Source organism: Gekko japonicus, unplaced genomic scaffold, assembly GCF_001447785.1.
Source record: "Gekko japonicus isolate JY-2015 unplaced genomic scaffold, Gekko_japonicus_V1.1 scaffold827, whole genome shotgun sequence".
Taxonomy (NCBI): Eukaryota; Metazoa; Chordata; class Lepidosauria; order Squamata; family Gekkonidae; genus Gekko; species Gekko japonicus.
Window position 1 is genome coordinate 75,521 of NW_015174867.1, and position 72,089 is coordinate 147,609.

General features: G+C 40.3%; 1 protein-coding gene across 1 annotated transcript; it reads right to left on the reverse strand.

Annotated features, from left to right (window-relative positions):
* Window positions 1-18,712: 18,712 nt before the first annotated feature.
* RAPGEF2 (Rap guanine nucleotide exchange factor 2) lies at window positions 18,713-53,919 on the reverse strand. The gene is made up of 6 exons (XM_015424764.1): window positions 53,868-53,919; window positions 48,401-48,457; window positions 41,577-41,660; window positions 24,758-24,833; window positions 21,885-22,052; window positions 18,713-18,776 (listed from the first exon to the last, which is right to left on the reverse strand). The coding sequence occupies exons 1-6, from the start codon at window positions 53,903-53,905 to the stop codon at window positions 18,750-18,752; spliced, it is 450 nt and encodes a 149-aa protein (XP_015280250.1). The 5' UTR covers window positions 53,906-53,919; the 3' UTR covers window positions 18,713-18,749.
* Window positions 53,920-72,089: the final 18,170 nt, after the last annotated feature.

A 72,089-nucleotide genomic window follows, 5' to 3' on the forward strand; every position in this document is an offset into this window, starting at 1 on the left:
CTTTATTATGGAACTTGGTGGCAAAGACATTATACACTCTATAGCCTTCCAGGCTAGGGGTGGTTGGGGCCTGGGCCCAGGTCTCCTGAAGCAATATAATCTCAGAGTGGCCCAGAATAGTTTTCTTTCAAGTATTGGGTACAGTTGAAATTGTTGGGCAAAACCAAGGCACTTATAACTTTTAAATTCCATAAATATGTTAAATATTATAATTTTATGAGTAACATTCATTTAGTTTTGATAGTACAGTAAGTACTACATCTATCTTATTTTTCCTAGAATTTCCATTCTCCCCCCCCCCCCTGAAAAAACTGACGGACACCCCAGCTTCTAATTTTTGGGGAAATGTACATCTGCAGCGCTTGATGGAAAATTCTTCCTGGACAAAGAGCAGCATAGAACCAGGTAGCTGCTCCTCATGCAATGAATCACGTAACTGCAGTCCCATAAATCTCTGTCACCAACATGTCACCAACATCTCAGGATTAATGGTCCAAATGCAGACCAGGAAAAAAATCTAATCAGATTAACAGGGCACTACATCCTCGTATCAATACCATGGCAGAGATTCCAAACCAAGCCCACGAGTAGGGTTGCCAGCTCTGGAATGGGAAATACCTGGAGATTTGGGGGATGGAGCCTGGGAAGGATGGGATTTGGGGAGGGACATCAGCAGGTCTAATGCCACAAAGTCCACCAAAGCAGCCCTTTTCTCCAGGGGAACTTGATTGTCTGGAAATAACTAAAACAGTGGGAGATCTCCAGGTACCAAGTAGCCACAAGTCTCCTCTCATTGGCATGCCTAGGCTGAAAAGGCAAGAAGAAATGATTGAGCAAGAAATGACTGCATCCAGACGCCCCTGAAGTAGCGGAGTGAGTACTTTTGTAGTAACTTTCCACAATGCTTGTGAATTAATCAAGCATTTCCCAGGCGGGAGATGGGACAGTAAATGGCAGCAGATTCAATATTAAAGTTAGATTGTTTAAATCTGACAAACAAAAGTGAATTTAAACACTTCATGTCTTTTGCTCTGAATGGTGGCATTGGTAGCTATTAAAATCACATGGTCTCATTTTAGTGAACTGAATAATGTCTCGTAATTCACAGCAAGAGTAAAATGTAAAACACAGACAGGTAGTCACAAAGACATGCTTTTATTATGTAACCTTTATGCACCTATTGCTTGAGAACATTTCGAGTTCCTACTGTAACTTAAAATATAACATTTGCAAATGTCAAATGTCGTCAGTGTGTACGGTGTTTGTTTTTTTAGTAACATCTGTGAGCTTCATCATAATTAAATTACATCATCTCAATACAGCAGCTCCAGCAATTCTATCATGATATATCCTGCTTGGTTAAACCATTTTACTAACATTACTGAGTACGTGTTTGTTCTGCTGCAGAGCTCATGAAGTCTTATGACTTAGAAGCATCAAGGGAATCTTGAACAATGTTCAGGACTTTTACTTTCGTGGAACATTCCACAGCTCCCTAAATATCGTTAACAAAAAGACATAATGCATAAAATATTCTCTTTACAATTCCTTTTTACAACCATACTCTCTACATCTAATGGAATCTTCCATTTCCTGGAGATGCTTAACACATTTCCTGGAGATGTTTAACACATTTCCTACAATACTTGGTAACACTCACAACAGTAAACTATTAGGAATGGACACAATCCAGCTCGTGAAATAAAGTTCATAAAAAATTTTGGCCAGTTTGTGCTTTACAAAGTCAAGTTTGTGACAGGTCAACCAGTACAAACTTTCCATTAACTTTTAAGCTGTTCGTGGAGGTTGGTGCCAGTTCGTGAGCGGAGACATTTCCAGATTGTATCAGAAAATCAATGTAGAAGAGCATCCAGGGGAGGTCCCCTGCAATTTCAATGTCTCTAGCTTGCACAGGATACATTCTATACCCTCCTGAACCTGCGCCAGTCAAAATGACCACTGTGGGGGGCTGTTCTGCTGCCTCACAAATCTCACGAACCTCACTGTTTCATGAGGTGGCTAAAAGTGCATGATGGTCCACGGTTTGCAAATGGGGCATACCATGAACAATGAACCAAACTGCATTTTTTCTGTTTTGTGCTCATCCCTACTTATAACCATATTGCATCAGCTTATACCAAGCCAAGCTGCCATTTATCAACACTTCTCTAGACAGGCTACAGAATGACAATTTAAAAATCTTTAATCCACATTTTGATCACTATGTAGCATTCTTGCAGAGCAATTTCTGGATTGGTGAGTTTAAATCAAAACTACAGATAAACTTACACTATAACTGTGGGAAATAGCTCAGCCTCTATTTCTCATCTGTAAAATACAAATAGTAAACTTTAAGACATAACAATCAGTGGAATTATTTCCAAGTAAATATCCTGACTGCGCATACATACAAAGAAATATGGATAATTCAGAAGACACTGCTGTATCTGTCACAAAGAGTCAAACCTGTTGCCCCCATGCACTGCAAAAGCAATAGCTTACTTCAAGCTGATGTGTTCTATGCTTGGAAGGTTTCCTATTCTTAGCCTTAGAACTCAGTATATATGTTTCATGCAGTCACAAATCACATTTTGAATATACATCAAGATAGATACTGAAATTATGGAACCCTATGCAACAGGCTATGATGTTCTTATAGTTATACTTATAAAATATGTGCTATCATCTTGATTTCAGCAGTACGTGGATAGAGAACTGCCAGAAGTACAAGCTGGGTTTCAAACAGGTAGAGATCAATTTGAACTAGAGATCAAATTGCCAACATTCGCTGGATTATGGAGAAAGCAAGAGAGTACCAGAAAAACATCTGCTTCACTGACTATGCTAAAGCCTTTGATTGTGCAGATCACAACAAACTATGGCAAGTCCTTAAAGAGATGGGAGTACCAGACCACCCCACATGTCTCTGAGAAACCTGTATAAGGGTCAAGAAGCAACAGTTAGAACTGGATATGGAACAACTGATTGGAACAACAGGCAAACCTAGATAAAAGTCCAACAAAAGTCCATATGGTCAAAGCCATGGTATTCCCAGTAGTAATGTATGACTGTGAGAGCTGGACCATAAGGAAGGCCATTAGAGCACTGACGAATAGATTCTTTTGAATTATGGTGCTGGAGAAGACTCTTGAGAGTCCCTTGGACTGCAAGGAGATCAAATCAGTCAGTCCTAAAGAAATCAACCCTGACTGTTCCCTGGAAGGCCAGATGCTGAAGCTGAAGCTCAAATACTTTGCCCACCAAATGAAAAGGAAGCACTCAGTGGAGAAGACCCTGATGCTGGGAAAGATTGAAGGTAAAAGAAGGGGACAGCAAATGATTAGATGGTTAGACAGTGTTAGCGATGCAATGAACATGAAATTAAGCAAACTCCAGAGCACGACGGAAGACAGGAGGGCCTGGCGTGATGTGGTCCATGGGGTCATGAAGAGTTGGACTCGAATATGCGACTGAACAACAAATCATCTTGGACTGAAATATAACACAGAGATGTGGAGTCTTGTGAGAAAAGGTGGGGAAGGGTACTTTGTTCCCCCCTCCACACCAAGGATTTTTTTCAATTTTTTCAAAGGGAAAAAATGTAAATTTCTGGGAACACTGACAAAAAAACTCCTATGACATAACATATTTTCTCTGTTGGAATGAATGAATAACTTTAAAATGAGGTTTTACTTACTCAAAATTGTAGTTATGTAGATTTTTATGAAAAATGATCTAGTACGTTCAATGCCATAAATTCAATGTCATGAAGTGTAAAATATGCTGCTAACCCTAAGACAACTCTATAAGACAGTTTCTGTTCAAAACTAGAATATCTATGTTTTCTATTTTGTTCCAACCTTTCAGATGGTGAAAAACAATATATATGTGCTACATATGTTACAGAGTAACTAATATATATGTGCTGCACAGAGTGCAACCAACTACAACTTTGTCTCTCTTTAGTATACAGAATTAAAAGATTTATCCTCTTAAGTATCATAAATATGCCACGTAGCATATAAAAATGTACTGCTATTAAATATTCATTTTATATTGTTAAAGCAGGAAAATAAGTTTAGGTAAGAAAATAAGTGTTGTATATACCTGAATTCCCCCTCAAAATTCTGGGTTTTTTAATACACACACAGATACACACAAAACCCTACAGAACACTCAATTTTGGCGTCAAGGTTTCCAGAAAATTTCTCTGTCTAATCTAATCATGCTTGTCCCCATCTTCGAGAAGGGGAAAAAGAAGGATTCAGGTAACTTCTGATCCATCAGCTTGACATCTGTACCTGGGAAAGTTTTAGAACAAACAGGCAGTTCTTGAGCATTTAGAAAGGACAGGTGTGATTACTAAGAGCCAGCATGGGTTTCTCAGGAACAAGTCATGTCAGAGTAACCTTATCGCTTTTTTTTTTAAAAAAAAGAAAGTTACTAGTCTACTTTGTTGGATCAGGGTAATGCTGTGGACATAGTTTATTTTGATTTCATTAAGGCTTCTGATAAGGTTCCACACAATATTCTTCCTGACAAATTGGTAAAATGTGGTTTGGATCCTATGACCATTAGGTGGATCTGTAACTGGTTGACAAATCACACCTAAAGGGTGCTTTGTTAATGGTTCTTCATCCTCTTGGAGAGAAGTGACAATTGGAGTGCCTCAAGGAGACCCAGAATAAGACTGAAAGCCTTGCAGTATGTAAAAGAGAGAGGGGGCTCTGGACTTCCCAACTGGAATCTTTATTGCAGAGCAGCTGCCATGACGTGGATTAGAGACTGGATCATGTTGGAAGATAAGAAAATATTAAAATTGGAAGGTCATGATCTGTTGTTAGGTTGGCATGCTTTTCTATGGTATGGCAAAGCTAGCACCCATAAATATTTTAAACAACACTGGATTCGGGCGTCGCTATTGAAAGTTTGGGAATCTATACATAAGCAATTTTATACAAAAAATTCAGGACTGATTGTTCCTTTAGAAGATATTGTACTTCCAAATGTTTATCAGGAAGAAACACATAGAAGATATATGGACATAATAGAATCAGGTGGTCGATTGAAGTCGTTAGAAGATTTGCAGTGGTGGCAAAGAGCCCAAATAGAATCCAGATTCAGCAAAGATAAGAAGATTGGATTTTACAATAACTTGCTGGAGATCGAAAAGATTACTATAGCCAGTGACCAAAAAGTGATTCGAAAAATCTATTTACTTTTGCTTAATGATCTGTTATTTGAAGAGTCAGTAAAAGGGAATATGATTCAATGGGCCCAGAACATTGGTCACAATATTAATCTAGTACAGTGGGAAAAAATATTAAAATTTCTAAGGCTATTCCATATAAAGAAAATGGATATAAAATGTGTTATAGATGGTATGTAACTTCTGAAAGACTGGTGAAATTTGATCCTAAGTGTTCTAACAAGTGTTGGAAATGTGAAAATAAGATTGGTCCATTTTATCATATGTGGTGGCATTGTGAAAAACCTAAAAAATATTGGGTAATGGTGCATGAAATTTTTCAAACAAGTGTTAGGCACAGTTGTCTTCTTTAAGCCAGAGGTTTTATTATTGAACATTTTGCCAGAAAATTCTAAGAAGGATGACCGTTATTTGATTGTATATGTAACTACAGCTGCAAGAATCCTATATGCGAAATATTGTAAGTCACCAGAGACATCATCGAAACGAGAATTTATAAATAAAGTTCTGGAGGCAGCAGAATTAGATAAATTGACTTTATTGATAAAAGGTTTGACGGACTCTACATTTCAAAATACATGGGTACGTTTTTATAGCTGGTATGACAAGAGTGTACTGACAGACAATTTGATTTATAATCTGAAGCTATGTATTCCTTAAAGATTTGTTCGATGGTTGAAACTCACGGTCGCAAGAATAGAAAACTATGTTATTTAGGCATCAGCATAAGATAGGTCAAAAAAAAAATATGTACCCCCATTTATGTATTTATGTTTGTATGGTTATTTTGTTTGTATGTGATTTTGTGTTAAAAATCTTAATAAAATTCTGTCCTTTGGGACAGGTAAAAAAAAAAAAAGGAACTGTCCTGGGGCCTGTTTTGTTCAAAATCTCTATCAATGATTTCGATGAAGGCATATAGGAAATGCTTATTAAATTTGCAGATGATACTAAATTGGGAGGGGTAGCAAATATGGTAGAAATCAGGATAGATATTGATAGGCTGCAAAACTGGGCTAAAACAAATAAAATGAATTTTTGTTTTTGTTCAGTCGCACAGTCGAGTCTGACTCTTCACGATCCCATGGACCAGATCCCGCCAGGCCTTCCTGTCTTCTGCCGTCCTCTGAAGTTTGCTCAATTTCATGTTTGTTGCATCTATGACACTGTCTAACCATCTAATCCTTTGCCGTCCCAGTCTTCTTTGAACTTCAATCTTTCCCAGCATCAGAGTCTTCTCCAGTGAGTGCTCCCTTCTCATTTGGTGGCCAAAGTATTTGAGCTTCAGTTTCATTATCTGGCCATCCAGGGAACAGTCAGGGTTGATTTCTTTTAGGATTGACTGATTTGATCTTCTTGCAGTCCAAGGGACTCTCAAGAGTCTTCTCCAGCACCATAGTTCAAAAGAATCTATTCTTCGGCGCTCGGCCTTCCTTATAGTCCAACTCTCGCAGCAGCCATACATGACTACTGGGAATACCATTGCTTTGACCATGCGGACTTTTGTTGGCAGGGAGATGTCTCTACTTTTTATCATGCTGTTTAGGTTCGCCATCGCTTTCCTCCCAAGGAGCAGGCGTCTTTTAATTTCATGGCTGCTGTCACAGTCTGCGGTGATCTGGGATCCCAGGAACGTGAAGTCTGTCACTACTTCCACGACTTCCCCTTCTATTTGCCAAGGAGTGATGGGGCCGGATGCCATTATCTTAGTTTTTTTGATGTTGAGCTTCAAGCCCACTTTTACGCTGTCCTCTTTTACCCTGAGCAAGAGGCTCTTAAGGTCCTCTTCACTTTCTGCCATTAGAGGGTATCGTCTGCATATCTGAGGTTGTTGATCTTTTCCCCAGCAATCTTAATTCCCGCTTGTGATTCATCCAGGCCAGCATTTCGCATGATGTACTCTGCATATATATTAAATAAGCAAGGTGACAATATACATCCTTGTCGTACTCCTTTTCCTATGCTAAACCAATCAGTTGTTCCATATCCGGTTCTAACTGTCGCTTCTTGGCCCTTATACAGGTTTCTCAAGAGACATGTGAGGTGGTCTGGTACTCCCATCTCTTTAAGGACCTGCCATAGTTTGTTGTGATCCACACAGTCAAAAGCTTTAGCATAGTCAATGAAGCAGAAGTAGATATTTTTCTGGTACTCTCTTGCTTTCTCCATAATCCAGCGAATGTTGGCAATTTGATCTCTAGGTCCTCTACCTCTTCGAAACCCAGCTTGTACTTCTGGCAGTTCTCTATCCACGTACTGTTGAAGCCTAGCTTGTAGGATCTTGAGCATGATCTTGCTAGCGTGTGATATGAGTGCAATTGTGCGATAGTTTGAACATTCCTTGGCATTGCCCTTCTTTGGGATTGGAATGTATACTGACCTTTTCCAATCCTGTGGCCACTGTTGCGTTATCCAAATTTGCTGGCAAATGGAGTGCAGAACTTTAACAGCATCATCTTCTAAGACTTTGAATAGCTCAGCTGGAATACCATCACCTCCACTAGCTTTGTTGTTAGTAATTCTTTCTAAGGCCCATTTAACTTCACATTCCAGGATGTCTGGCTCGAGGTCAGTGATTATACCGCCGTGGTTGTCAAGGACATCGAGGTTTTTCTTGTATAGTTCTTCTGTGTATTCTTGCCATCTTTTCCTAATCTCTTCTGCTTCTGTTACATCCCTACCATTTTTGTCCTTTATCATGGCCAGCTTTGCATGGAACGCTCCCTTGATTTCTCCAATTTTCTTGAAGAGATCTCTAGTCCTTCCCATTCTATTGTTTTCTTCTATTACTTTGCACTGTTAAAAATCAAATGCATAATTATAGGATGAGCGAGACTTGTCTCGGCAGTAGTATGTGTGAAAAGAATGTAGAGGTCTTAGTAGACCATACACTGAACTTGAGTTAGCAGTGTGATGCAGTTGCTAAAAAGGCAAATGCCATTTTGGGCTGTATCAACATAAGTATAGTGACCAGATCACACAAAGTGATGGTATTGCTTTACTCTGCTGGTTAGACCTCACCGAGAGTATTGTGATCAGTTTTGGGCACCACAATTTAAGAAAGATGGTGAGAGATCTGGAGATCAAGTCCTATGAGGAAAGGTTGAAGGAGCTGGGTATGTTTATCCTGGAGAGGTGATATAACTACCTTCAAGTACTTGAAGGCCTGTCATATAGAGGATGGTACAGAGTTGTTTTCTGTTGCCCCAGAAGGTCAGACCAGAAACAATGGGTTGAAATTAAATCAATGAGTTTTTGGCTAAACATCAGGAAGAACTTCCCCAGTGGAACAGGCTTCCTCGGGAGGTGGTGGGCTCTCCTTCTTTGGAGGTTTTCAAACAGAGGCTACATGGCAATCTGACAGCAAAGCTGATTCTGTGAACTTAGCCAGATCATGAGAGGAAGGGTAGGAAGGGTTATATCAGTGCTTAGTTCTTGTGACTCTTTCTTACATGCCCAGGGAAATGCTGATCACCACTTTGTTGTTAAGAAGCAATTTTTTCCAGTCCAATTTGGCTGGAAATTCTGGAGGTTTTTTTTGTCATCTTTTGGGGGTGGAACACTGGAGGTGTGAGGAGGAGATATTCGTGAATTTCCTGCATTGTGCAGGGGGTTGGACTAGATGACCCTGGAGGTCCCTTCCAACTCTATGATTCTATGATACTTATATCAACTTTCTGGTCAAAGATCACTATGATTCAAAATTTGTGGAGCAACCTCCAATCATATTTATTTATTTATTTATTTTATTGGATTTGTATACCGCCTTCCCCAGATGGGCTCAGGGCAGTGTCCAACAAATATGTTTCTTTCTTTAAGGACTTCAAATTTGTTCAGTAAAAAAAAAGTTCAGTATATTAACTGTACAAGCTCCAAAACTGCAAAGTCACTGTAAAAATCAATACAATTATTCCTTCTTAAACATGTACTGCAAAACTTTCCCCCAGCACAGATATTACTCAGGCATGTTCTGCTTACAAACAAGCAGCTGGATAAGTGTCATTAACACATTGCAGAAAAGCAGTTCTTGTCTACTGTGTCTAATGAAGGGAGCTTTGACTCTTGAAAGCTTATACCCTGAAACTCTTGTTAGTCTCAAAGGTGCTACTGGACTAAAATCTAACTGTAGAAAATGTGTTATTTATAAGAAAGCACACAAGCGTTACTGAAAAAGACTCCATCTTTTAATAAATGTAATATCCTATGAAACAACTATTACATATTTAAAATATTCTGTAATAAGAACTTAAAATTAGCAGTGACTTGAATGGATGCAAGTTTCCCCAAAGTTTCCATAATGATATACTGATGGTTATTGTATGGGAAACCATAAACAGTGTACTTTTAAAATTCAGATATTCAAATTTACAATAGCTATCAAAATGGATTTCAAAAGATGGTCAATAACATCTTAACACTTTTATGAAGACAGTCCATGACACAGTGATCAAAGACTATCAATTTTTTTTAAGTAAATTGTTCAGCACAGTTTTCTTCCACTCCATATATTAGCTAAAAGCAGAATTTCATGATCCCAGATAGTACTGATTGTGGTATGATCTCTATTAACTGATTATTCAGCTGTGACTCATTGGCTGCTCAACCCAGATGATCAGAGACAAGTGTCTACACTAATAACGGCAGTCTGATAGCACATTTTGAAACAAAAGAACCTACCAAAGGCTATGGATACTTTCCTATTATATCCACATGAAGTTACCTAGATCTCTGGCTTCTTAACAGCATTATGAAAGAGGTCACAGATGCCTAAAAATAATGTGTGCACAATCACAATGTCCAAAGATTTTAATCACACTGAACCATTTTCCACTGAATTTCATAAACTGCAGTTTTAGTTATTTTTTATCATTTCTCTCTTAAATGTGTCTCTCCAAACAAGGTTTACCAAAACTTCGGGGGGAGGGGGATACCATATTTAATATTAGCATTTTGGGGGACATGTCAATATTTAAGTTATACAGAAAGAAAATCTAGAAACATAAAAACCACCTATTGAAGTATTATCTTCATTACTCTCAACAGTTTGAGACGTTTACAATGCAGACCATCCAGAATCGTCAATTTTCACAAATTGGAAACAGGATCCAGACTGGCAGGCATATTACTGACACAGAAATTGCTTGAAATGCACCATGGCTTGATACACAACACCCTCATTACGCTGAATTTCCTAAGCAACAAAAAGATGTGTCCAATTATGACATCAATATAGGCTTTTTTTCCAAGAGGAAAGAAAGAAGAGCAAATCCCAAGGGACACATAAGAGCTACAGAAGCCATGATGTAATAATATATAGACAGAAAAGATATCCTCAGAAGCTGAAATTTAGGTAAACAACATAGTTCTTACCACTTTGAAATGTTGTGCATTTTTTCATAATTTTCATAATGACTAGGGATGTGCTTTTGATTCCGATCCAAATATATAACCTAAAAATACCTTTATTGGTATTTTCTGGATATATTCAGGTGTCCAGATGGTGTCTGGGACTTTTTGCGATACCAGTAAATGGGTCTCAAAAATCCATAAATATTCAGTAGTAAACAGGAATATCAGAGGTCAATGTTCTAAGGCTCCCAGAACTGTTTTTCTTCAATTTTATTATGGGTTTGTGCCAGTTTCTTCTTGCCACGGATTGTTATCAGCTTGCTAGGCTGGTTTGGCCTGGATTCTTTGCTTTGAAATTGGTCTCTGTTCTTTGCTCAAACTGGCTTGCATTGCATTGGATTCTCTGACTTGACATTGGGGATGTACTAAACGAAGAATAGGATTAATAACATAAGAAGAGCCATGCTGGATCAGACCAGAGGTCCACCTAGTCCAGCATCCTGTTGACTGCCTCTGAATGTCAAGGTTCCCCTCAGTCACAACAGCTAATAGCCACTGACAGACCTATCTTCCAGGAATCTATCTACTCCCCTTTTAAAGATGTTTGTTCCTGTGGCCATCAGTATATCCTCTGGCAGCAAAATCCAAATTTTAACCACTCTCTGTGTAAAGAAGTATTTCCTTTTGTCTGTCTTGAATCGACTACCCAACAGCTTCACTGGATGCCTTTGAGCTCTATTATTTTGGGAGAGGGAGAAAAAGTTCCCTTTGTCAACTCTCGCCACCTCATGCATAATTTTATAAACCTCTATCATGTCCCCTCTTAGTTGTCTCTTTTCTAAACTGAAAAGTCTCAGACTCTTCAGCCTTTTTTCATAGTGAATGTGCTCCAACCACCTAATTGTCTTGGTTGCCTTCTTCTGTACTTTTTCTAGCTCTGCAATGTCCTTTTTGAGTTACGGCAACCAGAACTGAATACAATATTCCAAATGAGGCCGCACCATGGATCTACATGGGGACATTATAGAATCGGCCCTTTTATGTTCAATCCCTAACCTGGAGTTTGCCTTTTTCACTGCTGCAGCACACTGGGTTGACACTTTCATCGAGCTATCCACTACGACCCCAAGATCTTTTTCCCTCTTAGACTCATCAAGTGCAGACTCCATTAGCCTCTAACTTGGCCCCCAGGAACAGCACAAGTGCTCCAGGACACTGGGCTGTCATTTCAGCCCCAGAGCACTGATTCCAGTCCCAGGAGCCCTCATTCCACTTTGACAGATTGCTCCCTGGACAGACTGCTCCCAGTCTCAGAGCAGTCTGTCCAGGCCCAGAGACCCTTATTATTGTATATCAACTCCACATTTTCATTGCAACTTCTGTGCACTGTAATGTATTTCAGTGGAGCCCATGCAAGTCAATTGGCATTCCTGGCTCCCATTATCCAATGGGCATTCCAGAATATCCCAATGTTCCCAATGGGCAGTCCTATCATTCTTTCAGTACATCTATCCTTGTTAAACCAGCTTGACTTGGATTCTCTGGTTTGACAGTGGCTTGGATTTTCTAGTTTGACATTGGTTGTATTAGGCTCACCACATTGTCCCATGGTTCTGACAGGATTCTCTCGTTCTTTTGGGCTTATTGTCTCTATTTGCATTGGGAGGCTTTTGGCCAGTGCTTGCTTTGTTTGCAGTTGTATCTTTGGCTATTCTTTGCCCTGGAGTAAGCATGAGTCCCCACCCCCAAAAAAATGGAGGATCACCAAGGGCACTTTGTTCAGGGGACCACAGAACTGGATTTCAGGGTCTAATAAAAACTTGGGAATTGTTTGGTTGACAGGCACTACCAGTTATGCTGTAATGTGCTGGCATCTGCTTGAAAAACTACTCTCCAGTCCCCCAGAAAGGTTCGCCATAAGGAATAATGCAGCTGAATAATATTGGAATCCTGGGAGTGGGGGGAATGGATCCATATTACAAACCGTTAATGAGGACCTGAATGGCCGGGAACACCAATTATTTTTCAGCTCCCCTGATAATCCAGATTTGAAACATGCCAATTTTTCTTTCATGGCGCACATCCCCAGTAATGACACCACAACACAGAGTGAATTGGTTTGTTGTCCATGCTTGCCCCACTACAATAATGTGCATGAAAGCAAAGTAGTATCTGATACTACTGAGTTTGGGATATATGTGCATTTTTCTTCAGAAACAATGTAAATGAAGGTTACAGTTAATGATACAACAACAAACTAAGAAATATTTCCCTTCTGGTCAGTATTATGAAATGCAAATCCCTAATCATTCAGTGGTCCCCTACCTTATCATTTAACACATGATCAGCTTGTAACAGAGTAAAAACTATTTTTGGTTTGCAAGTTTACATTGTGCACTGAATAACCTTGACATCAATCATATTTTAAAATTATTTTCATTTTGATAGACGACTAGATACAGGTTTGGACCGTAACCTTTTTCTACAGACACAAGAAGTAGAGATGATTTTCATTAATTCCTCCCTCCTGCAGTCACCCCAAACACCCAACATGCTGCTCCTGTGGGACTTGGGGACTAGCTCAGGGAGGGGACAGCAATAATCACACAAAGATACCCTGCAACTATGGAAATCCAAGCAAGATCCAAGCCACAGAATACATCTATAGGGGAAACAATAATAAAATATTAAACAACTAGCCAATTAGTGCAGTGGTTAGAGTACTGGACTAGGATTTAGGAGACCCATGTTTGACACACACACCCCACCATGGAAGCTTACTGGGTGCCCTCACTCCCTACTTGTGTAACTATAGCCCACAAGTAGAAAAGCAAGACTGAGCCCTGCTCAGAAGCCAAGGCGAAGTTATTTTGGCCAAGGGAAAGCCAGCTTTTCCTGGTAGGAATCCTCACTGCTCCCCAACTCTTTCTCAAGAAGTTTGGAGGGACGTTTCCTTCAATAGCTACCAGCACCTCCCAGTTTTTATCCCCTTACCAGTTTGATGCCAGACAGAGCATCAAACAGGGCTGTTTCAATAACGTTATCCATGGCAAGGTATGCCAGGTACAAATCCGGACATTCTTTTCATACCTTAAAACAGATGCATGTCTCTAGAGAGTACATAGGATACAAAATTTATGGTGCAAATACAGAAGATTACAGTATAGTAAGATTTCTATCTTAACATGGAAACTATAGGACCAGGCATCTGCTCTTCCCTCCCACGCAGAAGATGCAAACGGGTGTATGCATAAAGAGCATGCTCTCCAGCTGTCATTTGCATGGATGTGCTCCCCCAACAGTCACACATAACCAAGCCTTACAAAAAAAAAAAAGAGGTGCCAGAGCTCTCAAGAGGGAAATTAAGTTTTCAATCTGTTTATTGAAAACTCATGAACTTTTAAACATTTTTAAAAGAAATGTTGTCAAAGAAGTTCTGGAACTCTGAAGCCCTGCACATAACCACAAAGAAAGAGCAGCTCCTTTTCAATTCTCTTCCCCCACCATGTATAGAAAGGTCCTAGCCAATCTGAGTCCTGACTACACAGAGGCTCCACCAGAACTCAGCACACCAGAGGTATTCCTTATGTCCCCTACAGGATGTGAAAACATCAACTCTGGGGGAAATTAGGGTTTTCCTAGCCTCATTACAAACATCAGTCCATCTCCATAAATATTAGCCCATCTCAGAATGTTCTCAATCCATGACAGGGCCAATCACACACACTCAGGTTTAACCTACCTCACAGGCGATGCTCCCTCTAAACTGTGGAGTCACGTAAGCAAAGATTCTATGTTGTGAGCTACTGGCATTAAAGTTGTGAGTGAGTGATTTGGCTGCTGCATAAATTAGTTTGCTCTGGAGCCATCCTTCCTGAGCTAAGACAGAAATGTGTGAGCCAGAGGCAAAAAACTGTGAGCTAGCTCACACTAACTCAGCTTAGAGGGAATACTGCTCACAAGGTTGCTATAAGGATAAAATGGAGGAAGGGGGAATGGTATACCCCTATGTGTCCCCAGTGGGTATAAGTGAAGTAAATAAAATGGTTCTTTCCCCCCCCCCCATATGCAGACCTTATTAAGGAAGTAAACTCATGCTCTGGCTTTGCTTTTCAACACTGTCTTTAAGCTGTACTTAAGGAGCTGCAGAAATCTGATATAAAGTATTTTACTATTATATGACCTACTGTACAATCCTCTGTTTTTTGTATAATCTGTAAGATGCTAGTGCAAAATAAACATATTAAGATACTTTACACAAACAGCTTTGAACACTTTACTTTTTTCTTATATAAAAAGTAATGATATAGTCATCTCCACTGAACTAATGCATATCTTCACCTCCTAAACAGTTACGTCTAAGGTTTAAGAATCCCTTCTTCAAATGTTACCAACTTTATGGTGCCATACAACATTGCAAATCCCAAAATCAGGACTAGACTGTAAAGCCTGCAACTCTGAACGCAAGAGCACCCAGTAATACTTCCCTTCACACTAGTGACTAGTTCAGGGATGCCAAACCTTTTTGAGCCTGCAGCTACATTTGGAATTCTGACACAAGGTTAATCCTGACACAGGGCTTGTGGGCTTAACCACAAAATGGCTACCACAGGAGGGAGAGCCAGCCACAAAATTTCAGGAAGTGAGGTTATGCAAAGTAATTTTTCAACATTTCTGACAGAAACTCTGCTTAAAAGAATGTATTTTAAAATGAACAGTTTAAAAGTATTTTCACATATAGTTTAAAAGTATTGCTTACACACAGTGAAGATCCTTATGCTGTGGTGGCAGGTGCTGTGAAAGCAATTTATTTTTAAATCCACACAGCCAATCAGATCTCTAACGGCCTGAGCCTGACCTGGTGCCACTCACTTTCTAAAACACTTGGGTGCAAGGAAAAGTGCTGGGGGACACCATGGTGATCTCAGAACTACTGCATATTTCAGGAGAAGTGAGGAGGTCTTAACCTTTTATTTTTTAAAAAAATTAGAGACACAAGTTCCTTGCCTTCAGCAAACAGAGCTCTGCTAAGATCATTCAGAAGATATTCACTGCAGCCACTGCCTCCAAATACTAAATAGAACTTCCAGATTCATAAGCAGCAAACCTTTAATTACCAATTTATTTTTTTAAAAAATTAGAGACACAAGTTCCTTGCCTTCAGCAAACAGAGCTCTGCTAAGATCATTCAGAAGATATTCACTGCAGACACTGCCTCCAAATACTAAATAGAACTTCCAGATTCATAAGCAGCAAACCTTTAATTACCAATACTAGGGAGGAAACATCAGGGGAAGGACTGGGGCTCTATGCCCTGAGAACCCTCCGGGGCAACTGGCTGGCCAATGAGTGAAACAAGATGCCGGGCTTGATGGACCATTAGACTGATCCAGCAGAGCTTTTATGTCCAGATTATGGAGGAACATGGGTTTAAAAACAATTTCTAAAGTTGGCAATTCACAAAGATTGTTCAGGTTTAGAAACCTATATTAACTGAAAACTCTCTCCTCCCCTTCTATGCCTAGAGGTCTTGTTTTGTTGGCATAGTACAACTTTTCACTAAATACAAACCTTTAATTTACATATATGGCTTGTTCACATTTAAATCACCAACTCAAGTGGCAATGAATTACATTGTAACACACAGCCTTACCAAGGAGGCCCAGCTGCCAGAGGTAAGCACCTTCTTTAAAAAGGAAAACTTGATAATGGGGCCTATTCCTGCTTAAACTTTGTGGAAGGCTTGATTCTCAAGTGTTCCTGCTTAAACTTCATTAGCAAAAAGATCGGACCAAAACCAAATCTCCAAGATAAAGGCCTCTGAATCAGCATATATCCAGAGCAGCACACTTCAAAGGTTTATTGTAGTTACTATCAGTTCCATCACATACAGACATGTAAATGAAGTAAAAATGGGTCATATCTGCTACTGTGATACTATAGAGCATGAGGGAAAAAAACATAGGAAGTGCTCAAAAACAGAGGTGTCAAATGTTAATAATGGTGGAACTTCTGCATAGGACAAGGCCTGGGGAAATTCCAAGTGGCACTGGAGATAACTATCTGTGCCAAAAAAAGGGCAGACATAGAGAGGCTAAGAGCCTGGGAAGTGCCAACATAATTCTAGAGTTCTCCTGCGGCTGCCTGAAACAGTTTCAGATATCAGATTATCTATAGGTTAATTTATGGAATTGCTATTTTCTATTCACCAACCAGGATTAATATAATAAAATGCAATAATTCCTGTTCTCCATCTCTCATTTACAAAGGGTTCCCCAGCTATAACATGTTTTAAGAACAAGACTACATGTATTAAACATATGGATGAACTTTTTAATACCATCATAATGCCAAGTCCCTAAGAATTTTACAAAAGTTAAAGCACTGGTATCAATTCTTATCATAAAATATGCCACACAGATTGTACATTTCAAATCATGCTAACCCCTGCGAATTCACATACTTTAAATGATATTTTAACATGTGTCATGTAATGGATATTACATATTCAGAAAGAAATCTCACAGTGCTTAAGACTAGAACAAAATGCTACCAGTCATTCTGCTTTTTTCTCTACAGTATTTAGGGAATACTAGATTTTCCACAGCTCTAGGGTCTACATTCAGTTAAACCAAGCTGAAAAAATACTGTATTGGTACTTTCAGAATATTTATTTTATTTCCTTCAATTTATATCCTGCCTTCCCCACAAAGCAGACTCAGGACAGGTTCCAATCTATGATAATTTGCTGAGTACATATTTACAACAATAGAAACAAGATAACAAAATACATACAATAAATACAATAAAATAATTACAGCAATAAATACTTTAAAATAAATTATACCTTAACAGACATGTGCAACTCATTGGGGGGAGTGGGGGGGGAGGCCAGATTGAGCTGGATATCCGCTGCCTCAACTGAAGACCTGGTGGAAGAGCTCCATCTTACAAGCCCTGCAGAACTGTAAAAGCTCTCACAGAGCCCTAATTGCCAATGGGAGCTCATTCCACCAGGCAGGAGCCCTGGCCTTAGTTGAGGCAAATCAGACATCACTAGGGCCAGGGACCATAAAACACAATGCCCTCCAGGGCTCATATGGGGAGAGGTGGTCTAGAAGATATTTTTTCAGCCAGACAGCGAGTGGGCTATTTATTCAGCTCAGTCCCTTTAAATGCCTTCTGGGTGAACTCCCCAATTGGAGAAGGCATTTAAAGGGACTGTGATCCCTTTAAATGCCTTTTTCCTCCATTGAAACCAATGGAGGATGGGGGCACCTTCTTTGGGGGGCCCACTGAATTGGACTCCCCGGTGCAATCTTTTTGAAACTTGGGGGATTTGTAGCAGCTATGCTACAAATTTGGTGCCTCTACCTGAAAAAAACAGCTCTCACAAAGCCCCAGAAACCCCAGCTCGATTCTCAGTTATACCCTATGGGGACCATTGACTATACAATGGTCTCCATAGGGTATAATGGAACTGAAAAAATCAACAATCCTGAATATTGACCAAATCTTAATAACAGTATTGGGATTTGGGAATATCAGGACATACCAATATTATTCGGGTTTAATGTACCCAAACCCGAAAAATACCATTTTTGCACACCCCTATTCAGTACCGTCCATATATTAATAACATGCAGTTTATATAATATATTTTAGAGAGTTTGTATAATATGTTTTAGGTATACAAAGATGAATTGAAATATTTACTTTGCAACAGACGGTCCTATAAACATTCAGCTTAAATCAGTGCTAATAAACACAGAATCTATGGTTTGGGATTCTATAAATGTCTTATTACAAAAAACAATAAATGAACTGTAAGATATGGACAACAGCAGGGGAATGGATGTTCAAAGACTGAACACAATATTGAGAACATAAATAAAGACTGCCCCATTCAACACTAACTATTTCATCATTCCCATATGTTAAATGCTGAATGCCACATAACTTCTAACAAGACACAATATGCCACAAAGGCAATGGATTAAAAAAGATTACCATGAAATGGAGATAATGGTATTGTCACCCAGCTCTACCTTAAAAAACAAACACCTAAATACTGTATATAACATGTAATAAAACAGAAGGGATGCAACAGAAATTTAGCAACTAGAATTCAACATTAGTCACACTGCAAACTGAGGGGAAAGGTACAGAGTTAGAGGACCATACACAGAAGTTACAATACCTGCTGTTTAGTGCATTCCTGTGAGCCAAAATGAAATGAATGCCATATAGGAGGAAAGGAAAAGATGAACATTATCAGTGGTGCTAATATATATTCCACCTACTATAAAAATAATGTTATAATGTAAGGAAGCTTCTAAACGGACTTTGGGGTTTATTTTGTCAGAGCCATACAGCCACTGAATATAATGTACAAGATAAGGCTGAATCCAGCCCACGATTTCACAGGAGTTGGCAGAGTTGACATTTCCTTACCTTCTCCTTCCCTCAATTGCATTGTGTTTGCTCCAAATATCCTGAAGAGTCATGAGAATCTTGCAAGGAAAATGTGCCACAGTACCAGTCACTGCAGCAATCAGCAGAAGCAGGAATTAACTAAAATTGCTCTTTGCCCTCCTTCACAGATGAACGCTTCCAGCAGAAGAGAGAGAAGGAAATTATCCCCTCTCATTGCTGCAGCACCCATACTGTGGTGCACTTTCTTTGTGAGGTTCTTCCAGCCTCTAAAAGGATTTTTAAAGCAAACAGGAAGCTGACTAAAGAGGTGAGGAAAGATCCACTCCACCAACTCCTCCTGTGAATTTTTCTGCAGGAATCCAACCCATAATTTAGTGGAAGCTCTTTGTTAAATTGTTTATTTTGATAAATATCTTCAAAATATTTATTTGTGCTTGTACAATATTCACTATTTATAGTCATTTTTTGATACCAATATGTCACATATTTGTCTCAGCAACTATTTCCATAATATTATAAATGGGGGGGCAGTCCTCTGAGAGGCAATTCACACTTTACATGCTAGTTGTGTTTTGCTGCCTATGTGTGTACACACAAAAAAGAGACTCACATCTCTACATTTGCAGCATCCACATATCAGGGAGCCATAGCCAAATCGAAGCTCTTTAGCGCATGTGTTTAGAAAAGCACATCTTCCAATAAACCAATAAATCTTGAGTTACTTATAAATGCAAAATATGAACATAAATCTTAAAAGCCCCTTTTTAGTTCTATAACTGGAGCAACAAGAACTATGCATTCTTAGTACATCACAAATCCATATAAGAAGAATCAAGTTGAGCCAAATTAAGGTCTTCATCATAAAATCATTTTGACCTAACCCCAAATTTCATAAACTACACAATAAATTTCTTGTTGCACAAGCTTTCTTATTGTACATACAAAACATGTAAAAGCTGGTACACAAGATGTTCATAAGGTATCAGAGAAAAGTCTTTGCAGTTAGCAAGGGATCTTGTCAAACATTCATATGTTAACTGTATCATGGGCTGATTGCAAATGGAAATTAGCAAGAAGGAACACACCAGGAAATCTCCAGTACTTTAGGATCAGAAAGAGCACATGAAGACTTCTGGCATCCCAAATAGGTATTTCCTTTCACAGCCGTTTCTGTTAGCCCACAGAAATTATTACAAACAATTAGGATTCATTTGCACAGACATTTTCAGGAAACTGTTCTTCCCCACAGTGCTATGCTTGGACAAGAACAGAAACACAATTGTATGGAGAAACAAAATGTAAATGGGCAATGGACAGATAACATTCAGTATCAACTTTTATTATGACAGTACTGTCTGCAGCTATTATGCTCACTACTGAGCATATGTGCACATAATAATGTTAGACCTAAAGGTACCCTTCTGCTTATGGTATGGTTCATGCTAGAAAATTGAGCAAGAAGTTGAATCTAAAGATTTCTTCTTACTTGTGCAAGACATTACACAAGCAGAAACATAAGAAACAGAACTCCCCATTATTCTACTGTACAAGGTACACAAGCATTTGCAGGACAGCTATTTTTTCTTCTGCTTATGGTTATTTGGATACAATGCAACATTTTCCCCTACGCTATATGGTACTCAAGAACTGTCCTTTACAAGTAGAAAAGAGCAAAAGTCCAGAAGCCAGTTTGGTGTAGTGGTTAAGTGCACAGACTCTAACCTGGGCGAACCGGGTTTGATTCCCCCCTCCTCCACTTGCACCTGGCTGGATAACCTTGGCAAGCCATCACTCTGGCACAGCTGTTCTTGAAAAAGAGCAGTTTCTGTCAAGAGTTCTCTCAGCCCCACCTACCTCACAGGGTGTTTGTTGTGGGGAGGGGAAGGGAAAGAAGTTTGTAAACCGCTCTGAGACTCCTTTGGGTAGTGAAGGGAAGGGTATAAATCCAATCTCTTCTCTTCTTCTCTTCTTAAACACTAACAAAATTTATGTCAGGATATGAGTTTTCATGAGTCACTGCTCACTTCTTCAGCTGTCTGAAGAAGTGAGCAGTGACTCACAAACGCTCATACCTTGCCACAAATTTTGCTAGTCTTTAAGGTACTACTGAACTCTTGCTCTTTTGTATTACTACAGACAAACTTGACTACCCATCTTGATATATGTCCCTTACAATTATATCAGATTACTTCCTCTTCCATTTACATACTGGAATTTGAAATCACTACCTCTTCTGAATATTTTATACAACTTGTGTCTCAGAGCTTTAATCATTGTCCCAGTATATTTTCCGAAAGTGTGTTTAAACAAGTTTTGCATTCTGTTGTTTCTACATATCATACTATTGTGAAGTGCAATCATTATTCTACAAAGATAAGGCGGATATAATGCTCTCTCAGATGGTAATGCAATGGTTCAGATTTGTCAAGTGATATGATCTCACATAAGCCATATCTATGGAAATAACACACAAATCTTAATTTCTCATGCTGAGAAGACAGAGCAAACACATGGGTTAATGAGATGATAGCCCAACACAAATGTTGTGCTTAAATATTTAACTATCTATATAAATGAGTGTTTCACCATTTAGTTTATTGATAAAGTCCTTCCCATTAAAAAGCAACACTCTATAATGGAGATTAAAGATGAGTATGTTTTGAAGCTGCTTTGATGCCATACTATTCTGAAGATGGACAGCACGTTCTTACTTGCACGTTTCCCATTCACAGCTATTAAAGTACATCCGGCATTTAACTTTATGGCGTTGCATGTATATATGGCCATTTTTTTAGTCACCTAACTATATATACAGCCAATAGAGAACGCTTGATTGCCTATTCCATGTGAGACTTAACAACCTATACAAAAAGTGTTGAAAATAGCTTACCGTATGATAACCTCTAGGTAAAGGTGGCTTCCCCAAAGGATAGGCATCAACAGTATCAATAATAGTTTGCCGTTCTCCTTTTTGGTTGATTTTTCTAAACCTTCTTCGAGACTGCCGATGAGAGGCTTGCCGCTGAAAATATTCTTCATTTTCATCCATATAATCCACCTAATAAAAATACATAGGCAATAAAATTTCAGCAGTTGCATTTTTCACATATGATTTTTAAAAAGTTTATGGATGGCTTCTCTGCTGCAAATTTTAGTGTACAATGGACCTCAAGAAATGGACCTTAACTGAATTCAGTACCAGTTTAGCTGTAAAGGTTCTGTTTTTTCAACAGTGCGTCACTGAATCAACACTACATAATCATGGGGTATTTACTTAGCTAACATTTGTAAATTCTACAAGAAATCCACCCTGCTTTTGTTTTGTTTTTTAAAACAAGCATCTGGGGGTTTTTTACTGTCATACACAGTTTTTCACTGAAAACGAATACTTCTTAAGGGAATTTGATGCTTCCTGCTCATTGCAAAAGGCCATTGGGGATCTTCCACTCCCATCCTGTGGGAGCAAGCATTCCTAAAAGCAACAATGTCTTCCTCTGAAAAGAAAGTATTTCAGGAAAAATTGCACAGTGACTCTATGTAATCATGTTAAATAATAAAACCAAACATCATGAAGAGGAACATCTAAAATATGCATTTAATTTAGCAGCATAGATACAGCCATTTCTATTCTACAGATAGTAAAAAGCCCACATACAAAAATGCCGGTGCACTGGTTAGGACTGTGGCTGATGCCAGAGGAACTACTAGTTGTTCGACAGTATAAAAAGGCCATTCACTGCAAGTTATTGTCACTATACTTCAGTCCAGTGCAGCACAAAATCATGTGGTATTGGAATCTATATTGAATCTCCTCATGGTACTTTCCACAGGGGGACAGGCTTGTGTGGTTTCCCTGATGCTGTTATGGCTCCTAATACAGCACAGCAGTAACAATGCTTCCAGACAGCAGGTTTCCCTGATAGGTTTTTTTAAGGCAATTTGAAAGCTTTATAGTGACATACCATTATACTAAAATATGTATCAAGAGTCAGTCTGCAGTCCATTTTCCATATATATCTGCAAGGAAATGGACCAGAGATTTTTTCTAATGAAAGCTGGGAATTCAGAGAACCTGATATTTATTTTGGTATAACAGTAACACTGTTAAATCACATTTCTTAAAAAAGAAAGAAAATCCCTGTGCTGCAGGGAGAGAAAATGGCTGCTGTATGGACAGGAATAAGAAAACCCAAACTTTCCCATCCACGCAGCAGACACCCTAGCTTTGCTACACTTTCCCCCAATATTCTGGAGCAAAGCAAGTTTGAGAAAGATCAGACAAAAATCAGGGAAACCACACCATTGAACTGGAGAAACACTGGACTTTGGGCAAATAACTCATTTGGGAATACCCCATATCTGTATCTAGGACTGTAAAGTGGGAGACCTGGAGATTCATGAGATGGCAATAATCCATGTGGTAATTTTAACAGGGAGGAAAACCAACACCAGAGATATCATCAGCAGTCTCCCTATAGAAGAAATAATGTGCACCCACAGGGATCCGCCTGGAGTAAAACAGAGCTTGAAAAATAGAGCTTTAGAAAGGATGATCCAACTGGTATTGTATGGCACATTACAGACTTATTATTGCATAAACGTTTGTGGACTGAAAGACGTTGCAACAGATGAAGCAGGCTGTAGTCCCTGAAAGTTTACGTCAGAATAAATTGGATAACATCCCACAACACTCCTGTTTTTACTGCAAAAGACTACCATGGCTACTTCTCTGGAATTTGCTAGAACAGATTGTGATGGAGATGCTGATGAAATAAGAAAACAAATAGTACCTTTCATGTGTCGGGGTGCGGGGGAGTTGGAAAACAGTGCCACTGTAATTATTGTTAATGTACTAGTAACTACTCTTTTAAGAAAGTTTCAAAGCCTAGCCATGTTGCTCTGCAGTAGAACAACTAGAGCTGAGTTCAGTAGCACCTTAGAGACCAACAAAATTTTCAGGGTATAAGCTTTCGAGAGTCAATGCTCTATCTGACAAAGGGAGCACTGACTGGTGAAAGCTTATACCCCAAAAATCTTGTTGGTGTCTAAGATGCTACTAGACTTCAATCTAACTACTCTTTTAAGAAGATACATTCCTTCTGTTATACTATAATAGCACAGCTATTTAATTTTCCATATACAGTGATGAGATTCTCCAGCTACCTTTACAACAGCTTTGGTAGCCCTGATTGGGCAGAAAGGTGGGATGTGAATGCTGTAAATAAATAAAAACTCATTCTACACAAGATGGTAGAAAAATATTGCATATTGTAGATTTGGGCAAAAGTTTCCCTAAGTACTTTGTTATTAATTACTTAATTATGGGTTTAAGAAACTCTGTATTAGGATGTAAGTCCAGAGCTTAATAAATTAGATTCTCTGGAAATATCTCAGAGTACTGAAAAATCCAAACCATATTGCAGAAATCTTTCATAACACCACAGATACTGTATGCTATTTTGTCAATAGTTAGCAGATAAGTGTAATTTCTTTAAACTGCTCCGATTAGAGGTTTCAGTCATTACCCATCCTGTCTTTTAAATTCTTTCACACTCATAAACTGTAGATATCCTGCATGTTCACGTATTTAAATACCACTGGCCTGTACACAGATGATTACAATCCATTTTAAGAAATCATGTGCACATTTCAAAAAGCACTGCTATTTTAAACTACTGAGAAAGACAAAGAAATAAAAAACCCAAATATTAAAAAGTATTTTCCCTTATCTGCTAATACAAATCTTGATCTGATTATGCTTACCACAATCATTTCAGATGGCTCTAAAACAATGCATTCACAGCCACGCCTGAAGCTTCCTGCAGAACGTTTGCCAAAACTAGAGAAGGAAAGGGAGGAAAAAAGAGAGGCTGAAAATAAGGTCACCTTTGTAGTACCAGCCAGACTATTACCACTACATAATATTACATGCACATGACATGAGTACTTATTCATACAAGTTTCAACCTTTACTGGAATGATGGGGGAACGAATATTAAAAATAATACATTTAATTCAAACAATTTGCTTAATTGTTACAACACAAAGAGGTAGTGACATTTCTGACTGATATTGATTTTTATAAAATGTCAGTCTATGAACTTGAGACACAGTTTTGGTAGTGGGAGTACACCTTACCATGTCAGTGCAATCCTAAAAAGGGTTACACCCTTCTAAGCCAATTGATTTCAATGGGTTTAGGAGGGTTTAATTCTATTTAGGACTGCACTGTTGACCATCTATATTCTTGCTACTGAAGCTATTATAATTTGTTTAATGGAAAAATAAGCTTACATTTGCGGATGTGGAATAAGAATGCAGACATCCAAAAGTATACACTTTTCTGAATAAAAGACATCAGACTCAATCCAAAGGTCTTATTTACGGTGTGTGCAATTTATTTAGGGTATGTCTCTGCTGGCTCTTCAGAGCCCTGTTCAAGGTGGCTATGGATTATGTATGTGTAATAATTTTCAACAGTAGATTACAAGGAGGAAACATGAGGTTAATTAAAATAAAATATATCCTACCACAAGCATAGTTATGGGGCATCTGTCTGAATCACAGGCACTGATTCAACAAGCATGACGACTCCTTATATATTCATAGGTGTCGAACTAATTTATTACAAGAGCCGGGTATGACATAAATGTCTCTTTGTCAGGCCGGGCCTTATGTGCCATAAAATGAAATGCCAGGTACTGGAGATATAAACTTTATAAAGGACACAGGCAAACCCAATTAATGATATTTTTTACTCAAAATGCAAACAAAAGCAATTGATTCTGAGCCATGAAAGCAACTGGTACTGGGAAACCCACAAAGGCCCCAATAAATTTATTTAATCATATGCAAGACTACGTTTTTTCCCAAGGTATACCATAACAGTATATTATATTTGCATACAAATTAGTTACTTTAAAAAATATATTAAGAATTTTTAAACCAAAAGATGAAAACTAACAACAGATATTAAAAAAAGGAAATAGAAATACAAAGTTGGAGGAAACAAAGAAAAGAGATAAAAAGAGATAAAATATATATATTCAATAATATAAATACATGGCTTCTGATTTTCTCCATGACAAATATAAGTAAAATTACAAACTTAACACATACTCTATAATTACAAAAATAAGATCTCTTTTTTCTATTATCTAATTCCCCCCCCTTCTTCATCAAATCCACAAATCATTTCATTCCCCCACCCCCATTTAATGCAAAAAGTCCATAAGGGGTTTCCCGTTAACAATAAATGTAGATAATATATTTTCTCTAATCAAAGTTTAGCCATCTCTGCAAGTTCCATCATCTTCACCAACCATTTCTCTGTTGTGAGTAATTTTTGTGCATATAATAGTCTCGCTGCTGTTGTCATATATAGAAATAAAGTTCAATGACTTTTCCTAGCTGCCTGTTAGTCCCAAAACTAACTGTTGCAGCACACTCCAACTGGTCTCTTCCCTGGCCCCAGAGTCTTCTGTCCCTCTTATGCCCCTTATTCCCTTCCCACGCCCCTTTCCCCTATTCCGAGTCATGCCTGCCCCTGTCCCTCTGCTGCCCCATACACCTCATTGGGTCAGCTGAGGGCTGTACAGGTGAGATGTGTCCTGGGGCCCCCCTTCACCCCAATGCGTTCAGCTGGGGCGAGGCCCATGAGTGAGCCAACACTGAGTGGTTTGGCTGCTGCCCTGATTCTAGGGTTCCAGCCTGTGAGGCTGAGAGCAGGACCATCGAGCCAGCCTTCTCCTCCTCCCCTGACCTGCATTTCTCCCAGACACAGGGCCTGGCTCAGGCCACCCGCCCCTGTCCTGCCTTGAGCCCTGCCTTCCCCTCCAAACCCCAGTATACTAGTTTGGTTCCTGCTATCAGGATGGGTCCTGTAGGACCCCAGGAGGCAATCCATCACTGCCCCCCCCGGCTGTGGCAACCCAACTTCAGAGGCATCGAGCAAAATTCAGTTGAATGCTAGGTGGTGGGGAATCTGCTTGCCCTGGGGCAGCTCTGTCCTCACTGGGAGCTCCTCTGTAACCGAGATTATCTTGCAAACTAAACATAAACTTAAGGCCCTTCACAAATTACCCAATTGCTCCATTTGTATATTATATCTAAAGTCTGGGGCCCATTTTATCATAGATTCTTTCACTTGTTCATCCTCTATCTCAAATTTCAACAAGAGTTTATACATTTTAGCAATAACGTGTTGTACATAATTCTGTTTCAAATTCAGTTTTAGACTGTTCAAAACCATGCAATCTTTTATATGCTTTAAGCCTTTCTAATAATTATGCATTAAAAACATTGGTAAGTGTATCCTTCTGTTATCAAATCCTCTCTTAGTGTCATTTTACAATCTCCTTGAAAAAAATCTCGTATGTCACGATATGTTAACCATTTATGCTTAGTTATCATTTCTCGTCTATAAAATGCTTCTTGTGTAGAGAGCCACAAGGGTGTTTTTGGACAAAACCTAGATTTATAGTTATTCCATATTCTTAAAATAGCACATCTAATATAATGGTTTTTAAAAACCACAAATAACCATGTCAACCAAATCTCAAACTCCAATAACCTTCTACTTCTCAATGACACCCATTCATTCATCCAAACTAAAGAGCAAGTAAGCAAAGTATAGTTTCAAATCAGGTAACCCCAGGCTTCCTCCTTCCTTTGCATTTTGTAATACTTTATATTTAACTCCTCTTTTCCCTTGCCATACAAAATTAGAAATATCTTTCTGCCATTGTTTAAATGGTACATCGGTTGTCAAAAAACGTATTGTCTGAAACAAAATAACATTCTGGGTAAAACATTCATCTTAATCACGGATATTCTCCCCAACAAAGAAAGCTGCATTTTATCCCATCTTAACATGTCCTTTTTAACTTAATTCCATGTCTTAATACAATTATTTTGAAATAACATACAATTCATATTTGTCAACATAATGCCCAGGTATTTTACCTTTTTTCCCAACTTAAAACCAGTTTTATTCATCCATTTTATTTGTTCTTGTATTTTCATATGTTTTGTTAACATCTTTGTTAATCCGCTAACACACCAAATTATTTCAATTTAGGCATTAATAATTCAATTCTCTTTAAAGGGTCTTCCAATACTAATACCAAATCATCTGCAAAAGCTTTTAGCTTATAGGTCTCTTTCTTGATCTTTACAGTCCCAATCCTCTCATTATGTCTTATATTTCTATTCAATATTTCAAGAACCAAGATAAACACAAGAGGGGATAGTGGGCAACCTTGTCTTGTTTCTTTTTGAATCTCACATGGTTTATAAGTCTCCATTACTTTTTGTACTTTTCATTATGTTTTGTATATATAGTTTTTTATATATAGCACTTTTTTATATACAGCACTTTTAGGAAACGAGCCATCTTCCTTGCAAATAAATACGGTAGATTTTCAGCAGCCCCCCCCCAAAAAAAAACCTCAGCAGCCAAGCATGCCTATATTCTGTCTCTTGCTCTTGTGTCCTCTCTTTTGCCATCCTACATCTGAGGATCTTGAAGAGGCACACTGGATTCCTCCCTCCACTGCCTTATCCCCACCACCATCACCAACCACATGAGGTGAGCCAGGCTGAGCGACCAGCCCCGGGTGACCCAGATTATAGGGTCCCTGGTCAGGAGGAGGGGGGTCTAAAGCTGGATCACCCAGAGGGAGGTCGCCTCCCCCCTCAACACTCTGCGTCCAGGCTCTGCAGCTGTTCAGACATGTAGCAGCAACAGCAAGGCCATTTATCCCTTTGCTCCTCCATTCACTTTCGAGGCCAGGACATCTTTTGTCTCAGAGCAGCATACAAAGCATACACAAGACAGCACAGCTGCCTTCCAATACATGCGCCGGGCCTCCCCCCCCCCCCCCCCCCCCAGCCCTGTCCCTTCATCAGCAAACTGTTGCTCTGCACGCCCACCCTTGCCAACCCCCCTCACAATTGCTATTTGAAAAAAATGTGAAGCTGGTTGGTGTGGTAGTGGCAGTGCCGTCTGCTTGGCTCCACCCCCTCATATAGTGGCTTTGCCAATCCTTGCTGAGCTATGGTCGGAGGCAGCAGGAGGGGGGGAAAGCACCATTGCTCCTCTTTCTCTGCCTTCACCGCCATTCCCCCCCACACTATTTTACTTCCACCTCTTAGCCCTGCCCCCTAGCCATTTCTTTTCTATTTCTCGACAGCTTCGATCACACATATCTCAACACATCTGCCTGCTCCACCCACCTACCATACAACCTCCTGCCTTCCCTCATTTGCACCAGAGGCTGGTTCCAGCACACAGGCCTTATGTCTGACACTCCTGGTCTACATGAAGACCTATGAAAAAATATATTCAAATGTAAACTGAATTCTCAGTCATTCTCTATGTCAGGGCTGCTGTTGAAGCAAATGTACCCAAATGTTTATTCCTGCACTTAATACAATCACCATGTAAACATATGTTAAGCCACTAAAACCTGCTGTTATAGCTGAAGTGTCAATAATTATGCTATGCTATGGCTATTGAACCTCACAACACTTTTCCCAGAATTTCTCCCCCAAAAAATAATGCCAGGGGAAAACACTTTTTCCTCATGGCATTTAAAATTTCTGGAAACTTTACATCTCTGCCTGTAACACGCCAGCACTACCAACCAAAGCAGAGTTACACCCTTCTAAGTCAATAGGTTTAAAACAGTGTAACTCTATTTAGGATTGCACCAGGATTTCATAAGGCTTTATTCTCAATCTTGTACAATTAGATGGCAGTTTTCTCACTAAATCTGTTACCATTGCCAATTCACCTGCACGTTATTAGTCCAACCAGAAATTCTAACCAATTTCAAAACATTAGGCATTAAGTTGGATTGTAACATACAGGTTTAAATTAGAAAGAAATATTTGGACTCATCCAACATCATTTCAGCGATGAAACATATGGAATACTTTCATCCCTAGTACAAGTCCCATGACAAAAGATCATGGGCCGCCTTCCATGCAGAAATTGTACAACTGATCCTCAGTGAACTGGTCCTTTGTCAGGTCAATTGTTTTGCCATATGCTCAGCTCACCAGCATCCATACGTCTTGCTGCCATTTCCAATAAGCAATCACTTGTTCTTTCTCTTCTTGTTATTCCTGTATTGCTCAGGCTCACAGGATCTCATGCCCTGATCCAATGCCTAAAATAAAACTTTACAATTTTTTTGTAAAACCAGCAAGATTGATCATATAATCATTGCCAGTAGTTGTTCTTTATCTCTTTCAGTCCAGTCACTCATACTGGGGAATATCTCAAACTGAAGCAGACATGTTTTGCCTCCACAAATTAACAGACTTCTGGATTACTCCCACTACAGGGGCCTGATTTTGGACATCCCAGCTGACTCCAAACATTCTCAGACCTATGACTGACTGGCTGACTTTCCCCCCGATCTGAAATGCTAAATTGTCACAGGATCATTTCCCTTCTATCTTACTCGTTTTAGAGTTACATGAAGTAGAAGTAGGCTGTGGTCACACACACGAAATAATCCATTTTCAATGCACTTTCCAACTGGATTTTACCAGTTCAGACAGTAAAATCCAGTTGGAAAGTGCACTGAAAGTGGATTGAAAATGGATTAAATAGTGTGTGCGGCTGCACCTGTAGACAGTGAAAGTTATGGAAAATACAGGTCAGAATGCTATGCCCCATGATAGGAATGACTTCTGCATCTTCTGTCCTCCATTTTATGGTACAAGAACCAGAAACCTCTTCATGGATGATCAAGAATCGCCAACATGCTGGAAGTTAAGGACTTTACAGTTATAAAGCATGTGCTCAGGTCAAATGTTTAAAAGTGTAATCTCCCCCTTTTCCCTATGAGTGAAATGTTATACCACAAATGTATTAAAATTTGGCAGGGCCATCAACAATCAGATAAAATGCTTCTGTGAATCAATTCAAGCCCACAGTTGCCCATACCTATCTTAGGGAACGGATGGCTAGCGATTTGCTTTATATACTCTCATATTAATACAGCTTGGTGTTTTAGATAAACACAATATGAACTAAAAATGATGCAAAACCAAGCTGCCTCCTGTCTTCCAGGCCAGGGTTAGGCTCCATGTGCAAAATCATTTCATGTTAACACAGTCTATTTAAAAATATGTTTACAACAGAATTAACAAATTTCCAGCTTACTTATTAACAAAGCTAAAGATGCCTCACATTTGTATAACTGATTTTACTACAATATTCCTTTCAAAAGAAAAAGCTCCATATGGTTCTATAAAAAGCAAATGGTTCCCAAGGGAACAAACTAATCTGCTGCACTAATAGAACTGTATATGAAATATGCCTTCTAGCTATGCTACTTCCAAAACTGACTTTAAAACTATGGTGAGCTTAGTTAATGAGACTAGCTTCAGTTTTGCTGTTCAAGTCTACTCTCTACCACTAACATACATGTAGTCATTCTATTTCAGGTATTGCAGCAAGACTTTATGCCATCCTAATAACTCTGGATATGATGTTTATTTTTAAAAGAAAAAAAACCCTGGAGTATCTCTACATGTATGAGAACAATTGCTACCTAGTGCAGAATTAATTTAATTTTTTTCTTACAAGTATCTGAAAATTTCCCAGTAATTACAGATGACTGGAAAACAAAACCTTCTTTCTTCACTATATATCAAAACAATCAACTGCATGGAAACATTGGTAACTTGATGAAAATACAATTTTTAAAAATGTACCAAAATATCAGCACTCCATATATAATATCAAAATCAAAGTATTACTAACTGAAATTTAAAAATTGCTAGTAGCATTCCCATCTGTAGAGTGGAAACAGACAGCACAACAGTGGTTACTTCAGAAAACTATAATTGTTGTCTCAAAGCCATGCAAACTAGTAATAATTTTGACATCTTTCGTCAGCAGAGCTTTGAGAAGATACAGAAATAAAATATAGCAGGAGCCCTAACATGAGTGGCTTATAGAAAACGAAGCTGCCAGGAAGGGCCAGTTAGAGCCAAGATGAACTAGCCCTTCCTGGCAACTAACCCCCACCCCACCCCCACACACACACCTATATGTAAGGCTCAAGGAAGTCTGCTTCAATGTATCTGAAGAAGTGTGTATGCACATGAAAGCTTATGCCCAGAATTAAAAGTTGTTGGTCTTAAAGGTGCCACTGGACTCAAACTTTGTTCTATTGCTTCAGACCAACATGGCTACCCACCTGAATTAGTAGCTTATGTATGCAAAGTAGTTTGTTTAATCTGCTCATGTTACTGAAAAATATCATTACAACAGAATAAGAGAAGTTTTTCCATCCAAGAATTCTATCCACACTGTCAATACAGAAGCAAGCAAGTCAAAATTTCCAGCATCTGAAACATCAGGCCTTCTGTCTGGATTCATTATTACTCCATTACCCTGGCTGTGCCTCCACATTCTTGACTGTCAGTTCAATCCAACTTTTCAATGGAACATTATTTCTCAATAGAAGAATGTGAAGTTATCGTCATGAGCAATGCAATTCCGAAAACCTGCCCCACTGACTAAAAATATCAAAAGTCAAATGGTGGAGAGAATAAGCAACTTTTTTAAAAAAATGAAAGATTACTTCTGAAAAGTAAACATGAATGTGAAAATTAGCAAGTGTATTCAGATATAACGGTTAAACTGTGACAGCTATGAAAGACCACTGGGCAAACATAACAGTGAAAACAATTACCATAAAATATCTTCCAAATACCATAACATTTTAACAACAACTTCACATAAGAGGTATTGACTTAAATCGCAGGAGTTTTATACAATATGTAGCCCCATCATAAACCTCACTGCAAAAACATGCAAAGATTTAGGATAATGTGCAAAATCATGATACTACACTAGCACTGTTAAAGAGCTCGTATCGCATCACAGACAGGGAGAGGCTCTGGCACAGTGGTAGAGCATCTGCTTGGTACGCAGAAGGTCCCAGGTTGAATCCCTGACATCTCCAGTTGAAAGGACCAGGCGTTAGGTGATGTGAAAGACCTCCGCCTGAGACAATAGGAAGCTGCTGCCAGTCTGCATAGACAATACATAAATGTAATTACAATAATCTTCTGCCTACTATAATTACACTGGCAAATATGATATCCCAACCACATTTTTTTTAGATCTTTCCTCCAGTCATACTGATCATGCTAGAGAAATAATGCAGACATTTCTCACTCTTTTTGCATCATCTTGTCCCTGGACTGAAGAGTGATGGTCTTGGTTTATCATTAGAAGGGGTATTTTTAGTTGTGAGAAGGGATATTCTTGACTTGACAGATTCACTAGGACAATGCCCAACACATGCTATGAATACAGATCAAGTGAAAACAAAAACTGCAAATCAAAGTAACAAACCACATCTAACTCCAACCAATTCAATGACATTTGTGATTTTAAAATAATGGTGTGGGGGGGGGGGACATAGTGATCAAACAGAAAGTTCTAACACTGCACTGTTGGTCAGTTCTCTTCTCTGTGAGCGGCTTAAAAGAACACACATTAAGATTTAGTACTTCAGCTTCCAGAATAAGAAATGCTAGTACCATCAAATACTCGCATGACCCTTGATCTCGTTCAAGCAGGGGTCCCCAGTGTGGTGGCTGTTGGCGCCCATGGTGCCTACCAAATGTTTTCAGAAAGGGGTGTGGGAGGGGCTTTGGCCAGCAGGGCTTTTGACTGGCTGTGAATAATTTTTTTTTAGGTTCCTTTGGATTCAGCTGCCAGCAGAGTACAAGAATATATACTGTGTGACTGAAGGTGAGCTGTGTGTTTGCAAGCCAATTTTTTTTAAAATAACATGTTAATTTTAAAAGGCATTCTGTTTAATCAGAGCTTCTGCTTGGAATGTTGAAGAGTTATTAGTTATACATACATGACCTCATTCCTCGACATTTTGTGGTTGGCTCCCCCTCCTGTGGCACCCATTTTGCAGCTAGCTCCCCCTCCCATGCCAGCCACCCATCTGTTGTGACAGATTTCTAAAGGTACCCACAGACTGAAACAGGTTGGGGCCACCTGCTCTAAAAAGTACGAAGCCTTTTTTTCCTCACTGATACCCAAAGAGATTGGGGGCTTTCCAGCATTAAGAACTCTCCTTTACAAAACAGTTCAAGCTAATGAATTAATCTAATTAATTTGGAGGATGGTATGTTGTAGCTGCACATAACCGTGACTACAGTTATGTGGCAGGCGGACAGAAACATACCCGCATAAAATAAGATTCCTGGGAAATATTAGCAAGTGGCCTACACAACTAGACCCATGCATCCTGGCACACCCACCACGCAGTTCTTCAACTACAAAGGACACATCCCAGAAAACAAAATTTGGCCTTTATACTTACACAAGGGATTTCCACAAAGGTAAGTTAACTGCTTTACATTTATACAAAAGCTAAGATAAATGCAAATTAGTTATCAAGAAACTGATGTTTACAGATCTATTTTTCCTGGGCTAGCTTTTTGAATTTTTGTTTATAGTAAGCAACCTCTAGGCTATGAGCCACTTATGGTCTGCAGTGTATCTTTAATGAAACCTGCATAACCATTCCCATGGCTGCTATCCATATAGCTCCCAGCAGCTTACATTTAGTGCCATATGGCCACTGCTGCCTGTAAAAAGCTGAAGCCAAGCCTTGGTGCACAGTCTTCCAATTTTTTTTTCTAGTCAGAGGTAGCTGAAAGCCAAGGCAATTGCACTGACAGGAATTCTATCACTAAACCCCTTGTCATGGGGGGGTGGGGGGGTGCGCATAAATCTATCCAAAATGGTATGATCTAACCTTTCATTTTAGGATAGTAGACGATCTCCAAAACTGATTCACAAGTTTCAGTGTCTTTGGGAAGGATAACTCCAACTTCTGGTGACTGAATGTCTTTAGAACAATGTAACTTCACCCAAGAACAAACCCCAACAGAATATTTAGCAACCACAAATAATATGTAACTTTACAGTTCAAAGTTTGTTTACCAAAACAAGCTAACCATGAATAGACAGGCAGAAGCTTGAATTTAGGAGAGACTCATGCTGAACTCTGGCCATATTATTTTCATAACAGCTTTCTTTCTATCTTGAATTGATAGTATTGCTTCCACTAATGGAATATTCAAATAGTGGTTCTCTAAAAGAACACATATGTCCAATGTATATATGTTGTAAAGTTAAGTACCACACTCCAAAACTGCACCTTCTAGATTCAAATTCCAGGTGGTAGCTCGAGTTTGCTAGCTTGGTAAGCGCACAAGAGGCACTGCCTCAGAGTTCTACTTATTGCCACTCTAGATAGTTTATGTCCCTTTTTGGGAGGGCTCACTGAGATATAGAAAGTCCATTTTACAAATCAATGCTGTGCACCTGATGTAGACCTTGAGGCTCTGCAAAGATTTACTATGTGTCACTCGAGGGGGGGGGGGGGGCAGAACCAAGGCAATGGTATTTCCTGAGAGCAGTGGAAGGAAATATTGACCTTTGGACTGAATCCTGGATCTGTTCTTAGGACCATTATGTCCTTGTGAAAAACACACAGACCTTTCCTGGTAGATAGGGCTCCTAATTCTGAGACCCATCTGGCTGAAGTCACAGGACTTTCATTCCTGACCATTTCATTCCTGAACTTCTCTCAGAGGTTCAAATGGAGCACTGACAGGACTATGTGTTGTTGCCAAAAAGGAAACCTGTGAACAGCTGGAGGGTTTACTTTGAGTAAACCTGACTGTGCTTTGAGAAACCTGACTGTGTGTAGAAATATGGATACTGAGCATCCATTGACCAGTGGGACCACTGTAGCCAGGGCTGCCACTCATTTGCATAGTGTATTACCCTTCAATTTCTGTTTGATGCCATCAAGAAGGAACTCCAGGATTCTGTGTAATGTAGAGGCGCATGGGTCCAGGTGTTTCCATTGTCAGCATCTGGCATACAGTTTTCATGAAAAGTTATAAATTCTCAATGTAGAAACTCCTCTAAAGGCTAGCATGGTATTTGTGATCCTCGTAGAATAGCCTAACGAGTGTAGGTGCAGCCATGCTGGGTCTTGGTGCCACAGTGGCCCTTGTTGAAGCATGTTCAGACTGGAATCTGCCAAGGATCTGCATACCAATTGCAAGCTATGCAGATCAGGGTTGCTTTTTCTTGCCTCAGTTTCCTCAGCATCTTTGGTATAAGTGGAATAGGTGGAAAAGGCACAAAGGAGGCCCAGTGGCCAGAGGAACATTAGGGCACCTGTCTGCTCTGCTCATACTGTCTGGAACCTGGAGAAGAATCTGGGTACATGATAATTGACACCTGAGGGAAAGTGATCCACTGCTGGGTTACCAACTTTACACAATCTGAAGGAATCACCCATGTCAAGATTCCCTCCCCCTCAAAGTGAGAACATTTTCTGTCTCTACCTCATACTGCTTCTTAACTTGTTAGTTTTAAGCAGATTACTAAAACATAGAAAAAGCTGCTATTATCTTCTAGTAAAAGAAGCAATGTCTCCATATGATCTGTATTTGAGAAAATCATTATACTTGCTGATAGCTCTGATGTAGCAACTTAACTGAATCGATACAGAATCTGTTGTTTTGTTACATCTGTATCTCATCCTTCCTTCAAAGGAGAAAAGAGAGCTATTTTTACAAATATATATTTTGAACTTTTTGAGGGAATACAGAGTTTAAAAAAGGGGTAAGGGGAAAGAATAAAAGGTAAAATTACCAAAACATAATATAAACAAAGAGAACTAACTCTTTTGGCCTAACCACCACACTGGGGGGGGGGGGGGTAAGGGGTTAAGCTAGACCCTTTAGATTAGCCAGGAACTTTTTCGGGGTGCTTCAGGAGGGCACCAATTGAATTCCCCTGTGCCTCTCCCCCCCCTTCCACACGCCATCTTGGCTTGTACTTCCAGGAGCACCTTTTCCCCGGGGCAGAACACACGTCTGTCTATGGAGTCCCACAGGCCGCAGGGCCAGGATGAGATTGGCAAGCCAACTGTTTGGGGAAGTGCTTCCTGTTTCGTTCCAGGGGCTCCCACTGGGTGTGCTTGCACTGGCCTAAAAAGCCTTTTGGTCAGCAGCCAGAGTGCTCTGGCTACTCCCAGTTAAAGGTGTGCCTCTTGGGACGTGCATCCCAGCAGGGCACCCAGGGCTTCAGATGACCTCTTGCTCTGCCTGCCTTTCTCCTTCAGGCACCAGGGCGGAAGTTGGCCAGTGGCATGAAGAGCCTGCAGCTGCAGGACAAAGAAGAGGCAGCAGCAAGCTGGTAGTGGCTCTGCCTGAACGAGTTGTGTGGCACAGCGGGGAAGTAGCCGTGACACAGCCAAGACAAGGAACCTGCCCAGTTAGCCCTGAGCGGGTTCTGAATCTAGTTTTTCTGAATCCTGATCACCATAGTCTTTATGCCACACTGATTTGCAGCTGCTAGCCTTATATTTCCTATCCATGTGAATTGATTCAGATGTAAATCCTCTAAAAATCTTTCCTTTAAAACAATTTGTCATCTGTTGTTTCAAGCCTCTCCTTTCTTGCCATTCAGCTAATATTGATTTCTATTCATCATACCGTAAATTTAGATTAAAATTGTTCTAGCAAATTCCTATGAACCTTTAAGCAGCAACCAAAATAAGCTGCTCTGCTTAACACCTGGTGTTATGTACTGAGCCAGGACAGTACCAGGAAACTGACAAAGCTTGAGTCAGCAGAACAATGGGGAGCCAGGATCCTGGAATGGTCCTACAGATTAAGAGCTGTACTGTAAATAGCCTTTCATGGGGAGTGTGTGTGGGGTGTGTGTGGTGTTTTGCACAAATATAAGCAGGGCCCCTGCCCTGCTTGAGTTGTTGTAGAGTTAAGCTAAAATCACTAATAAACCATGAGCGTCTGGAACCCAGTATATTGCACCTATCATAATTAAAAGTGCTCTTAAAATAAACCAAATTCACAATCAATCAGCATGAATGATGTATTAGTAAGGGTGAGTGAACTTTTCCCTGGTATATCTCACAACACAATTTTCAAGTACACACAAGCACCTATACATATGAATGCAGTATCGCAATGATGTATACAGAAAACAAAGGTGCTATGCAAATCTCACACATTCTAGGTCTCTTTTTTAATTATACCTTTTCTCAAAGCCTGAACACATTTTCACAATTAAAAAAAAACAAACGAGAAAAAAATACCCGGTACTCAAAACAGAAGTCTATTTGTTGTGTTCAAGTAAATATAATATTCCAGACTTCTCACAACCTAAAACCTGGCATGCAAAGTAAGTAAGGGTATTAAATTATCATTTAACTCAAGTTTCATTTAAAATCTTTTCATTTAAAATTTCAAGGATTTTTATTTGAGTCTTGTTCTAAAGCTGACTTCCATGCATGTATCCAGAACTGAGAGCACAAGTCAAACGTGCATCTGAATACAGAAAGCTTTTCGCTTCATTACCTCCAATAGCATATAGAGGTTTGAATATGTATGCCCAGTCATATAGATATATAAATGGGAATATGTGTTGGATGGCCTTTTGAACACACTTCTCATTGCAGTCTCTGAAATCAGATGCATATCCAATAGATCCTGGTGATTTTATGTGGCCAAGGAAGTCTGCTTTTTGTACACACATCACTTTTGTGGGGATCAAGGTACAGAAGTATAATACACCAATCACTCTTACTACACAACTACTGTTTGGTTCAAGGAGGTTTGTCAGGAATCCCTCTCAAGCTCTTTAAAATGAACACTAACTGAAGCATCACACCCCTGTAGGTATCACAGGTGATCCAAACCAATGTTAGTAACTATCACTTTTAATAACCCCTACTACTACTACTTGAATCAGCATATATGCTCTCACTTCAGATGCTATTGCTATTGAAATCCTGACAGAGTAGCTGCAGTTTTCTAGTGGTTCTTTCTTATTCATATCTCTGCATTACCTTACTGACAGCCTCAGGCAAACTGGTACAAAACTGATTTAAACTCTATGAGACATCATAAACTGAGGCACACAGAAAGAAAGCAAGGAGACCTTTTCAAGGCTGAATTAAATGTGTATCAACCAGCTACACAGCAATATTTTGGCTAGTTTTCTTCTTGTTCCCCAATACAAATAAATATTTGAACAGCAGAAGCCTTATTCATATTGCAGAATTAATTTGATTAAGTATTCTGCCTCAAATATCATGCGCTAGCCATACACATCTGACAGTTAGAAAAGCCTCTTACTTGAAAAGACATAATTTTAACAAACTATTGACAGTTCATACCAACTACTGGCCCTGTGCACCAAAATCAGCTTGTACAATACAGACAAGTAGGGTCGATTTATCCTATGGTCCTACCTCAAAGTCTCTTCTTTCTCCATCTTTCTCTCTCACACACTGCATTTTGCACATTTTGCCATAACTTTTGACTTTTTACCTTTCTTTTGCACTCTAAACACCAATTTACTTACTTCTGATATTCAAGGGGCCTTAATCCTTTGGTCTCTCAAGGACCAAGTTTTCACTCTCACGGTCCCACTTGTTTTGTTGCATTTGAAACAAATTGCTTCTCCACCCAAATTCCTGTATCCATGTACACATGCATGCTTGAGCTTTGAAACTTGGACCCATTTAAATAATGTAAATATATGCAAGAGTAAAATAATTTGAGTTGTGCTATGCTAAAGGAAGAGGGACTTCAAGAAAGGGTTTGGGGAACCTAAACTCCAAAGATAATAAATAAGGGGGCTGGGAATACAACAATTATATACATATGTTCAGCCAAGTAACAAACAGAAACTTTGAGAACAAACATCTATTATGAGTGTACATTATGCTGCAGTTACCCTAGCAGCTCTTTTAAAGCATCCGATAATTTCTTCAGAAACTTTTCTGGCAGCAAAGTATACTTAGCTGGCACTAACACTTAGTGGCCACTCAGTATTAAGGTTGTGGACCTTGAACTTAGACATTTTTAAAAAAAACCTGGAACAAGCCTTAAAGAACAGCTTGTGAACCTATAAGAAATCCAAATGAAGATCCACTAGCTGTAAAAAAAATTGTTCTGTGTCCAGTTATTTTTAGACATAAGCAGAAAGGATATCTCAGTAATGTTTCTACACTGGTATTCACAGTTTCACTGCAGTTTCTAGAGGCACCACAAAATAGACCTGTTGATGACATCCACCATGGACTACTCCAGACAGTGAGGGCATACATAATGATGTTCTGGGTAGCTGCTCTTCCGCTTTGAAATTATTCCTCTAACGGTCTAAAGCCTGAGAATACTTCAGAAGGAAAGCAAGGCCTTTTTATTGGAGCAATAATTGTTCACCTAACTGTGCAAATAATCTTTATACTGATTTGCTTTTTTAAAACATTGCAGTTTTTGTTATTGTTTATTATAGCTCACTGAAGGTAAAAATCCAAAAGAAAAAAGTGTTATTTTTACAGGTTTAGGCTTCTTTGAAACACTTTGAAAGTAGCAAGGTTTGATTTGAGATTCCAAAATTGTAAGTCAGGTCCAAACAAACAAAAGACAGAAAAATAAAAGGTTCACTAAACAGTATTAAAACTAGGTAATTTTAGAAGTATTTCCAACTTATTAGTCATGCACATTATATATCATTAGGCAGATACATTTTACTTCATTGCTTTATGTTATAGTTCAGGTTTCTTAACAAAATAAAATGTCCTTCTAAAAGATTATCAGATTGTAGTTACTTAGGACAGCTACCAAAAAAAAATAAAAATCACCTCAAGACCAAGTGTTTTGCCTTTCCAACTTAACCTTTCCCCTTTTTCCCATCTGCCAGACAGCACAATAAAGACACTGAAGGCAGACCAGCCCGTAGCCAGAACATTTTCAAGGGGGGGGGGGACATGCCCCTGATGTGGTGATGTTACTTGTGACATCATCAGAAAGTGATTTATCAGGCGGCAGGCTCTCCTTCCTCCTCCCTGTTCACAGAGGCTCAGGAGCCTCCTGCGCACTGGGAATGGAGAGGGAGAAGGAGAGCATAGAAGGCAGGCAGGGTAGCGCGTGGCGAGCAGAGGAATCATGATGCCTCTTTCTGCTCACCACCCACTACCCTGGCAGCCTGCCTCCTTGGATCTCCCTCAGCAGCGGCGTGCACCAGCCAGCCCAGCCACCACACTGCTGCTAAGGGAGAGCCGAGGAGGCAGGCAGGAGTGTATCTTTGCTAACCAGGCTCCCAGGGTCAGGGGAGAGAGGGGGATCTGGCATCCTCCTGGGGAGGGCTGGGGGTAATCCGTGGGGGGGCACCATCCCAAAAGCCCCCCATGGCTATAGGCCAGAGGCAGACATGTTTATCTAGCTGACAAACACAGCAGGGATTGCTGGCTGCAATCTCTTTTCATGAAATCAGTATTTTCTGAAACCTGGTATTCTAAACAGACACGTAACTGATAATGGATTGATAAATGACCTTGAATCTGGAAATTAAGCTTAGCTCTTTAAACATTCTTTGATGCTGTATCAGCAAACAATATGTATTTTTAAATATTAGATGCACACAGTTAATGCCTCTTTAAATATTTAAAAACATAAGTTCCAGTCATACCTGCTCCTTGGAAGAAACATTGATTCTTTGATAAATACTGAACCAGACAGGAGAATATACCAACAGGTCCCAATATCATCTGGGCTGTAAATAAAGAAGAGGAAGTATTAGGAGGTACTAATTGCACAGAGAAAAAACAAGATAAAGGGTTTCCAAAAAATATGCATGATAAAAATAAGTCACAACCCATGAAAGTCCCACAACCCACATTTTAAAGACTGTAATGGAGCTTAACCTGAATGTAATTATGCTGGAGCAAAAACCTAGTGAAAACTTAGTGACAATGTTGGGGATGCAATATTGTGTGCACTACAGCAATCTATACACAAATCCAACAATCCTACCTTTCTTTCTGAGATAGTTGAGAGTAGCAGGAACCTTACCTGAAGAGATCAGTACTAAGTATTTTGTTGGAAGGAGACAGCTACTTGATCCCATTTCTTCATGTGAGTATTAAAATAAGTGATATGAAGATGTTCTCTGCAGCAAAGTATTAGCTCTAAATGACTTATATCAAGACTATCTTGAACTTGTAAACTAACTAGAAAGGCAATTAGTTTTTTAATACAGAAAAATAAGAAATCAGCATAAAATAGTCAGATACTCTAACACTGGACTTCCAGCAAGGTCAATCTTCATGTTATATCTTTACCTAGCCACCTCTCTTGTCATCAGCTTAATATTATCTGCATATTAAATTAGACATCTATTTCTAACTCCCAATAACAACTATGGCAAGATATACAGGAAGTATATTTCATTAAATCATTTTGTAACATTTTCCATTTAATAGGGCTTGGAAATCCCAAATATTTAACAATGGGATACAACAGAATTCTTAGGCTAACCCATGTATTTAAAAAACAAACAAAATTGTCAGTAATATTAAAATTTAGAATGAGGTGGGCTGGTTCCAGCTGAATGTAATCACATACTTTTAAGAGAGGTTCTTTAAAATAAATTTATGGGATACTTCTGTAAGAGAAGTGCAAAATGCATTCTATCTGTTTGTAAGATGAAAAGTTCAGTGATACAAACATTATATTTTAGATAGTAATTCTAAAGTCATGTTCCGTTGTTATTAGACACTTAAATCCCACTCTCTCCCCCTCCCCTTCTTGCTAACTTTAGTCTTCTGAAAAAGGAACAGATTAGCTCAAAATCACCTTCAAGTAATTTTCATCACGCTCAAATGTCAAATAAAAAGCACTGCTTAGAAATGCAACTGTATTATACTTATTAAGGGAGAAAAAAATCACCCACACTTTGAAAGTCCCTTACAGATTCAGCTTTTTGAAAATGTATGTGAATAGATCTGAAAAGTTCAAAGCAATTCTGTTTTTGAAATAACCACCAGTAGACTGAATCAGCTCACTGCAATATTTATCATCATGCACACCAGTAACATAGCTGCAGCAAATATCTTAGTCCTCCCTTTGAAAAGTACTAGGATTCCCTCTCTTCCCACTCATTCCCAAGAAATAACCTCCAAACAGCTGGCCACCATCTCTCATGGATATATTTTCACTAGAAGAGATAAAGGTTATTCTAGAGATCATTAATATAATCTTTATAGACTCAACTACCAAATTCCTGAACAAACGTGCCCTTATGTTTAATGCTGCATAGAAAGCTCCTGATTTTTTTTTTGAGGGGGGGAGAGACACTTTTCAAATACAATATATAAATAAGCAATTGTGATTTACTGCAGTGCAGATCTGGCTGAAGCCCAAGATGGCTTTGCCAATTGTCTAGCTATCAGAAGGTATAATATACCTTTGGGGAAGTGAAAAAAGCAACAGACTAGCCCCTGCTGCTGCTACTCTTTGCATTATTAAATATCCTCTTGGACGACTTTCACAAAAGCCAATGGAAGGTGAATGCACATATAGTGTCTGAAGAAACCTCAACATATCACTTAAAATTAACATTCTGAGCTTTGCCAAGGCTTTACACAAGCTTAGTTTATTCACATTTTAAGATACCTTTTCTTTGTCCTTGTAAACAAGCATTAAGAGAATTAGATAATAAAGATCTGAAATCAATGTTTGTCTGTAAGATCTGGTGGAGAGATAACACTGGCTCTGTACAAACCATGACTTACAAACCAGCAGGCATCTTTGGAATGCCAACATACACACACACACCAATGAAAACTGCTGCTAAGTACTTTAACCCTTCCAGAATCAAAAGTTTGTATGTTAGTGACCCCATGACCCACAGTAAACCCTACAACAAAAGACACTGTCTCCATGTCTTAGCAATAAAGGGCACCAACTGCCTCAGGAAGCTGCTTCAAACAAGTTCTATATTTTGTGACTTCCACACCAAGCACGCTCTGTCTCTTTCCCATAAACAAGGTTTTACATTTGGCAGAAGAAATCTTGTTGCAGCCTGGAACACATAAATCCCAAAGCAGGTCTATACTTGGAAAGCCTAATTTGATAACTGAAAGCCCATACAGTCTGAACAGTAAAGCGGCTATCTCTTACCACAGATTCTCTTACGCTAGAGCACAAAGAAGAACATGCAACAGCCAATATCTTCATTCCTACTCTCCCACTCACAACTGACCAGGAACACAGAAAGCGTGTTTAATGCAGGAGTAAATATATGCTTTTAGTTTGGGGGCAGGTGCACATAGGAAGGGGTAAACCTGCTTTTCTAAACCCACCTCTGCTGTTTTTCAAAGCAAAAAAGAACACACACACACCCAATCCAGAAGCTATATTTGGTATGGGGGGGGGAGCTTCTCTCCTTATGCTTCCCAAGTGCAGCTCCTGTTCCTTTTTTTTTAGGGGGGGGGGTCGGTCATACCTACATCATCCATACTTCCCTAGAGGAAGATGAGAAAAAAAGAAGCTGGATTTGTTTTAAAAAATTATATCTGATTTTTAATGAAAAACCTATCTGAAGAAAGTTTTAAATTAAGACACATTATAGCTCACAGATACTTCATGGAATAGGGATTACCAATTTGTAATCTGAGATAATATATGCATGTAATGTTTGAAAATTCTTGTAAACACATTTCGGTGACTCTCTCATTCTTAGGGGCCTAACTTTAGGCTGCCCTAACAGCTTCTGTAGATTAGGGCAGTGCACCCCAATGTGGCTCATAGGTGCCACGGCACCTACCAGCACTTCCCAGAGTTTGCCACGTCTTTCAGGAAAGTATGAGGGCCCGATGTGAAGGCAGAACGAGTGACGGGCTGCCTTCATACAAATAAAGGAGCTTTTCACCTGGATCTTCCCTACTACTCATTGAACTGGAGAGGATGCAGGATCCTGCAAAGAGGACCCATGACTTAGCTGTGAGGCAGTAAAAGGAGGAAGCACCAAGGCATCAGTCTTCAGCCTCCAGATTAGCAGTGGGGAAGGAGCATGGGGCTGTAGTAGCACTCTGACCAGTGGTCCAGTGGGGAACAAGGAAGCACAAGTGGCAGCCCCCATCAGCTTTCCAGCAGGGGAAATGAACACGGGCAGCAGTAGGAGCAGAGCTCTGGTTAGCCACCCAAGCACAGCACAAGAAGCCAAGCACTCTCCTTGAAGCCGGGTTAGGGTGAAAAGCTTCTACTACCTTTATTAAATAAGTAAACAATTCATTTTCTGTAAAACTAACCTTAAAGTTTCAAAATAAATCACTATGTAAAATGTATGTGTAAAACATATAATGCATACCTCTGGGGTGCAAATATGTATTACTGAACTTTTATGTATGAAACCATGATTTGTTATTTTATTTTTGGTTTTAAACTGATAATGTTTACAACTATTATTGTAAGACGCCCTGAACCACAAGGAAAGGCAGGATATAGTTTAATTAATAAATAAAAATAAATTTTAAATACAGTCTTCCTGACAAGTGATTTAAACCAAATCCACCCCACCATAATAGCTTCACAGCTGCTAGAGCATGCCACAAATCTTCAGCATTCTATAAACTCCTAGGCACTAGAGCAACCTAGTGCCCCCACCACACACCTCTTTTTATTCCTTTAACCAAGTCAGCAATTTGGTCACACGCAGGAGGCAAGGCCAGAGAGCTAATTCCTTCCCTCTACATATATTGGCCCTGTACATAGATATGTCCAATGTACAGGGCAACAGTAACAGCAAAAAATCCTGCTGCTATTATAGGTAAAGGTAAAGGTTTCCCTTGCTCGAAAGCCAGTCGAATCCGACTCTAGGGGGTGGTGCTTATCTCCGTTTCCAAGCCAAAAAGCCTGTGCTGTCTGAAGACGTTTCCGTCTAAATGCTGAGGCGCGCGGAACGCTGTTACGTTCCCACCAAGGCAGTACCTATTTATCTACTTGCAATTTCTTACTTTCGAACTGCTAGGCTCGCAGGAGCTGGGGCCAGAGATGGGAGCTCACTCCGTCACATGGCACTAGGGTCTCGAACTGCTGAACTACAGATCTTCCGGTCTGCAGCTCCATGTCTTAACCTCTGAGCCACCGCTGCCGAAAGCACTGCTATTATAGGTGCACCTTAAAGACCATATATATAGCAAAATGCCCCTGAAGGATCTCTGATGAGGAGGGCTAAGTAACATACCAATAATATGGGGTAGAACACAGGGGGGAGGTGTTCCTTAGTGCATACAAACAGGTGATAGGCCTCAAACCCTCAAGGATCGTGCCCGATCCTCAGACTGAATAACCTTAAAAGTATCACAAACAACCAGACAATCTGGCATCCTGGCACCATCTGATTCTGCCACTACTAATGTAAAGTTCAAGCTGGAACAAATGAAGAGATTGTATCTGCAAAGTACTAAGCAAAATGGTCACAAAAGACCACCAAGCACTCCACCATCTCCTGAAGGCTAGATCCCAACAGGCCTCTGACCACATGGAACAGTTGGCCTACACTGTGCAGAAGCAATGGTGGTTGGAAAGTGTGTGTGTGTGTCTGTGTGTGTGTGTTGGGGGAGTTTTGCTGCCATCACCACCCGAGTATGCTTTAAAACAAGCTTTTATCTACATCCTACTGGATTCATTCTGAGTTTTCCTCCACAGTCCCTGTAGCTGTCTCCCTTGTCTTTTCATTGCCTGCAGCTACCCAGTAAACAAAGGGGCTACCCGGGCTCTAACGCTTGAGAGAGAGTCCACCAGGTCATCAACAGGAGCACCAACCATATCAATAGGAAAATCCCCTAGAACGGGGCTCCTGGGGTGGACATACCTGAGGGACCGCCTTTCCCCATTGATACCCCAGAGAGCACTACGGTTGGGGGCTCAACATCGGCTGGTGATTCCAGGCCAGAGGGAGGCCAGGCTTGTGGCAACCAGGGCCAGGGCCTTTTCAGTGGCGGCTCCTACCTGGTGGAACAAGCTCTCAGAGGAGATCAGGGCCTTGCGGAACCTTTCACAGTTCTGCAGGGCCTGCAAGACGGAGCTCTTCCGCCAGGCTTTTAATTAGGAGCTGCCACCACCACCAACCACAACTACCTCATGGGAACATGGGGCATTAGGATGGCCCATTATAAGATCGATGGCCCACTATAAGATCGAGTTACAGTATTCAGATGGAGCGGTACTGCCGATTCGGGCTTGAGTAACATCTACTGATCACCATCTTGACTTGACTGATTTGACTAAATGATTAATATTAACATCACTAAGCACTTTAATTTTGATAAAATGGCTGTTTTTATTTGTTTTAATGTTTTATACTTGGCACATGGTGCCCTTGTCTGTTAGCCACCCTGAGCCCGTTCGCGGGGAGGGCGGGATAAAAATACAATAATTTAAAAAATAATCATTTTAACAGAATCCCTACCCCTTGCATAGTCTTGATATCCCTGTGAGTCTAAAACCAAATAGTGATCTGTACATTACAAATGAACCATCATCAATTCCTCCACCCTCCGCATTACTAGCATATACAGACCACTCTATACTCTGAGTCAGTTTGCATCATGGAACCACTATGACTGATCAAATGCATAAACCTGTAATAGAAAACCAGGGTGCACATAAAAGTCAAGGACATCATAATCTATCCTCTAATATTTCATATACAGCAATCTGTATCCTTGGAGGAAGGAAAGGAAACTGGTATGCTAAGCATGTTTCCAAAATTATATTCATGTTTAGGAACTGTAGAAGCCAGAAGTCAAACTTACTGGTAGGTGCTACAGTTTTAAAAGTTTTCAGTGGTAGTCTGTGCTCCCAAATACAAAGCAAACAACCACCACAATGGATCATAGATCATTCTTTGGTTAAGGAGAAGAGATTGTCTGTCACAAATCTTATCAGAAACGGCCTCGGGTCAAAGGTAAACTGGCTACTATAATGAGGCCATGACTCTGAACTTAGAGACTCCCAGTTTCAAAGCTTCCACAGGCAACCAGAGGAGAAAATAAAACCCGAGCTATATGCATGCAACCAGCACAGCACTGCCTTCCCTCTACTAATCCTTTGAAGTACAATGCAAATTGCAGCTAAGTTTCTTTCCCATTCTGCCACAGCACTGCCAGGGCACAGCACAGCACAGCAACTACTACATATTTCATGTAAAGGCTGAGTGGTAAAACCTACCAGGAGAACCAAGAGACATACAAATTTCTCACTTTCCCCAAGACGTATCACCATTGAATAACTAAGCAAAGCAGAGGTACTATGTGGCCAGAACTATGGTACAAAATGTTTCTCTCTGAAACATAACAAGTTAAAACTGATTACAACCTTTTACATCAGCTGGAGAAAGCTGAATTCATTCATGCAAATTAGGTTGGTACTCTATGTAAAAATCATACAATGAGAATCTACAAGTTTCCACATAAGCAATTATGATATAAAAATTGAGACCACACTTACTAGTACAGAACTTCATTTGCTTCATGCCTCTCGTATCTCACTGTTTCGCACATCATTCTGCAATGATAAAAGTTTACCATTTACTGTTTTTTAAAGGCTTGACCATTTATAATTAAAAGCTTTACTTAACAAACATTCTTAAACATACAGAAATCACATATTCATGTGTTAGGGTTGCCAGGTCTCATTGCTCTGGTGGGGGGATTTGGGGGCATTCTGGGGGTGGGTGAGGCTGTTGCGTGATGTCCCCAACACAAGGATATCACCCAGAAGTGACATCATTGCATCGGGGACGTCGTGCAGGGGATGCTCTGGTATTTCAGTGAAACTCGATGGGTTTTTTGCCATCAAACCACAGAGTTTGCCCAAAAACTAGAGCGTCCCCACATGATGTGATGATGCTGAGAGCACCATGTGGCAACATCCTTATTTAGGGGCGGGATTTTCCCCACCAGCCAACTGGTCCGCAGTGGGGAGAAGCCCCTGAAATAGGGGGATCCCCCGACAGTACTGGGGGCTGACAAGCCTATCATGTATCTAGCTTTCAGTTCAATATACTTCAGCAATTTTACATTTTCCACAAAGCTGCACACTGTTGGTAGTTACTACACTATTATAGTTGCCTTTATATTGTTACAATTACTATCCACTCCAAAGCAGTACATGCTGATAAAAGCTGCTGTTAATGTATGTTTACTCTTTAGCACAGAGATGTCACTCATACATTACGAGGGCCAGAACTGACATAAATGTCACTTTGTCGGGCCAAGCCATGTATGTGATAAAACAAATGCCAGGTACCGGAGATATAAACTTTATAAAGGACAGTAGCTAGTAAGCTCCAAGTTGGTGTATCCTCACTGCAAGGCCCCATGGGCTGGGAGGGAGGGTGCAGAGGAAAACCCACATGGGTGGACTGGAGAGCTAGTGGTGCAACACTGAGCAGATGCTCCCATGCTGCTTAACTGCTGAAGATGAGGTTGTTCCCCCATGCTGAAGCCACAATTACAGTGGATCCACCCACTCACCTCCCAGCAATCTCCTATTCCCTCCCTTGCACCAGTTGCTCGCAGGCTGCTTAACAACCCTGGATGGGCCAGTTCTGCCCCCCAGGCCTTATGTTTGATACCCCTGTCCTAGACGATTTTCTCTTCATGTTTTCTTTAGCAGTTTGTGTGTGTTTTGCAAACACATGCCAGCATAGATGTGCTCAGAACAAAACTGCACAGCATACCATCTGCTATGTTAATTCTCACATAAGTCACATAAGTCATCATCACCAGAAACAAGGATTTTATTGTAAAACTTCAGGTGGAGTAGCCATGTTAGTCTGAAGCAGCAGAACAAAGGTTGAGTCTAGTGGCACCTTTAAGACCAACCAAGTTTTATTCCTGGTATAAGCTTTTGTGTGCCAGCACACTTCCTCGGGTATCTGAGGAAGTATACTTGCACACAAAAGCTTATACCAGGAATAAAACTTTGTTGGTCTTAAAGGTGCCACTGGACTCAACCTTTATTCTATTGTAAAGGCTGTGAGAAAAAATAATTTCTAATAGATCACAGATAGACAGGAAATGAGAAGCTATTTTGTAGGTCCATGGGAAGCAATACAGATGCTTTCCACAATGGAATAGCATGAAAAACAGTTGAGAATGGCATGCAGCAATATGGCATCATGCTAAAAGGTAGGAATCAAAGGCAGAAACCCCAACTGTTCAGCATATTGTGTAATACATAAAGGCAAATGTAATACATAAAGGCAAACACACCAAAACATAGTAAGTAAATGAACATTAACTGTTTTAGTATCAATCTATGATTTGGGAGTCACAGGTGACTTGAAAGACTTTTCTTTGCACTGGAAAAGCCGTTCCCCCCTCCCCAGATCATAAGAGTCTACTTGGAACTCAGGAGTTCCAGATGTGTAGAGATGTATAACTTGCAAAAATGTTAAACCCATGATGAGAACATCTTTTCCCGAGGAAAAACAGAAAATGTTGCCAGAAAATGAAATAGATGCAATACTTATGTTATCATACCTAAATTTATTTTAACATTTTAGCAACAAAAGATGCATCATTTAGAACTAAGTTGGCACATTAATTTGTACTCCTTGGCATATTTAAGAAATTTAAAAGTATAAATATCATCATTTTCTATAAGCAAGAATGTAAGTATTCCGCACATTAAAGAGAGAGACGGCTGCAAATGGCTGCATTCTATGCTACCATTGCTCATCTGTGTTTTTGCCATCTCACAGGTAGGGAGGATATGAAAATAGAAGCAAAAGTTTTGATGTAAAGAGAATGTGTAATTTGTATAGTCTCATACGGTGAGGGGACCTGGCAACCCTATGTAAAAATCTTCACACTGCACACAGAGTAAAACTTTCACTATTCCAAGAGAGAAACTATTTCAATTGAGGGGTGTTTTTTTCCCCAATGCTCCCCCAAATTTCCGCTTTTTCTGTTGGGATTTTTCTGTTGGGATTTTCCCCAAAGTTCTCAGAAACTTTGTTTCTGAATTTTTCTGGAATTCCCCCCCCCCCCCACCCAAGGCTGTCACATTTCTACAGATGACAACCTCTTAGAAGTGACAGTTCCATCACTTCTTATGTTACTAATTCCAAAATCTGAGGAAAGTTTTATTAAAATGTTGTATATCCCCCAAAGAAAATATTATTTTAAACATTTAATAGAACAATGTATCTAGAGGAATCCTTCTGAATGATTACCTGTAAAAAAAAAGTCAAAAGGTAAAATTTGCAATCTTATTTTCAGGAAATTAAATGACGATGTATCTCAATGAATTGCACCTGAATTCTGACACGTTTATGCAAAGCAGACCCAAAAATAGGGCAATTAGAATAAAGAAATATGCCACATATACTAAATTGACTGTTACTACATTTGATTAAAATGTTTCCTCTTAAATTTCAAGCAGACTCTTATTGTCCACAGGAGGGAGATCTTCCAATGTAACAAAAAATCTTTCAAGTAATCTATGACGTATTAACCCTGGAAAAATTAATAATTTGTTTACTTCATTTATTCTTTTTATTCCAAGGCAGGCAAAGAAATCTCCCTCAAATGCTTTATCAGAAGATGAGTAAACAGATTACAGCTTTTGAGATTTGTCACAGAAATTTAAGATTCCCCACTGTCACCTCTATTAGCAGCTATGGTTCTTAATTTTATGCCACTATATTTGTTTTCACTTTTCCTATGAAAAATTCTTATGATCAGGCTATTAAAATCTGAACTCCAATAAAGTTGTATTTCTCCTCAAAGTTCATGAAGGTAACAGTTGGGGGGGGGGTGATGCAGAAACAATGGCAATTCTGTCAAGCTGCACGTAATGGTAAGATACACGAAGGCAGATACTGGAACACTGGCATTATGGTTATGAATAAATACATTTTATTTTAGAAGGCAACTGTAAAATGTGGATTCTGTTTGACAAGAGTACTGTTTGGGATTGTTAAATATACTTAACACCATTCATCTAAAATAATTTCATTCACATTTCAGGAGTTAAGAGACTTCTAAAAGTGTTTAACGGATTCAATTCTCACCAGGTCCCTTCTCTATAGAGATGCATGACAGCCATTAAACATTTAGCCTACATCGAGGCAAACAATTTTCATTAAAAAAGTTAATTTCATAAGAGCTCAATTCTCAAGATACACTTGTTCCAGTTAAGTACAAGACAAAAACAGTGCATTTTTAAATGAAAAGTTTTTTGATGATAGAAAATGAAGGAACAACCTATCCTCTTAGTGAGTTTTTCACAGTTAAGTATTGACAAGCAGTTTCCAGAAGCTATTGTTCCCACTTTGCATTTGAGAACAGTAATTAGCAAATTTCAGCACTCCACAATGCAAGACTGAGCTCTCTCTCTCTCTCACACACACACACACACACATTTACTTCATGTCAATAATTTCTCCAATGTAGCTTGATCAAAGCAACAGAACATCTCCCTTATAAATAAAAGCCGAATGGTGGTGGCACTACTCTAGAACATTCCACACGCTCCAAAATCAGTTCGCTCTCTGATCTGTCATTCAGAGGGTCTCCCTATCCACTGGCTGCTTTGCCTGAGTCTTGCCTCCAACATTCTAAACATTTTGCTGTTCCTCTCCCCCCATCTCCAGTCAGAACACAGAGGTTATTTGCATATGCAGCCTCATTGGGCCTTTGCCTCGGAACACATAGGTCGTTTGCATATGCGACTTGATTGGCTTTTGCCTCTAACATTCTAAACAGTTTGCTGTTCTAAGGTAAAATGTGTCCACTCTCCAGGTGAGGGCTGGAGATCCCTCAGAATTACAACTGCTTTCCAAATGGCAGAGATCAGTTCCCCTGGAGAAAATGGTGGGCTCTGTATCCTTATATGCTGCTGAGGTGACCCCCATATGACAGCCAATGTGACGTAGCAGTCAAGGCTTCAGAGCATGGGAGAGGCTGCAGGTGTGTGGGGGGTGGAACGCTGAAGAGTGAGGGGGAAATAAAGGTAGGTTGATGATTGGCTGGGAAGGAGATAGGGTTGCCAACTCCAGGTGGAAATTCCTGGAGATGTGAGGTATGGGGCTTGGAGAGGGTGAGGCTTCAGGAGGCATGGGACCTCGGACAGGTACAAAGCCATAGACTCCACCCTCCAAACCAACTATTCCCTTCTGGGGAACCATTGTTTCCAATCTCCAGGTGAGGGCTGGAGATCACTCAAAATTACAACTGTTCTTTAGGTAGCATTTCTCCTCTGGAGAAAATGGTGGACTCAGTGTCATTATACCCTGCTGAGGTCGCCACAGCAAACTGACACTGAGTGTCCAAGGCCGGAGCACCTGCCCAGAGCCTCTTTCTAGAGATCGTTGTATTTATTTCCACAACGAGCCTTTTTCCTAGTACATCAATAAATATCAAAATTCACACATAAAAACACTAAAATAATTTATTCTTTTATTACCATACTTACAGGATGCCTAAATAAATATGGTTGACACTTCTTGCATCTTGGGACTACTTAGTTAATTAACAGCAAATATATAGAGAGTATATATAGATCAATCTGGATTAAAATAATACTTCATGACATCAGTTGATGCAACTTTAGCAAGACATTGCCTAAAATTCATCTTCATCCCAAATTTGTGGAGTTTAGTTTCAGGAGAGTGTTGGGTTTTGTGTTTTTGTTTTTTGTTTTTTAAACAACTAGAAATAAAAAAGCACTGGAAGGTCACCCCAGGCATCACTCATGGGTGATCTTTTACTCCTGCATTATGCCTAATTCCTGATCTCTGCTATTAGTCCAATATTCAAAATATGTATTATTCTGTTGCCAAAGAATATTTATTATTCTGTTGTCATAGATATTCATCTTCCATCTCATAAAGAATAACAATGTAACAGGCAACTACTACGAGCCGAGCCATCATGGGATGGCATATTAACATTGGATGTCATACCTGAGCTGGTGTTCTCTCAAATTTGACAAGGCTTCCATTCCATGTAAATAAGAATACACTACCTCCAGATCCTAGAAAGAAAGAAATCAATCATTAAAATTTGTGATAGAAACACAAGTCACAAATTCTTATTTACACTGGCTACGTAAAAGGATGAAAGAAAACAGTCTTCAACTTAAGGGAATTAGTCTTATTAGAACTGGGCAGGGGATATGTACACATTCTGTGATTCTTTGGAGAAATGGCAGAAGAAATATATTAAAATGTAATAATAAAAACAGGAGACTACTATTAGTACTTGGGAACAATTTCTCTATTCCACAATACTAGAATGCTTAGAAAACATTCTAAAATACAAGTGTGTGTTTTGAATACTTAAAGAGAAAAACAGTAACAAAAGGGGTTTTCTTAACCATGAAATGACTAATGCCCAACCTTCTCCTACTACAAACCTTAAAGTTATTTCACAAGCTTGGCTGTTATAATAATGGCTGAAACACACACACACACACATCCCTAGAGCATATTTTAGTAAAGCTAAATGCCCATACTAAATAACACTACAGAAGAATAAATACACATTATTTTAGAAAAAATCTTTTTTTATGTTGGGTAATCAAAATTAAGATTACATTTTAAAGTGTTTATTTCTATTAGATGGTTGTGTTTTTGTTTGTTTTTTACACAAAGCTTTCTAGATTTCATAGAAGAATAAGACAGTCTCAATTACAAGATTAATGTTAAGTAATCAGAAAGAGGGCAGTAATGGTTGGTGCAGTTTTCTGCATATACCTAGCAGATGTAAAAAAAAAACTTGTGAATTCAGACAGCAGCAAACAACATACAAAGATGAGTTAAAGAACATGGTAAATTTTGAATAATCTGATGCTAAAAAAAGAAGTATGCAGGAACAGTCCTAACGGAACAGACTATAAGTCATCTAATGCAGTACCCTGTTTCCCACACGGGCCAATGAGATGCACTGGGAGATCTACAAACAGGATTAAAGCTTTCCCCCCAGTAACTGGTATGAATAGGTACACTGCTTAAGAACATGGAAGTTAGCCATTGTAGCTAACAAGACCAGATGATGGGTTGTTATTTTTTTTAATCAGTTCCTCCCCTCACCCTCAACTGGGGCCACATTTCTCTCCTGCCACTGCATTTCTCTATAGCCCCACTCACAGAGCAGCAGCCTTCACTCCCCCAAAACCAATACAGCTACACTTCAGGCATCAAAGTTAACTTGCTGGCACCAGGAAGTTCAAATTAGCATGGAAGGGTCACTGCAATGCTGCAAGGGGCCTCTGGTCTCACTGAGAAAGGCATATGGAGGATGCAGCAGTGGCATATTTCCCAACAGGAAAGAATCCTGTAAAAGAAGGTATGGTGCCCCTTCCCCCATGGAATAACAGGGTTCAAGTGTTACCTAGATAACATCAACATCAAAGTGTTCTGGCAAATGACTTCCAGTTCACAGTGAAGGTAGAACATCATCACGCAATGTGGTAACGCCCTCAATGTATGTCAGGACAGTGGCAGATGGATAATACATGTACAAGCCATTGCAAATCTCTCCTTATATATAATTGAGTAAGTGGGGTGGCACTTTCTGAACATTCCACACGCTCCTAAATCAGTTGACTCCATGATGTGTCACTCGGAAGCTGTCCCTATCCACTGGCTGTGTTGCCTGAGTCCCACCCACAGTGTGCTCCATCAGCCATTGGGCTGTCAGCCGCCACTCAAGAGTACTCACATGCTATTGGCTGGGTGCTGGGTCTGCTCCTCTTCCCGCCCACTCCCACTTCAGCCACTGTTCCCTGTCAGAATACACTCTCTCTCCTGAGGAAGACACTTTGCCTGCTTGGCTCCTCTGTGGGACTAACTTTTCCCTCAGTGGCTGTTGGCAGGCAACCAAGGTTGGTTCTGTCAGTAAAAGGCCCGTTCCACACCTTTTTTGGCATTTGGGAGAAAACTCATTGGGGCCAGTCCTGACTAGGGTTGCCCACACCAGGTAGGGAGATTCCTGAAGATTTTCTAGTAGAGTCTATGGAAGCCAGGGTTTGGGGAGGGGAGAAGCCTCAGCTGAACAGAATGCCATACTGCCCACCTTTCAAAGCAGTTATTTTATCCGAGGGGGGGGGGAGAGATCCATTGTCTGGAGTTGTTGTGATACCTGGTGATCGTCAGGCTCCACTTGGAGGTTGGCTACCCTAGGCATAGCAGTCAGTGCTTCAGAGCAGGATCTGCTAGACCCAGGTTCTTGCTGTTGAAGCTGACTGGGTGGTTTTCAACCAGTCACAGATTTTCAGCCTAACCTACCTCACAGGGTTGTTGTGCAAGTCAAAAGGAGGAGAGGAGAATTATGTAAGCTATTTTGGTCCCCATTACAGAGAAAGACTACTTTTCCTCCTGGGGGACCACTGTTGCCAATCTCCAGGTGAGGGCTGGAGATCACTCAGAATTACAACTGCTCTCCAGATGGCAGAGATCAGTTCCTCTGGAGAAAATGGTGGACTCTGTGTCCTTATACTCTGCTGAGATGGCTCCCCCATGACAGCCAATGTGACGTGGCAATCAGGGCTTCAGAGCCCAGTAGAGGCTGCATGTGGGGGGGGAGATGGAAAGCTGAAGAGTGAGGGGGAAATAAAGGTAGGTTGGTGCTTGGCTGGGAAGGAGATAGGGTTGCCAACTCCAGGTGGGAAATTCCTGGAGATCTGAGGAATGGAGCCTGGAGAGGGTGAGGTTTGAGGAGGGGTGAGACCTCAGACAGGTACAATGCCATAGACTCCACTCTCCAAACCAGCTATTTCCTCCTGGGGAACAAGTGTTGCCAGTCTCCAGGTGGGGGCTGGAGATCACTCAGGATTACAACTGCTCTTCAGGTAGCAGAGATCAGTTCCTCTGGAGAAAATGGTGGACTCTGTGTCATTATACCCTGCTGAGGTCACCACAGAAAATTGTTGCTGAGTGCCCAAGGCCTTGACAATCTTCCAGAACCTCTTTCTAGAGCTCTTTGTATTTCCACAATGGGTCTTATTCCTAGTAATAAACATGATACGTCTGAAATGATAAACAACAAAATGATAACAGAAACAGAATGACAATCTAATTTAATTTCCATTCAAACAATTACTTTATAAAAATGTGTTAGGAAAAAAATGTAGTACTAGTCACCCAGCTATATAAAGAGCGACCTTGTTTTTATAGCAGTATACGAAGACATGAGGTTAGATCTAGAGAAATCTGCACAGAGTCACTCAGTATGGTAATTGTTAATTCTGCACCCTAACGGCAGTCGTCCTTATCTATCCTGGCCCCAAACTTTGGAAGTGCTCTTTAGCAGGCTGCTACAAGGAACAGTAGAAAAGCTCCACAGACTCATAAGCAGAAGTAATTTCATATTTCTTTATAGCCTGCCTGTTTCTGATTCATACTTCATTTGTTAGAACAAATGGAAAAGCAAGTCCTGCCTCAATGTATATGCCATTTTTTTCAATAGTATACTACATTAAATACTCTTTCAAGTCAACCCATGCAAAAGGAGTCAAACCATACTATCTCCATGAAGTTGTCTTTGTATGGAAAGAATATAAACTCAGTCATCGAAATGAAATGAAATGTTTTTTTCTAGCAACATTGTTCACTGGATCACCATAGATGGAAACTTGGTAAACAAAAGAAACTTTCTGCACTATTGTTCTCAATTCTCTTGCTCATGTACTGTTTAAATGAATTTCTTTTCCAACAGATCTCTGTTAACAGATCTAGTATGAAACAGAGAGGTATATCTATTAAGAACTCTTCAACAGCTTGCAATTACAAGCTGGCAAGATCAGTAAGTGCCATTAGCTGAAGTAACAAGAGTGTTCTGCCATTCCACAATTAAGCAAGAAGGAAGGTGTAAGCTACTTACACGTGTTTCGGATATCTGCAGGACTAGGAACAAAGAAGCAACATATCACAGCAGAGAAATTCAATGAAAATTGATAAAAGCTGCAAATATTTTTAGCTGCTGCAGAATTTGCATTTCTCTAATTTGTTGTCAGGTACTGCATTACAAAAACTGTTGATTTTGAAGATGGTGAGAATTCCTGAAAAGCTGTTCTAGAGAACACTAAGAATAGAGCTTCTGTTTGGAAACAGCTCCCCCTGGCATTCAATGGTGATGGAGGAAATTTTTAAAAACACAGGTTCTTTACTGAACATCTCAAATTTTGTAATAGTGACAGACTCGGTAAACTAAGTACACATTTAAATTCTCATCTCTTACATGCTGCACACTATTGAAAATATGATATGACTCAAATATCCTCTCTTTAAATCAGGCCATTATACACACACTAGATCTGGGTGAAGTCCACTCAAGTTTTTACCGGCAAGGCGGGGTATAAATAGGAAATAAATAAAATAAATATATATGCTAGGCATACAGCTGTGAAGCATACTTCTGAAAAATGATTAAAAATATGACTTTCTGCTGGGTCTGGAGACATTCAGAAACAAGTTGAGAAAGTGGGTAAGGCTGTGGAGAAAAAGCTTTACCAAACCACTGTTCAGCCAGTTTTCAGCCAGTAACCAGGGTTTTCCAAAAATCTTTCTAATGTCCTAAGGAGATTTCATTTAGTATATATGTTTTGACATGTCTCTAAATAAAACTTTAGAAGTACCTCGTGTTATTTTAGGTTCTTGTCACAACAAATACTTGAGCTGACTATCCGAGTAAGAAAGAGAATCAGGTAGTCAAAGCTTATTTTATTTGAACAATACTTCCAAATACAGTCAATATAATGTGTACTTCCCTTACATTGTTTAAATTTACAGGGGGGAAGCACTGAAAATGGCTGACACTAATTTTAGCACACTCAAAGAACAGCATAGTTAATATACACTGTTTCCTGTGAAACAGTTGTATATTGAATCTGTGCTTTTTGTGCTACATATACAGCATAATGCTTATGCATAAATGTTAAAAGTCATATAACCTGCTTGATATGTTACATTATTCTTAAATAGAAATGGAATCTGATTATTTCATAAACCATCATGAAAAGAAAAAAATATGAAGCTTTTCATTTATGAATTGAAATTGCACTGGAGTAGCTATGTTAGTCTGTAGTAAACACAAGAAGTCTAGTGGCACCTTATAGACTAAAAGACTGATTGTAGCATAAAGCCTTTGTGGGCTAGAGCCCATTTCATTAGATGCACAAGGCAAATTTCAATATGCAGAGAGAGATGTGTTTCTTTGTGCACGCGAGCATGCGCTACATGGCTATGAAATCAGTCAACAATACCATTCTGCTGTCTACATAGAACTAACAGGTAGAAATATAAGTAAACACAGATTTAACATAAAAATGGCAATGCTCAGAAATATGGGAAAATATTCCAGTATCCTCTACTCATCACCTGAAACTCACCATTCCTTAAAGAATTTGAAGGGGAGAACAGAGCATGAAATTATTTAATTAGAAATCTATCGAAAGGTTTAATAGCAGTAAGGAGGATTTTAAAAGAGGTGACACCTTTCTCAGCTACTACAGCTGTTTTTGCTTAACATAATTAGATAGACTGTGTTATGAATTACAGCAACTGAAAACAGGTATGGTACACATCTTGCATACTTTTGAATTTTGCAATGAAACATCACATGGACTCTGCATTTCACACACAGAACTGTTAAGCTGTGTTAAGCAACAAGCTGCTTCAAGGCTTTGCAGCAGACAAATAATTTAATGAAAATCCAGAGACTATCCCTGAAACTTACTGTGCTATAATACAACAGAAGCTGAAAAGGAGAATAATGTAAACCACTTTGGATCTCCACAGGAGAGAAGGATGGAGTATAGATGACATAAATAAATAAATAATCACAAGAGACTACTGTGTTCTAAGAATTCCTGACAAACATGTAAACAGCATTTGATTTTCCACAAGGTGGCAGGCTGAGTCATCTTTAGCCCTAAAGAGACTGAGGGAAAATAACAACTTGAAGATCCCGGTAACATGCAGTTCTCTATTAGCAAGCCAAATATTATGTGTGTCATTTATACTATACAACACAGTTCTGAATACTTTGGGTTTTTATCTGATCTTGAGCTACTATCAGTTTTGAAAAGGATATGTATGAATACACTTTTGGGGGGGGGGGGTGTTTCCTCTCTGCATATCCAGACTAGACATCACAACAAACAGAATTTTGTCTGATGGGCACAAATTTACCTTGTTGCCATACCTGAGCATTTCCCCTGCCTCTCACTCCTTCATCCCCCTCCCCTCCCAATACACAAAGTATTACCAAAGTCTTCCTACTTTGAGAACACTTGGATCAAATGCCAGCTGAGTGTGATACCTGAATGCAGGCACTTTGGTGTATCTCCCTTATAAATAAAAGCCGAATGGGGGTGGCACTTCTCTAGAACATTCCACACGCTCCGGAATTGGTTGGCGCCCTGGTGTGTCACTCAGAATCTGTCCCTATCCACTGGCTGCATTGCTTGAGTCTCGCCTCCAACATTCTAAACATTTTGCTGTTCCTCTCCCCCCCCCCATAGCCAGTCAGAACACAGAGGTTATTTGCATATGCAGCCTCGTTGACCTCTGCCTCGGAACACATAGGTCGTTTGCATATGTGACTTGATTGGCTTTTGCCTCTAACATTCTAAACAGTTTTGCTGTTCTGAGGTAAAATGTGTACAATCTCCAGGTGAGGGCTGGAGATCACTCAGAATTACAACTGGTGGGCTCTGTGTCCTTATATGCTGCTGAGGAGGCCCCCGTATGACAGCCAATGTGACGTAGCAGTCAGGGCTTCAGAGCACGGGAGAGGTTGCAGGTGTGTGGGGGGTGGAAAGCTGAAGAGTGAGGGGAAAATAAAGGTAGGTTGATGATTGGCTGGGAAGGAGATAATGTTGCCAACTCCAGGTGGGAAATTCCTGGAGATGTGAGGGATGGAGCCTGGAGGGTGAGGCTTCAGGAGGCGTGAGACCTCGGACAGGTACAAAGCCATAGACTCCACCCTCCAAACCAACCATTCCCTTCTGGGGAACAACTGTTGCCAATCTCCAGGTGAGGGCTGGAGATCACTCAAAATTACAGCTGTTCTTTAGGTAGCAGAGATCAGTTCCTCTGGAGAAAATGGTGGACTCAGTGTCATTATACCCTGCTGAGGTCGCCACAGCAAATTGACACTGAGTGTCCAAGGCCACGGCACCCGCCCAGAGCCTCTTTCTAGAGAACATTGTATTTATTTCCACAACGGGCCTTTTTCCTAGTTGGAGTCTATTTCCCACCCACAACAAGGTTTAGAACCCCAGTTCGTGGGAAGTGAAGACTCCAATTCTCCAGGACCCATATCCAGATATCATATGCAATAGCAGTTTGATTCATGGTTTCTCAAAATAGGATCCAAGATTTCTTTCATGTTTGGTGTGGCAGAACGGGCCTGCTCTGGCCTGCAGGACCTATTCCAGACTGCCCTCTAAGGTTTTCCCAACACCTGAAGAGGCTTTTCTTTTTTTCTCAGCTAACCACTGGCACCACCTGTCCTTTATAAGGAATTGCCTGCTGGGAGGTTCAGGACTCCCAGCTCCACTTCCAAGTTCTGAGGCCTTGCCTCTGTCTCTCACTGCCCAGCACCTGGGCACCATGGGGATGGTTTATTTCTTTCTGCGCTCCTAAAGGAATAGCCACTTGCCAACTGACTGCCTTCCCCCGGCGCTCCTTTTAAACTAGCTTGCCCACAATAGTGGAAAGTCTATGTGGTAAAGAGAACTATTACCAGCATCAAAAGATATAAAGTATTTATTAAAAAGAAAACATCTACAAGCATACTTTTAGCACAGCACCAGATCAAGCAAGGGATTCAAAAGAAATGGGTAAAACGCAATCCCTCTGCCCCTCTCTGTACACATGCCCTATCAGATGTTAAAATATAGGACAAGCTCCTTAGCTTAGGAAGTTACAGATCTCTACAGAATTACCATTACCTTGAAGCTTCCTTCAGCCATCCAGGCCAACCCATGGCTAATGGCTGCATCCTGCAGACCTCAAGAGTTTTGTCTGCTCTGACGAAGTCAGTACAAAAAGAAAGCTTCCTCCTTGTTTCCAGGACTTTTCCTCTCTTTTCTTCACCCACTGACCTAGTCAGGCTAGGTCAAGGAAGCTTTTCCTGAAGTTTCCAGAAAATTCTTCCTAAAATCTTTCTAGTCTTAATTCCTCCAAGCCTCCCCTGCTTTTTTTTTTTTTGGAGGGGGGGATGACTGGTCCATCCAATTGTCTATCGATAAACCTATTAACATTTGTATGAAGGTGGGCTGAAGTTAAGCTAACAGCCTTTGTTATACATTTCCAGCATGACCTGCCCACCACCCTTAGTCCCTACCGCTCTACTGAAGGGAAATGGAAATCAACATTAAGAGCAGTTTTCCAGCTGATCTCAACAAATGAGACACGACTCCATAAAGTACAAGCATTGCATTAGTGATTCTTCAGGCAGAGACTGAAGACACAGTAAGATTAACAACATTAAGGAAATAATGTATATTTTTTCTTTGGATCAAATCCTACTAAACGGAGCACAAGGGTACTTGCCAGTGTGAATCATTACCATCTTGCCCCAGCCACCTTACACATCCAAAAACCTGATGATCTGCAGGGCTTCCGAGAGCCCCCATGGGCCCCTGGACAAAATTTCATCTCCACCCCCATGACCCTAATTCAAAACAAATATCAAATCAAATCACTTGGCTTTTGGTTACTGTGAATAGAATAATAATTGTTACCTGGAATAAGCCCCATTGAATAAACTGAGACATCAGTCTCTCTCTCCAACAGTATTGATCTGCAAAAAGACTTTAAAAATAATTCTGCTAAGCCAAAACAAACAAAAAGGATATTCACAGGATGCTTAATGGGGGAAGGAAAATTAGGGAGACACAAGAAGTCCGTTTCATCATCCAGGGAGAGGAGGCAAGTGAGCCAAATCTCCAGATGGAACTGTCTTCCTGCACCTGCACTAACTTTAGAAAGGGATTTTAGGCCCCAGATGCTGAAATCCAATTGGCTCCAGCTCTCTCTTCCCACACCATCCCCTCCTCTGCTGCTGCTGCCACCTCCTTGAAGCAAGGAAAAAGAAAACTGGGGAGCTGGGGCTGACCAGGCAACTGAAATTACCCTAGAAACGATCTCCAGAGTGACCCAAACCATGTTGAAGGTACAGATCCTTAGTACATCAAAGGATACAGAATTTACTAGATTGAGGAGTAATCCTAAACAGCTATCCTTAGAAGCAAGTCTCATTTACTCAATGAGGCTTATCCCCAGTTTTCTGATTCCCTTGCATATGAGCTTTTTAATAATTTAAGGTATAAAATTAATTAATTATAAGGTGTCATAGCTCCATGGCATGCATTTTAATGGAAATTACAATGGCTTTACATCCTTACTAACATGTTTTTCCATGTGAATGCCAGTATCTGCAGACTGAGAATTGACTTCATGCATCTGATTAAACAGATTCTAACCATAAAAACTATAACTACAATATGTGTTGTTGTTTTACGGTTTTTTTAATGATGGCACAAAATTCCTTTTTGGTTTTGTCAAGACAAACCAACAAGGCTACCCCTCTAGAATTTGTCTTTCTTAGTTACTCCGTTTTCTAGTTACTCTGTTGTGCAAAGATCTCACTAGGATTTAGCCTAAGAGTTTATTTTCGTACCAGCTGAGTTCTGGAAGAAAAATACATCTGAGCATGCACAGAATGTGTTTCTCTCAACATTAAGAAACTTTAGTCTCCTTTCTTCCCACACACTTTAATTCAGTAGCATAATTAAATATGCAGAGAAAGCAGTGGAATCACTGAATAATATTTTTAAAACCTTCTGTAAAATGACAGGATAACTGTGTGTGCTATACCTTTCATAAGAATAAAATAAGGGGCTTGCTGGATCACACTAGAAATTTCTGTAGTCCAGTATACGGTTTCCCACACTGGCCAGTCAGATGCTTCTGGGAATTTCAACAGCAGGGAGTAAAAGCAACAGCCACCCCAAACAGTTGCTCCCCCCCCCCAAAAAAAACCCCTTCTCATTCAATAGTATACTGCCCCTGAACATGGCAATTCTTTTTGGTCATCATAGCTAATAACCATTCACATATATTTCCACCTCTATACACTTTTGGTAGTAGAGGAGGAGGAGGAGAAGAGTTGGTTTTTATACCCTGCTTTTCTCCACCTTAAGGAGTCTCAAAGTGGCTAAAAATTGCCTTCCCTTCCTCTCCCCACAACAGTCACCTTGTGAGGTAGGTAGGGTTGAGAAAGCTCTGAGAGAACTATGACTGGCCCAAGGTCATACAGCAGACTTCATGTGGAGAACTGGGGAATCAAACTTGGTTCTCCATATCAGAGTCTGCTGCTCTTAACCACTACACCCCACGGGCTGTCTTCTGAACCAGTGGATGTTACCTCATAGTACTTTACTCAATGAATTAATTATGCCGCATGTAATATAAACCAAAACTAAGGCATTCACCTAAGGCATCCACTATTCTATATCTGTAACCTCTAATACAGATCACAATGACTATAAAGTACATGGGGAAATGACCCTTCCACTATTTTGATAGATTCTTGGGAAATATTAATTTGGCACAGAGGTTTTCTATTCTACTATTGTATGTTTTAACTCCCCAGCCAGGGTAGGATGAGAAGAAACCAAGCTGTATGGGGGGAGGGGGATACAGAAGAATTAGATGGTGGGAGAAAGAGAAATGAAGGCATACCAAGTTGACTGAGGGGTTTAAGAACAGGAAAATGTTTTCCTCAGCCTCGTAGTTAAAAAATTTGCAGCCATGGAGATCTGTCTTTAAAAATCTTTAAAAATAACTGTTAAAAAAGGGTGGCAAACACCACCAACAAGGAAAAATGTCTATTCATTCTGCCTTGCCAGTAGCTGCAGTGCAGAACTGCACTAAAATACATTCATTCAATGCACAGCGAGTCTAGCTTCATTAGGCCTCCAAACTGACTTAGGCCCCAGAAACTGTAGTCCTTCCCCCCTTGTCAGTGACCCTAGCCCTCAGTTACAGGCACACACTGCAACAGGGCTGTTGCCAGGCTCATAGCTACAGAGAGCATTTAGAGGCAGTGCCCTCCCAGAGGTATGTCAGACTTCACGTCTGATTTCCCAGCTTTCATTTAAAAAAACTTTCTAGTGCTTCTTGTTACAGAGATAGAGGGGAAAGTGCAAAAAATGTTGAGGTTAAGCTGCACTCCATGATTTTTTTTGTCAGCAAAATTTTTGCTAACTGGATAATGTCACCCAATTATCCCTCGCCACAGCAGCCCCTCCCCATTTCCAGCAGCATTATGTCCATGGGACCTCATGACTCCCAGTGTAAGCTTTTTCAGAAGTTGGGTCAACATATTTCTTGAGAACTCATAGGTCCCACAGCACAGAAAATATTGCAAATGAGGTATTATGAATGAGGATAAACAGACACAGAAAATAAATACTAGGAAAAAAATCATTAAAACATGTTACAAAGAATTTTGATCAGAACCTTTTTTCTGAATTTCAGAAATTCAACAAATAGCTCAGGTAAAAAGTAGATTGCTGCTCTACCTTCTGGATCGTTTAGTTCAATCAGATAACTCTTCATTTAAAAATATTATTTCCAGAAAATCAACGGGAAAAACAGATGTATTGTGTTGTCTCACTGTGCAATATTCGTATAAAAGTGATGCAAAACCATCATTTTTGAGAAGTCATGTTTCAAACTATTTCTTTTATTAATGTCATTTTACTGAGTCTACATACAAGCTAATACAGCCCACACAAGCTGTATTAAGTACCTGAGTTCAAATTCATGCAAATTATGCAATATATGCTACTTACTGCTAAAGCTTTTAACAGAATAAAGAGGAAAATAAGACATCCACAATTATAATGATCCCGTAAGGAACGGATAAGTGTGCAAGATGCTAGATAGAAAATTAGAGCCTGTCACCTCTTTTAGTCAGAAAAAAATACCCTGAAAATTATAGGGTGCTCTTATGCTCTTCCCCTGCCACTTACAGAGACACTGTCAGAAATCAGACAATTAAAGGACTTAATGATCAAGACCAGAGCAAGAAATTCAAACGTGATAATGGAAGACAGTGATTATTTTTGCCACAAAATTTATCTAAGATTGACGGTATAAAAAAGTCTTCATCCGTTGTTGGAAGACAGTAACAGGACAGGATAAATAAATATCCGTTGGGAGGGAGTTCCATAACTTTGGCACTACAACCAAGTAGTTGGGTTGTTACCTGTCTAGCCTAAAAAAGTGTGGGCACCTGAAGTAGGGCCTCAGAGAAGGACTGTAGCAATCTGGCAGGTTTGTACATGAGTAGGTGATCTTTAAGGTATGCTGGTCCAAAACTATATAAGGCTTTGAATTGAGCCTGGAAACAAATTGAGAGCTGGTAAAGATGGGACCAGGACTGGAGTGATATGGTCCCTGTGCAGACACACATTCAGCCAGTGCTACACCAACTGCACTGGCTACCAACTGAGTGCCAGATCAATTTCAAGTTACTGGTGTTGACCTTTAAAGCCCTGCATGGCCTGGGACCAACGTACCTGAGGGACCACATCTCCCCATATGTGCCCTGGAGAGCCTTGCATTCTGCATATCAAGATCTGCTGGTTGTGCCCGGCCCAAGGGACGTTCACTTAGCCTCAACCAGGGCCAAAGCCTTTTCTGCCCTGGCCCCAGGCTGATGGAACATGCTCCCATCTGAGATCAGGGCCCTGTGGAACTTATTACCATTCTGCTGTTTCGCCAGGCCTTTAGTTGAGGCAGCAGGTGTCCAATAAGATCTTGCCTCCCTCCCTGCTGAAATTACCATCTTTATGTGGCCCAGAAGATGAAGAAGATGAAAAATGGCACCAGCTTGAAATCTGCATACGAATAGTGTGACCTGTTTTAATTTATGCTGTTTTATATTGTTTTGTTTTTACATTTAATAATGTAGTGTATTTTTATGATGTCTCTATCTGCTTTGTGATCCACCCTGAGCCCGTTTGTGGGGAGGGTGGAATATAAATTGAAACAAACAAACAAACAAACAAATAAGATGAATCACTCCTGGCTGCATCATTCTCTACCAGTTAAAGTTTCTAAATACTTTTGTTATGTTCTACATGAACCAAGTGTGTGCCCGAGAACAGTGGTTCTGAACCGATGTACTGGTGGGATGCAGAAGTGGTTTAGGTGAAATGCAGGGTTTTCATAATTTGCTCTCTCTCATTCCCCGTGTCCACTTGCAAGTGTGATGTGCTCTGTTTTGTGCTGCCAGCTTCTGTTGTGACCTTTTGGCATGCTAATGGTAACCTTGGATACTCTGTTTCCCCTAATCCTGTTCCCCTGACAGAAAGCAAGTGTCTTGCAGACCTTGTTTCCTGCACTGCTGACCCTACCCACAAGAGATTATACACTGTGCTAACGTGGGTTTTTTATATCCTTAAAACTTTCTGTAAATGATAACTATAATAAGGGAATGTCTGTAAACATAGAAAGTGGGGTTTTTGTTTCCATCAGGTGGGGTCAGTTCTCTGATAAAGTGACAGGTGGGACATAAGATACAAAATGTTGAGAATGACTACTGTAGAACATACTCCAGGAACTATGCAACAAAGCCATTCCTCACTACATTCCATCCAGGGGTCATTTTGTAGAAAAAGAGCTAGGGGAACTCATTAGCATAACTCATTAGCATATGCCACACACCCTGACATCAGGGGCCCAGCGGTGGACCTGCAAGGCCGGCGGGAGTGCGAGGAAGCCCCGCCAAGGCCCTCCCTGGCTCCAGGCAGGCAGGGGTGGGGAGAGGTGGGGAGGAAGCAACTTACCTTCCCCCTTCTCCTGCCTCCTCGTGGCTGAATGAGGGCCGGAAGCGGGGCAGCTGGAAGCAGGGGGCGGGGCTTTGTCATGTGCCCCCCACACCTCACCCGGGGGAACCGCATTCCCCCACAATCCCCCCCGAAATGACCTCTGATTCCATCAATGTAGAAACTATTTGCTGAAGGAAGAATACTTGAAAATCCATGGTCTCTAGGAGGGAACTTCTGCAGACTTCACGATCTTCATCAGCAGTAGCTTCCAAAATGGCAGCAAAAAAAGGAGCGTAATTCCCTTGATTCATAAAAAGAGATTGTTGGTTGAAGCTGCTTCCTTGTGGTTTATGTGGGTTTTTTTTAACAGATTGTTCTACAAAGTCCTTTGTTACAGTTTTGACCAAGGACTGAGCATAATTTAAAGCAAAAGTACACAAGCAGACAAACAACTAGAAAACAAACAACTAACCATACTAATGCCAGATATTAAAAGAGCACTCATAATGTGACCTTGCAAAATCTAACAAACCTTTCGGTTTACAAATTTTAGCACTGGTGAATTTACAGGATCTTAATTAGCTATACCATTTGTAATTTCAGAAGACTACCAAAATTATTACAGTATTTTTAACTAAAGATACACTTTGATCCAACAGGTCCATACAGCTGAAACAGTTTGTACAGTTCCACATTATTCAACTATTACTTCCTCCTATCATAAAAGATTTATTGATAATTATCTAATGCGCCTTCACAGTTCACTATAGTCCTATTTGGAAGGCAGTATAATATACATGATAATCACACTGCTACCTATATACGGGTTTCTTCCATATTGGAAATGCAGTATGTTAATAGCCCTCTTTCTCCCATGCCTTGGCAATGTCACATCTGCAGTCCCATCACCAGACTTACTTCAGATAAAATGTACAAAGAGTTGAGCCATAAGAAGAGATGAGAAATTTCTTTGTAAATGAAAATACAGGCAAACATTGTCCATTGATTAATACTGACAAGAATTTCAAAAACAAAAACAAACAAAAAACCTGCTTGGAAGCAATTTCACAAAGGGTGAATTAGTACTGATGCCAACCACTCTTTACTATGTTTAGAATTTTTAAAAATCCCTAGCAGCTATGACATTTTTATAGAGATAAAGGTATAGGTCAGGGGTGTCGATCATATGGCCTGCATGCTGGTACCGGCCCCTGCAGGGCTCCTATCTATCCCGCAAGCAACTGGTTCCCTCCTGCTTTCTTCTTCCTGTATTGCAGAGCTCGCTTTTACCCAGTTCTCTCCAGCTTCCTGCTTCCAGGGGAGAGAAAGGAAGCCATGCCTCCCTTCCCTTGATTGGCTGACGGCTCCTCCCCCTCCTCCTCCTTTGGGGAGGAAGAAAGGGGGAGGGGAGAAGAGACAGGGATGGAGTCTGGCACCTTTAAGACCAATTAAGTTTTATTCTAGGTATAAGCATTTGTGTGTGCGTGCATGTCTTCAGAGAGATGGAAGAAGGGAGGGGGGAGGGAGAGAGAGTCCCATGGCACTTGGAGAGATCCCCCTTTCCAGTTCTAACAGATGTGTTACCGCCAATGGCGTGCCTCATTGTGTGGGAAAATTAGCTATGCAGCAAGGGAGACCAGAGGGGTACAGGGATCGAACACCAATTGTATACAAAGGTCCAGTATAGTAGGAAGACTCCAGACTTGAAGAGTAGATTAAATAGTTTGTATTATAGTATTTCCCTAATTACAAGCACACTAGGCATTCAAAAAGAGCAAGCAATACAGAACTAAGAAAGAAGAGGTGATTGATAGCTAATAGAGGGACCAGTTACAGGGTGATACGACCTGTTCAAATGTGCATTGTTCCATGGAGATGGGATTTGTGACCCAAACAAAAGTTCAGGAGTGGACTGCCAGTTACCATCAGGGCAGAGGCACACAATCTGAGGCCATGTGTGTGGACATATATAGACATTAGAGAACAATGCTGACCAATGCGAGGTCTTGAGAGGCTTGCCCCGGGTGAAGATTACCTGGACCAATCAGGAGTCCCAGGAGGGTGTGGCGTCAGGATGGGCAAGACCTAGGTGTGACCAATGAGGTCTCAGAGGGGAAGAGTCTGGATTAACAATAGCTATGATGGGATTAACCAGGTGTTGGGTGGTCTGGCATTTCCCTGGGGTCAGACAAAAGAGGTGATGTGTCTTAATGTGCAGCAGGATGAACCTGAATGGGAGACCATTCACTAGACATGGAGAGTTAAGGTTGACTTTGATAGGTCTGGCATAGATGTAAGAATGCAGATATTTTAGACAAATATATGAAGACAGGAATGAGAGGATTATTCCAAAGGTATTTCCTGACATGCAGGTGAAACAGAAGTTGGGGCTGGAAACATGCACCATACTTCATTCATGATAATAGCACAGACCAGAGGCTCTTTGTCCCTGCCTGCTTGTACATTTGACAGACAAAAGACTGGCCATTTGGTCAGTAGAAGATGCCTGAGGCGAGAGAAGAGACTTGCCCATTCTACTCCTTTTGGACTGAGCTGACGGGGGGGGGGGGGGGGCTGCTTGCTTGGAGGATGTTTGGCAGTGCAGCCAGCCTGAAGAATCTTCACTTGGTCTGAGTTTTCCCAGCCAACATGTGGTTCTCCTAGCCTCCCAGCAAAAGCCTCTGTTTAAGCAAAGCATGGCTTTATGAGGGCTCTGCTTTTGGAGGTTCAGAGGTTGTTTTGGGGTGTCTCTCTCTCGGTAAATACCACCCCAGGTTCAGGGCTCAGGAAGCTGGTTACAGATGGGGGGGGGGACCTAACAACAAAGCTTACAGTCTTTATTAGACGAAGGGAGCAAGAGTCCAGTAACACCTTAACAACCAACAAAATTTGTGGGAGGGCATGAGCTTTCATGAGTCACTGCTCACTTCTTCAGATACAGCTAGAATAGGCTTGCCAAGTCCCCCCGGGGGGCGGGGAAAACCCCTTCCGAGAGGCCCGTTACCCGCTGCTGGCGGATCGGGCCGGGGGGGAACCCCACCCCCAAAGCACAGGGCGTGCCCAGCGTCAGCACGTCACCCGGAAGTGATGCGATCACGTTGGGCACGTTGGGGGCGGGGCCATGATCATCTGAGGGAAAACTCTATGGTTTTCCCTCGGATGATCGTGGCCCCGCCCCAACGTGCCTGACGTGATCGCGTCACTTCTGGGTGATGTGGATGCGGTGTGCGCGCACTCCCAGAGCGGCGCTGGAGTCCTCCCGCTCCAGCACCGCAGGGACTTGGCAACCCTAAGCTAGAATGTGAATCCATCTGTCCTTATATCTTGGAAAGTGAAGTGAATTCCGATGCCAAATGACAATAGCACTGGTAATGAGAGAAGAAACCTAGGTCTCAATTCAATCCAATATCAATAGCAATACAGCCATCTCTCTAATCTCCATTCAGAATTCCTTTTTAAGAGAACTGCTGCTCTTAAGTCAACAACTGAATGTCCTAGAAGGTTAAAATGTTCCCCCACTGGTTTTCGAATGTTGTGGTTTCTAATAGCAGTAGAAAGAGTAAGAATCCAGTAGTATCTTAAAGACTAACAGAATTTGTGGTAGAGTTTTCATGAGTCGCTGCTCACATCTTCAGACTTATTTCCATTTATTCTTTGCGTCCTCCTGAACCAAACTGAGACCCAGTTTTTCCTGTCTTTGCGTCCTCCTGAACCAAACTGAGACCCAGTTTTTCCTGTCTCATTACCAATGCTAATATCTCCATACCTACTACCCCTCTGCATATCACACCTAATCCAACCAAGCCTGATATTGCCATTCAGCCTCTGAAACCATCTTTATAAAGTTTGTATCTCCAGTACATTGTGTTACATTTTATGGCACACATGGCCTGGCCCAACAAAGTGACATTTATGTCAGATCCGGCCCTCATAACAAATGAGTTCAACCCCTCTGGTATAGGTTTTATTTTGTATAACAAAAAACTATTATCCTTATTTTCAGAAACATGTACTGTTTCAGGCCATTTACACCAAGAGACAAACTGGGTTAGATAGCCAGCTTTTCCACCTAACCATGCTCGATTCTCTTTTTTCCCCTTCAGCCCCCATTTCACATGGCCTTTGTCCATACAGGCCAATTATCCCCAACACAGCTGTCTTTGGTAGTAAAAAGGGATCCTTTACTTCCTGTTTTACTAGTGGAAAAGGGGTTGGATCCAATACAATAAATGTACACATCCTCCTAAACCTCTTTCAAAAAACAGAAACAATTTTGAAAGAAATATTTTCATAAGAGCAATCATTTATCTGAAATAATGGGTACAGAAGTACG

What these genes read in the sequence shown, in the direction of transcription:
- RAPGEF2 (XM_015424764.1), bottom strand. Translation starts at nt 53,905, where the DNA reads ATGGAAGCCTTGTCAAATTTGAGAGAACACCAGCTCAG. An exon ending in TTGAGAGAACACCAGCTCAG is followed by an intron (nt 48,458 to 53,867) that starts GTATGACATCCA and finishes TTATCATTGCAG; the next exon opens with AATGATGTGCGAAACAGTGA. An exon ending in AGCCATCTGAAATGATTGTG is followed by an intron (nt 22,053 to 24,757) that starts GTAAGCATAATC and finishes TATTTTTATTAG; the next exon opens with GTGGATTATATGGATGAAAA.